The sequence below is a fragment of the Lontra canadensis genome, unplaced genomic scaffold, assembly GCF_010015895.1.
Source record: "Lontra canadensis isolate GAN:19392208 unplaced genomic scaffold, GSC_riverotter_1.0 scaffold44, whole genome shotgun sequence".
Lineage (NCBI taxonomy): Eukaryota > Metazoa > Chordata > Mammalia > Carnivora > Mustelidae > Lontra > Lontra canadensis.
Window position 1 is genome coordinate 5,106,153 of NW_022631038.1, and position 72,089 is coordinate 5,178,241.

A 72,089-nucleotide genomic window follows, 5' to 3' on the forward strand; every position below is an offset into this window, starting at 1 on the left:
AAATCTAACAAAATATGCATATGATCTATATGAAGAAAAGCATAAAACTAGGATGAATAAAATAGAAAAATAATTAAATAAATGGGATATATCTTATGCTCATGGATAAGAAAAGCAACAATACCAAGACGTCAGGTCTTTTCAACTTAATCTGAAGATTCAGTGCAATCCCAATCAAAATTCCAATGAATTATTTTGTGGATGTTGGCACGCTGATTCATAGGGGGAAGCAAAAGACCCAGAGTCACTAACATGATATTGAAGGAGAACAAAGTTGAATGGATAAATAAACTCTGGTATATCCAGACAATTGAACATTATTGATTACTAAAAGGAAATGAGTTACCAAGCCATGAAAAGACCTGGAGAACCTGAAACACATATTATGAAGTGATGAAAGAAGCCAATCTGAAAAGGCTGTATTCTGTGATTCCAACTATATAACAATCTGGAAAGGACACAATTATGGCTAAGGAAGAAGATTAGTGGTTTTCAGGGACTGACTAGTGGGAAGGGGGGGAGATAAAGAGTTGGAGCACAGAAGATTTTTAAGACAGTGAACATACTCTGTATGTTACTATAATGGTGGGTACCTGTCCATTTCTGTTTGTCTGTGGCAAGAGTGAACCCAAGGGAAACTATTGACTTTGGGTGATTAAGATGTGTCAAGGTAGGCTCATCAATTGTAACAAATGTACCACTTTGGTAAGGGATGTTAAGAATGGGGGATGTTGTACAGTTTTGCGGGGCTGAAGGGTATATTGGGAATCTTTGTACCTTTCTCTTAATTTCACTGTGAACCTAAAGCTTCTGTTAAAAAATTAGGTTTTTATTAAGGGAACAGAATGTCTAGGTCATCTGTAGACAGGACTATAATCACAAGTGATACCCAAAGTTTTGTTTTGTTGGCTTGCTTTACTGATATTAATTTAAAAATATAAGATGTCTTTATGAATTTAAAATTAAACCAAACATACAAAATGAAAAATAAGTTTAGAAGATTATGTTATTAAAACCAAATGGGATAAGAAGAAAAAAATCTTGACCAAGGTATCAGAAAATAGAAAACCTAAAACCAAAATGCAAAATCTCTCTAGAGAGGTAATTAAAGACCTTCAGCTCAGGGTGGCCATGGATATCCAGCAAATCTCTTGATCATTTATTTTCGAGGTCCTGGGCTGATGGGATAAATAATTTTCATAGCTGGATAATAGTAGCTGGAAAGAAAGCATGATAGGGGATTTGAAATTGCCTGCATGCTGTACATAATCCTGTCTTCTTGAGTTACAACCACATCATTGAAAAAGAAGGAGTATAAATCTGAATGTCTTTCACCAATGTTGAGTAAGAGAATAACGACTTATTAGCTAAATATTTCTATCTCATCCCCCCTTTTGTAAAATGTTTGAGGAATGAGCATGTGTTTCAGAATTCTCACTTAAGAACTGTTAACTCACAGGGTTTTAGTTAAAATTACATTTGGATCCATCTGGCATTGCAGAGGTAAAAGATATTCTCTTTAGTCGAAAGGGAAAACACATTGATCATATGCTTTTATCATGCTGGAAAGCTGAATGTTTTCCATTTTTTATTAAGTAGGAACATAATGAACAGCACAATCAGAGCACAGCTTATGGTTGCGAACCACAGGACTTGGCAAGCACAACCTCTCATGGATTTTGGAGCACTTACACTCCCACTACCCGCTTGGATAAATGTACATGGAAAACCATCTAACTTTCCAATTGGTGCACCAAATACCCATGAAATGATATCCCAAGGGTGGTTGTGCCTTAAGGCCCATATGCTCTAGCATCTGTCTTATTTAACTCCTCTTCCAACCTCCAGGGTAAACAGAGCAACTTGTTACTGGGGTCACATGAGAAAGTTTGACAAAAGTCAAACTTTTTCTCCACCCTTGTGTTTCACATAATGAGAGAGACAAAACAGATAATAGAATAAAAGGAAATGTCTAAAGAGAATGTTACCATCCTTACCCTGGTGTTACTAAATGGCAAAGGAGAAGGGGTTATTCTCTTTTGAAAAATAATGGTCTACTTTGCAGGTGAAATGTTTTCATCAACTAATGGTCTTATAAGAAACCAGTATGGCTCTAATTTGGTGTTTTAAGTTAATAAGTGGGAAGATATTTTATTTGATTAAGTCAGAGAATGGGGAAGGGAGAATGTCTGTTGGAGGTATCAAGAAGATACACATTTGTTCTTTCTAATAAGTGTTTTCATGACCAAATGAGTCACAACAATTTTATTCCCTAGTTTTTCCGGAGTGAAGTTTATGTCCCTCCTCCCAGTCTTAAGACAGCACTAACATCAGATTTTATTAACAGTCCTCCATGATAAGCCAGTTTATGATGGGTTTTTGTTTCATTAACATATAGCACAGACAGTTTGGAGTATGGTCCATGGACTCATGGCACATAGCCTTCTCAGAGCACATGACTTGAAATATACAAGGGAATAAGAATTAATGGGCTCAAAACAGTGGCTCTGACACGGATGACAGACAGAACAGTGATCTTAAGCGTATCTACAACAGTTGTGGGAACGTATCTACCAGATGCTATAGCTCTGGTAGCCAGATGCTTCCAGTTCTCTACATCCTATTGCTAGGCATCAAACGTTTATTTTTACTGCTGCTTTTGGCACTTTCCTCCTGTCTTCTGCACTGCTCTTTCCTACCCAATTTATGTGACACTATGTTCCCCAGTCCCCTTTGTACCTTTCTGATGCTCCTTTTGTCTCTTTTTCTTTATCCTCTTTTTCCTCCCAGTCTCCTCCCACATTCATGTTCAGGGTGGATGCTGGCCTCACTTTTAGAACTTTAGATTCTTTCATCCAATTCACAGCTGCACCTCTGCCTGCCTGAAGCACTCAATGTCTGAAAGGGAACTCCCTCTTTGTATCTGTCCTTCCCCATTCAACGTAAATGGTCTTTCTTAGGACGCATGGTGGCCCCTTCATCAAGTCAGTCATTCAAATGGAAAACCAGGACATCATTGTAGATGCTTCTCTTCACTTGCCTGCCTTGAACTGATCCTTACAAAGTTCTGTTGTGTCTGCCTTCTCCCTGTTTCTGAGCTCCTTTTCCTACACTCCAACTTCACTGTTCTATACTAAGATTGATTCTTCTTCTATTAGGCTTCTCAATCTGATACCCCTGCCCTCAATACCATATATCCATAATCATTGACTTTTAGGTCATTTTTGTTAAATACAAATTTACTTACACAGTCAGTCTTTTTGAAACCTTTATTATAATATCCCATTGCTTTTGAGTTCAGTTTCGGTGTTCTCAGTGTGATCTGTAGGAGGCCATTATAATCTGCCCCTATCCAGTGGTAATCATTATCTATTGTTGCATAAAAATATTACACCAATGTTAAATAGCTTAAACCAATGGCTATGTACCTTCCCAGAGTTTCTGTGGTGAAAATCCAGGGCACAGCTAAGCTGGTGCCTCTGGCTCAGAGTCTTTCATCTAGCTGCATTCAACGTGTCCACCACCCTGTAGTCATCTTCAAGTTTAACTGGGTTTTGGTTTTTAGCAGAGCCTGAAGCCTCACCAACTGCAGCCTAGATACTATTAGATTCTTGCCACTTGGGCTTCATTAAGGCTAATCACAAAACGGCAGCTTCCCCCCCACCCCTGGAAGTTAAGACTGTACAGGAGCATGAGAAAAGGCAGACAAGATGGCAGTCACCGTATCTTTGTGCTGTAATTTCAAGACTGACATCCCCCCCCTTTTTTTTAAAGAATGACATCCTATCACTTTTGTTGTGTTCTCCTTATTAGAAGAGAGCCATTTGTCCCACCACAATGGATAAAAGGCATGAATGTGAGTGGGGGGGCAGTGGTCGGGAGTCATCTTAGAGGCTGTCTTTCACATTCAGAGCCCGGCATAATCTCTTGTTACTTCTTCTATTCTCCGGGTTTTGTGTTTAAATATTTAAACATATTGTGTTGTTTTTCTTGAATCTGCTTTCTTGAATATGTGTACGTTGTTGCTTTGTCTGAAACACTTCTTTCCTTAGACGGATTGGACAACTTATACGAACACTTCAAATTCAGCTTCAGGTTTGAACTCCTCTATAAGACCTTCCTTGAACTCTTGTTGAGTGTCTTCTGTTCCTTTTGTGGTCCTCTGTTATTGAGGGCATTATACTATCTTTATTAGTTTATGAAGTTTCCATTAGACTGTGAGGTCCTTGAGAGTATGAGCCCTGTTATATTCAATGCTCCTTGAATAAGTATCAATGAATTATAAAGTGAACTGAATGGTTTTTAATTTACCATATTAACTGCAGTATCATTTTCCTGATTTATTATATCCATTTTAGGATGTATCATTGTAATACTGTCAATCCTATGACAATAAGATATATATATATATATATATATATATATATATATATATGCAAAAAGATAAATTTAGTAAACTATTGATTACCTTTCATTATTATGTTGATCACTGAGCAAAAAATTACTGTGTAAACTATGTCTTTTCAAGGAGCTCATAATTTAATGGTGGCAATATATATTAAAGATAAACTTTAGCTTTATCATCTTTAGTTATGTTTCCTTGATGAGGCTCTTAATTTTTTTAACCTTATAATAACAATACTGATGCCTACTTCAGAGAGTTGGTACAGCATTAATTTTAATTTTCTTTTTAATATGATATTCTTCGGTGTTATTTCAGATAATCGCTCCTTTTACTGTGAAGTATGCTTGAGATCTTCAACCAATCTTTTTTAAATCATTGTATTTTATTTTATTTTTTTGTTTTATTTTATCATGATAAGGTACTATTTAATCCTCATCCTCTATTTCCACAGATGGGGTTCTAGGCCATATTATTTGCTGATTACATTATCTCATTACCAGTTATTTAACCTTTCTGAGCTAGTTTGCATATGTAAATTGGAGGTAATAGACACCTCATAGGGGCCTATAAAGATTAATTTTGATAACTAAAATAAAGTGTCCTTCCATAATAATTATTCACAAAATATTAGTTTTCTAATATTGCTTCACTGATTGATTACAAGAAGAGAAACTGGATTGGCTATGACATGATTCTAGAAGATGTCAACTCCACTGATCACCTAAGTTGTCAGTTATCTTATGACTAAGACAATCCACATTTTTCATACTTACTTAATATCAAATTCTTTCAAAATTCAATAATAAATTTTAACTAAGTCCCCCTCACAGATAAATTCTTCTTCTTTTTATTTTATATATTCTTTATCTGTTGACTAGTGTAAATTTTTTAGAGTATACAGTGCAGATTAGACTTTGGTGAATTCTCCCCACCATAATCAAATGGTATCTTCATCACTTTCATTGATATCACTTGCTTTTAAGAGTGTTAATATCTCAGTTCGGATGAATAAACAAAATGGTTTTCTGAACTTGGTAGGAGAATTTTACCCCTTTGAGAATAAGAATTACTTTGCCAGGGGTGTTTGGGTAGCACAGAGAGTTAAGCACTGGAGTCTTGGCTTGGACTCAGCTCCTGATCTCAAGGTCGTGAGATTGAGACCTGTGTTGACCTTGAGTTCCATGCAGAATCTGCTTGAGATTCTTTCTGCCTCTGCCTCTGGTACTCCTGCTCATGCTAGCTCTCTAAAATAAATAAATAATTCTTAAGAAAGAGCACAGAGTCATAGGGTAAGGAAGGAAAAAGTAAATGGAAAGTCATCAGAAAGAGAGAGACTTTTAACTCTAGGAAGCAAACTGAGTGTTCTTGGAATGGGTATGGGTGGGGGATAGGGTAATAGCATGATGGGCATTAAGGAGGGCATGTGATGTGATGAGCACTGGGTGTTAAATGCAACTGATGAATTATTGCACACTACATCTGAAACTAAGTATGTACTATATGTTGGCTGATTGAATTTTTAAAATTTAACTTAAATTTTTAAAAATGAATCACTTTGTCATAAAAAATTTAATTGATTGGCTGATACCCATTTACTTGTTATATATTATTCTCTATGACTCAACACAATATAATCCTTTATGGGTCCATATATTTTTGACTACACAACTTCATCCAGTGTTATGCCTGCACTAAATTTCAATTAAAATTGTACACACTGATAAACAGCATTCTTAGCCTCTATTTTTCAGTGTTGCCTCCACACATTCTTTATGTTAAAATGCATAATAAACTTTCTATCTTTATTAATCAATATTAATTACAGGGATAAGAAGGTTCTGTTTTTAATGGTTAGAGTTATTCAACAGAAGATTTAGCAATGATTCATATTTCTTGTTTATATTTCACACATACAAATGTTTCAAAGCTGAAGCAAGAAACTGGTAGAACTGAACCATCATGTCTTTGTAGCAAATTTTAGATGTCTTAGTTCATTAAAACTGTATCAAAAAACCAGCAAATAAACATAATCCCTAACAACAATGTAAGACATTTTAACTGAATTTTATGGACTCATTATTATACCCTTACATTATATAATAAACTATGCAAATACAAAAATTTTCACACCTTTTTAACAGTGTATTTGAGAGTAAAAGTTTTTAAATTGATTAAGTCAACATGGTTGTATTTATCTCCAAATACATACAGCTTGCAAGTGCAGGCATAGAAAAAGCAGGTTTGGATTTAACCAGATAGGTGGTTTGCCTTAGAGTGACATGAAGTAGATTATGCAGTAGGGTTGATGGTCTATTTACGGTAAGGGTCAAAATGATTGACCTTGAAATTGAGGCATGCTAAGAAGGAACAAAAGGATGGGGGGCTGAAGGAGAAAAGGGGTGTGCTAAGATCAGTGCATTGTGGGCTCCTGTTGGCGTGCAAGAGTTTGGGAATCAGAGGGTTAGAGGCACGAGCTAGAAAAACAGGAGATGGTGGTTGGGAGGTGGGTATTGGGGATTACCATTTTGGTAGGATGTTTGATTTTTAATGACAAATTTTAGGGAATGCTGGAATCAGTGGCTGAAGAAGAGGGTGTCAAACGATGGAGATGTCAGAATAGGGCAAAGACCGTGTAAGCAGATATTGAAGTCACCAAGAATTAAGAAGTGTTGGGGAGAGTGAAATTGATCCCGGAGCTAAGACAGTCACAAAAGTGAGAGGATTGGCTTGAATCTTCGTGAATGAGTGGCACAATGAGAATTAGGGAGCGGCAGAGTGGCCTAACTTGAGTGTCCTGGAACAAGATACCATGTCCCTTCTCTGCCTGCCTCCTCTTACATTATCAGGGAGCTGGGAACAATTGGGCTCTCCTCAGAATATTGTTCTGGGGAAGGAAAAGGAAGTAAATGAAAGTGTTCAGAGTAGTGAAATAAATTGTTAGAAGAAATAAGTATATTTTGAAAATGGGTCATTCTATACATTGGTTATTTGATAAATTATAAAAACAAAAAACAAAACAAAAATAAACCCTGACATATTTTCCTGTTAGAAGCAGGTCAGTAATACATTACCCTACCTATGCTGGTAAGAAGGAGGACAATACAAAGAACCAGTCTTTGATGTTCAAAAGTCAGCCTGGTGCTTACCACCAAACCATGTTATTTTCTTTTTGAAAATAATCCCACAGAGCACCAACTTCAGTGAAGACTACTGAGACCATGATAAAATGATCCAGAGGAAGGCCACTTTATAATTTCATTTGAGTACACACAAATGTACTCACATTGTCCATGCTCACTCACTCAAATGTACTCACTCACTCAAATGTACTCACATTGAGTACTCACTATGTTATGAACAAAAATGCCACATCTCTCTTCCTCCCCACCAAAACCACCAAAATAGGTGACAACTGCTTCTTATCCAATTACAACTTTTAGCCTCCAATTACAACCTCTCCTCTTGTTAGATCATGTATATTATAATATCCCATCATGGAATGGCCCTACTTTTTGGCAGTGCCCAATGAAAGGAAAAAAAAAAAAAAACAACAAAAAGAACTTCTCCCAAACCACCAATGAAAGCCCACCTCCTATAATAGATTCTGCCTAATACCCTCTTAACGAAATACTCCTCATTTCTAAGTACTATGGGTTTCCCTCACGGCAGCCAGGAGGAATTCCAACTTGTTAGCTTAACTACAGGTCTGTTTCTGGTGGTCTTTAATTGAAGAGCATGGACAATGAAATTAAAATTTATTTTATGTTACTGAACTGGACCTTCCTATATGGTACCCATTCGACATGGCTATTTGACACTGAGTTAAATAAAACTGAAAAGTCCGTTTCACTGTCTTAGCCTTGTGTGCTGGTCTGTGTAGCTACAGATCATTTCCATGGTCATAGAAAGGTCTATTGGGCAGCACCGCTATGCTGCAGACTTTTTGAAGTTTATGTCTGCAGTCCTAAATTTCTTTCTTTTTAGCCCAAAAGTTGCTTCAAAATGTTTTTATCTCTTTTTATATGTCTGCTGTTTGTAAATAATGTATCATGCTTTGTGTTCTTCAGAGTTTCTCTTACCATATTAATTCTCATGTCTTATTTGTTAAAATTTCATGGCCTCCCAAGTCCTTTGGAGTCTCTCCCTCCTCTCTTCATCCTCCGAATAATAATCCATAAAAAATGCCATATTCTACAGTCAAATTAAAATTTTTAAGTTAAAAATTTACAAAAATTATTTTTTTCCAAGAATATTATTCCATTTTTCCTGATTTTTGCTTAACAGTGTGTCTATTTTTATTAAATCCTAATATTTATCTTAAAATTCTGAAGAGGTATACCATTATTCTCTGAAATTTGTTACATACAGGACCAGTAAGTATTCTGTATTATTTTTGTCTCTTTGTAGGTAAAGTTGTTTCTTTTTGATGCCTGTGTGATTTTCTCTAACATCTACCACAATGATGTGTTTGGGAGTGGACAATGTTAACTACTTTACTTTGGTGAAGTAAATTTTTTTCTGCACCTTAGAAAACTTTTTATTATTATAAATACAAATAAATGAATATGGATAAACAGACATATATGTCTCTTGTGCACATGACTATGACATACTTATATTCATATAACACACACAGGTAGTCACATATACTTATCTATTTATGTCTCCATCCATCCATCTATTTATTTATTCTGGTCTTCTCTTTACAGCATGACAGCTGTCTATAACTTGTTTTTCAGTACATTCTATGAAGACTTCAACAATTTGATTTTCTTCAGTAACACATCTGCTCTTTAATTTTTTCCAACATTATTCTAATTTCCATGATTGTATTTTTAGTTTCCATGAAACCCAATTTACTTCATTTTTGTTTTCTTCATTTCTCCTTCCCTCCCTCTGTCCTTCCTTCCTTCCTTGCCTCCCATTGTCCTTCTTTACCTCCCTCCCTCCTTCCTTCCCTTTTTTTTTTTCCCCAGGGGAGTAGTCTCATGTTTTCCTCCTCTTATGCTTTTCTGTTCATAATATTCTGTTGTAATGCCAGTTTCATATTTTTACTTTGAATACATCAGGTTATTTTTCAGAAATTAACTAACTGATGTCTTTTCTTGTTTTATCTGATTTTGATGAAGGTGACTTTTTCCATCCTTCAGCTAGGTTGAAATATACAGATTAAATAGAATTCATGTTTCCCTGTGTAACTACGGAAATTGCATTTGGCCTCATTCTCTGTTTACTAGAGAAACAACATAAAATAGCTAACTTCATGTTGTTTCAGGCATTCATTAGGTGCAGTGAATTGGTAGAGAGGTAGAATCTTGTGTCATGACAAGGAAGTGGAACCCCAACATACTCAACATGGCTATGATTCCATAAACTGCTTTATTTCTGAGGATATCACCTCCAGAATCTTCTTTTTTAAGTTTCTGGGTTGTAATGTTTTTATAAATATGGGAGATGAGAAGCATTTATATCAAAACTGGTATTGGAATGTTATCTTGAGTACTTTTTCTTAATCATTGAAGTAACCCCAAATGTCATATTTTAATGTTTTAGGAGAAACTGAGGCTGCCTCAATGAAGAGCATGAAAAGGATGCTGTAAATTTAAAATCAAAGGAAAGACTCAATTGCCTGGGTGCCATCTTTCCCTCCAGATTTGTTGGTAAGTCCAGAAAAGAAATGTTGTAAACTGAACCCTTCCAAGAAGCTTTCTTTCCAAGACAATTAGGATGGAGTTTGCAATGCCCAAATGACCAAAGAATTTAGCAGAGTTGCTGAGATTCAGAAACAGACATCTTGAGTCTTCATTTTTGGTTGAATACATTCAATGTTGCTGCCCACATATGAACTGAGTAATTAATGATATGAAAACAACTTTAAGAAAGCACTTGAAAATTCTATTTCTTAGCACTTTAGTCATATAAAAAATCCTTCCCACATCATGGATTATGATTTCCAAAAAAAAGCCAATTCACATTTTTCAGTGAAATATTATGAGATTCATTAAATGTAGGATTTATTATTTATGTGGAATTTTGGGAGAAATTCTAAAGTATTACTGATGTTCTAAAAATAATTTTTACAAAATTTCTTTTTGCTGTTTGTAACCTATAGTAGTAAGTTATTAGGTTTACTTGTGCTTTATCAATTTATAATTAATGCAATTGTTTACTTCTCTGCTCTGTTGAAGTGGTAAACTATCAATATTGTGACCACACCTTTGGAAAATATATCTATCTAGTTTTCAGCATATTTTCTCTTGTTTGTTTTGTGAAAATTGGACCAAGGCCCTTTGAAATGCAAAAATTCTTGGCCTTTATCTTTTTAATAGACCTGGAGAGATTCTTGTATCCTCTATCTATGTATTTTTCTTTTCAAATGTTGTGGTTACCTTTAAATGTGTTTACTGTAAGAAAATAAGAGGAAATATTATCAAGGCTTTATATTTTTGTTATAACCTGGCCACAAGTGAGTGAAGCTTGTTTATGATACAAGGTCTCCAAAATATGGGTCAAAAATTAGACTTTCTCCCTTAAAATAACTTGTTTCATTAAGATAAGAACAGCAAGAAACCAAGTGAAAAGTTAACTGTACATATCTGCTTTTTCAAGATTTTGTTAATTAAATATAGCAACACAGAAAATGTGTTCTTCTCAATTTTATATTCATGACAAGTTACATGTTAGTTTTTGAAATGATTTTTGGAATATGCTTTATTGTTTGCATTTGTTTTATTCAAACCTGTTTTATTTTATAAATGTTTCATTTATAGGTCAACTATAAATGTAAATTATCTCTCTGTTATTTGAAAGAAAATGAAGTAACAAGTATCTAAACATGTTCCCAGTTTTTCTAAGAAGTTAATGTTAAATTTAATTCTAATAACTCCATTTCCTTAAGTTAAAAATACATGTACTTTTAAAATTTTTGTACATATACCTGAAACTATCCATGTTCCTTTTAAAAGAAAATTGTGTTTCTTCTAAGTATTTTCATTAAATCCTAAGGAATTCTGTTTTTCTGTTCAGTAGATAGAGAATGGATATAGGTGGAAAAATCCAGAAATCATTTTTAGCCAGGTCAATATTTTGTCTCTGACAGACAACAAGAGCTATGTGGTTTCTGTCATAGCTCTGTCCCAGGCATAATCATACAAAACCAGAAATGTAAGCTGAAATACATCAACATCTGTCACTAACATACCAACCCTGGATAATGAATTTCTCCAAATTTTACCTGAAGCAGTTAGTATTTAAATAATACCATACAACAGAGTAATATCTGTGAAAGTTAATATGTGATACATAAAGTTGAATCTTTAATCTAAATCTTTCTAAACTGTCTAAAAGTTTAGACACATCTAAACTTTAACTTCTAAAAGTTAGAAGTTAACATCTAACTTATGTTAGATCGGGTGCCTTTGTGGCTCAGTTGGTTAAGCCTCTGACTCTTGGTTTTGGTTCATGTCATGATCTCCTGGGTCATGAGATCTAGCCCCATGTCTGGCTCTGTGCTCAGGGGGAGTCTGTTTAAGATTCTTTCCCTCTGCCCTGCTCTCCACTCATGCCGGCTCTCTCTCTCTAAAAGAAATAAATAAATCTTTAAAAGTGAATAAATAAATAAGAGTTAACTTCCTGAGACTTGTTCAAAAAAATATTTACCATGGTCTTTAAGATTTTACACATTGATCATAATCATCTTAAGAGATCTGAAAAAATTCATCATTTACTTAACCTTCTTTATGTCTGCGATCTTGTATCATGTGATTGATCACTTTGGTATTTATTCACTTTATAAAACTTGCCGTGTTATTTTCTGATATTACTTGTATACAGCATTTCAAATTCATTTATTACACATAACTTTGTACATACCTTAGTAAAATACTTTCTATTTTCCCTATAGCATCTTCCCTGACATGGTCTAAAATTTTATCCTATTTCATATTAAGTAGTTGTTTTTAAGAAAGTGTTATATGATGATACTCTTTTACTAAGCAACTGATAGCATAAAATTCTTATTTCAAATTACAAGTATTTTTATGGTATGTATGGGTAATTTGCTAATTTTATGCATCTTAATGAAATTTTACTGCATTTATTAGTTGACTTGGCATTCATTACATAGAAGAGCTGTATTTCATCTGTCAAATTAAGACTTTCCACTATAAGTTTCCTCTTGTGAGTTACTTACACATAAATATATTTCATGTTTAAGCATTTATATGCTGTACATGTAAATATATAAATGTACATTAATACAAACTGTGTAAATATATTGCATGGCACTGGTTCTTGGAGGACTCATTTCTATCATATCATAATTTCTATCATTTTCATTTTTGCCAAAATAAGTATCCAATTGAGCCTACACCATGCAAAGAAATTCATTTCCACTGATGATGTACATTTGTTCATATATGTATAGGTTGATTTTTGGGTTCTCTATTATGTTCCATTGGTCTACTTGTCTGTCTTTGCAATGACCTTGTGTTAATTATTCTAGCAAACCTCTGTCTCCAGTCCTTCAAGAATATCTTCACTATTCTTGATTGTTTGCAGTTCCATAAAACAACCTGCTTGTATCTTTACAAATAGGTCTTTTGGATTTTGATGAAAATTGATGACCTAATAAAAACAATTTGGAAGAGAACTGACATCTTCATAACATATTGTCAGGGCTCAAAGAGGCAGAAATGCCATGCGTGATAGAAAATAAGGAATTCATTGTAGAGATTAAATATGTGCAGTGGTGGAAGCCGAGGATTCATCTGGGTAGGCAGTTGCTTCTGGATCTAATATTGGGGCTACAGTTGCATTAAGTCAGCCAGATTGGCATTAGACAGGGAAAGCCCAGGGTGAAGCATAAATTGGATCTTATCAGGGCAAGTGGAACCCATTAAGAACAATTGGAGCTGGGGTTAGGTCTCTTATCCTCTGCAGCTACAGTGCTATAGGATGACCTGTGGGGAAGCTGGCTTGCATTGCAATGGAGCTGAGCATATCCTTGACCCCAGACTAGGAAGTCCAGAGAACTGGAGGGGCTGAGAGTCCAGGTACTGCCTCATTTCAAAAATAAACCACAATAAGCATGAACTACTATGGTGCCTACACATATGGTGGCATCTTTAATTCTACTCCTTCTATCACATGCTTAATATTTGTTACTAATACTAGCTGAGAACCACACAGGGAAAGGAATCCTGAGGAACATTGCATCATTGAGCTAAGCTGACACATATATGATACACATCATATACATTTCAAAATCTGTGAGCAATGTATTTCTTTCCACTTATTTGGTAAATCTGTAATTGTTCTCAATAATGTCTTGTAATTTAGTGTGTAGAGATTTTGGACATCATTTGTTAGATTTATTCCTGTTCTCGTGGTAATTGCAATGCTCTTGTAAATGGTATGTTTTTATTTCATGTTCTAATTGTATTCCATGAATATATGGAAACACAGTTGGTATTTGCATGTTCATTTTGTATCTAACAGTTTTGTAAGCTTTTTTATTCTTATAATATGCCACATTTTTTGGAGCCTCTAGGTATATGATTTTATAATTTCAAACTAATGTTATCTTATTTCCCTTCCAGTTTTATTTCTACTTTATTACATTATTTATTATTTATTTATTACATATATTACATCAGTTTTATTTCATACTTTATTACATTTCAAAGACCCCATTGCAACATTAAATAGAAGTGGTCAAAACAGACATTTGTGTTTTCTTCCTGATTTCGATGGACTGCTTTTGCTATTTCACTATTAGGTGTTATAGTTGATAAATAAAGTCTGTGGTTATCATTCATTTAATTAATACAGTCTCTTTCTATTCTTTTCTTGCAAAGACTTTTTAATTTTTGAATTTTATCAAATGTATCAAAATTTATGATCCCTTTCTGTGTGATTTCAGCATAAAGATAGATATATACTTCAATGGAAAAGAACAGATGGTCCAGAAATAAACATATAGATATAGATACATAACAAATAAATATGTTAATACATACTTATAACATTTATATAATTATAAATATATTATGTATAATATTGTAATATAAATTATAAATATATATAGTTATTATTTTTTTTTAAATAAAGATTTTTATTTATTTATTTGAGAGAGAGAGAGAGATCACAAGTAGGCAGAGAGGCAGACAGAGAGATGGGGGGGGGGAGGCAGGCTCCCTGCTGAGCAGAGAGCCTGATGTGGGGCTTAATCCCAGGATCCTGAAACCATGACCTGAGCTGAAAGCAGAGGGTTAAAACTCTGAGCCACCCAGGTGCCCCATATAGTTAATATGGTTTATTTATTCACATAAAGTAGCATCCAGTCCAACAGTCTCTTTATTTCCTTGAACTGCATAATATGTTACACGTATATAATATATAGTATTTAAGATTTAATGACTTGACAAGTTAAAATATGATTTATATAGATATATGTTGTAATGATTTTGAACAAAGTTTCTAAGGTAATTCTTACAAAGTGCACTAGAACAGTAGTCTATGTGTATAGAAAAATTCACTTTAAGTCTTACGTCACAACATGTAAAAACCTTAATTCAAAATGGACTGTAGATCTAAGTGTAAGAGTTATATCTCTTAATTTCTGGAGAAAACAAAGAAGAAAATCTTTGTGACATTGTGCCAGACACAGATTTCTTAAACAAGTTAAAAAACACAAAGTACAAAATGTGACAGAATGGATTCCATGAAGATTAAACACTTCTGCTCTAAGAAATGACCTGTTAAAAAAAAAAAAATCAAGCAAAATGTTACCTCACAAAATATTTGCAAATTACATATGCAAAGATATAAAGAATTCTTACAACTTCTTAATAAGAAGAGAAATAATTGAGAAGATTGTCCCTCATGAAATTATCTTAGCAAATTTGTCAACACTTAATAGTAATTGTGATTACATAGTTCCTTCATTTTTGGTACTTTTACTCTAATAAACCCAGACTTGGTTTTCCTTCTTTGTTTTTACTGCTTTACTTTATCTTTACTTCTTCATTTTTACTCCTTTGGTCTTCTGGTGTCTGTGGCAACATATACTTGAATTAATTTTTGAAAAAAAAAATTCAGCAATTGTCTCTTAAGAGTCATCTTCCCCCTTATTATTTCTCTTTTTTTCTCAAAGTCAATATTGTATATTAGACCTTATCAATGTATCTTCTTATCTATGTATCAGTCTGGCCAGGCTTCCATAACAAAATACCACAGACTGAGGGGCCTAAAAAACAGACACTGATTTGCTCACAGTTTTGGAGGCTGGAGACCCATCATGCAGGTGCCAGCAAATTCATGGTGTGGTGATAGCTCTCTCTGCTGTTTGTGGATGGCCACCTTCTTCCTACGTCCTCACATGACACAGAGGGAGCAAAGGCTCTCCAGGGTCACTTCTTAGAAGGGCACTAGTGCTGTCAGATTAAAGCCCCACCCTTGTGATTTTATTTTACCTTACTTATTTCCCCCGAGGCCACACTTACTTATAACCCCAGAGGCCACACTGGGTTTAAGGCTTCAACCCATGTGTTTTGAGGAGACAAACATTCAGTGCATAGCTCCTCTACCTACTTGTACATCCTTTTGTGTTTTTTCAACTTGTCATTATGTGGATCATTTGGAATATTATCTCCTTAAGTATTTTTCCATTTACTAATTCTCTCTTCAGACCCTCTTTTCTATCCTTACAGTGAGTTTCTTTCTTTTTTTTTTTCTTTTTAAAGATTTTATTTATTTATTTGAGACAGAGAGGGAGTGAGAGAGAGCATGAGCAGGGTGAGGGGCAGAGAGAGAAGCAGACTCCCTGCCAAGCAAGGAACTCCATGTGGGACTCAATGTGGGGCTTGATCCCAGGATTCCAGGATCATGACCTGAGCTGAAGGCAGGTGCTTAACCAACGGAGCCCCCCAGGGGCCCCCTTCCACTGAGTTTTTAATTTCAGCTATCATACCATTCTAGAATTCCAATTTAGTTCTCCTTTATATTTCTACTTCTCTAGCAAAGGCTTCAATTCTGTCCTGGATTACTTTAAAAATCTTAAACTCTGAGTTTGGTAATTTCATTAATCTGAATCTTACAGGATCTGTCTCCATTGTATATATATTTTTCATAACTGTCTATCACACTTTCTGTCTAGTTTGTGTTTTGCTTATTCTAATAAAATTACAAATTTTTTAAATTTAGAAATAATTTGAGACCTCACCAAAATTTTTTTCCCAAGATCTTTTAGTTTTTCTTCTGATAGGTAATTTATGAATCAAATGTAGTCTTACACCAAGGGTGTCTGTGAATGAAATTTAGCCTCTGGTATTGGTGGAGGTTGGTGTGTTTTGAGGACACCTTTGCTCCAATGGATCTGCACCGCAGATTGCAGATTCGTAACCCAGCGGTGGGTGCTAATGACCCCGTCCCTCTGTTTTGAAGATACTGTGCACTAACTTTGACCCCTGAGGCTGTGAAAGGTGTTGCTTCGAATCTTAGGCTCTCAGTTTTCCCCTGAAGAACTGGCTGCCACTTTGGAAAAGGGGACTCTGCATGTCATGTTTATCTCTCAGGGTTTTCTCCTCCAGGTTCTTGGTCCAATAATGCTTCTTCACCTTATCATGTCTCTCATGCCTCCAAGAGTATTTTATAAAATATTTTCTTCACATTTTCTGGTTGGCTTTGCTAGGATGATCCCCATGCACTAGTCAGTCAGCAGAATCTGAAGTCCTCAGTAAAAGTCCTCAGTTTTAAAGCTCTGTTGCTTTAAAGTAACTTGCAAGTAAAATCAACAGGTATAGCAATCAGACAGCAGGTACATGGATAAGAAGTGGGTTGCTAAAGCATCCTCCACAACGACCTTTGCAGATAATGTCACGAATGGCAAGAAAGAGTGCAAACAAGTAACAGTATGGACACGAACAATGTTTCTCAGCCTTCTAAGAGCTTACATTGCCGTTTCTCTTTTAACTAAAGAAAAAAGGGTGCCCGGGTGGCTTAGTCAGTTAAGCGTCTGCCTTTAGCTCTGGTCATGATCTCAGATTCCTGGGATGGAGCCCCAGGTCTGGCTCCCTGCTCAGCAGGGACTCTGCTTCTCTCTCTCCTACTCCTCCTTCTTGTGCTCTCTCTGTCAAATAAATAAGTAAAATCTTTAAAAAAATAATGAGTCAGGTAGGACTCATATCCCCAGAGAGGATCTCTGGTCTCACCTCACAGAGGCTGTGCATAGTTGGGGGCCGGACTCTAGTCCAGATCCTCTGATCCCAGAGCCCTCACTTGGAACAATTACACCACAATTTCCAGAAAGCAGATTCAGTGACCAGAGGGTTGACATGCGTGAGAGTGTCTCTGTGAGAACAGATTTGCCCATAAAAGGCTCATTCTTCAGGAGTGTGGATGTGCGATGGATCTGTGGTTTTCACTTTTTTCCTTTCAAATATAGTTCTTCATCATGATTATAAAGTCCTATCTTGGTTTGTACATTGGGTATGTTGTGGATTAAATAATCAAGGTGCCAGATATGATAAAGAATATGGTTTATATTTATATTCATATGGTTCACCATGTTTCTGGTGGTGTTTGGGGAGGAGAGGTGACAGTATCTCAGGCTGGAGAGACATATTTGGGGTTCCACGCATGGGAAGGTAGGCACATGAGGGTGCCTTTGTTTTTTGCACATTATAAACATATATATATATATACACAAAAAATACACACCTTATGGCAAAATTAAATGACTCCTTACTAATCTCTCTCTCTCTCTGTGTCTCTCATACATATATACACGCAACCCAGATCCCTTATAAATATCTAAAGGTCACTGTTTTAAATCATCTCTGAATTGACTACTATGTTAGGTATGGTAACAAAATGTCTTTTTACATTGTTTTAGCTAAGGAAGTTGTAGTATATATAAGTTTTCAGAAAATCTTGATTGTGAGAGTGAGCATTTTGGGTAGAAGATAGACCTAAAGAATACAAAGTTGACAATTTGACCAAAGATTTTTTCCCTTTTTATTTGAAACAGTACTTCAAATTAACCTTAAAAAAAAAATCTTAAGTCATTTAAATTTTATACTGGACCCAAGGTACTGCTTTCTTATATATCCCAGAGTGCCACCAAAATATGTGAAAATAAGAGAAAAATTTATCTTAAAATACTTATTTAATATATTTGTCATATATGAAATTATTTAACACTGAAAAAAGAAAAGTAGTCTAAATAATTTATTTTTATTCCAAGTTAATTATTTCTCACTTTGGGGTTCTGAGACCTATCTGCAAGGATTCTGTCTTTTAACATTAAAAATATATATTTCCTTAAAGGATAAATTAAGAAACTACATCAAAAACTAATCATGTACTTTATGCTGGCTAACTGAACATAACAACAACAACAACAACAACAAAGAATGCAAAGTAAGAAAAAAAGAAAATAATAGAAAAAAGTTTTATTTAGCAAGTTTTTAGACACAAAAATGATCAAGAACAGTTATAGGTTATTAGATACATGAATAATTTTGGGGGGGCTAACATGGTACAAAATGAGCGCAATTCTCCAAAATGAGTCCAACACTCTAAAGAAGAATAAATAGCTTGAAAATGATGGAGGTGCTGAGTAACTTGACCCGTCAGGGAAGGACCCTGCAAGTGTTTAATTGGACAGTTGTGTCTGTAATCTGTTATCAGTCTTTCTTTAAGGGCTGGAATCTATTAGGTAACACATGTCTCTTTGTCAGAGAAATGAGATGTTTCCAGTATAAGACAGGAAGATCTCAGGAGTGATAGAAAACAGGGCGTTCAGACACCCATCACTGTAACATTAAGGTGACCTATGACTCATTTAAGGTCTGTATGTCATTTTTTTGGTTGGAATAGTTGGGACTCAAAGTGTCCTGTTGTTGTTAGATATGACTCTATACGTATTATTGTATTGTTTTCAATAAATGAAGAATAAAAGGGTATATATTACCTGAGATTGAAAAAATAAAATTGCAAATATTGTACGAGCAATATAACAAAACAGATGAAACATAAATGAACCTCCCTTAAGGTCAAGTTGTATATTATAAAAAATTCAAAAGAGAATGCTGTTATTCACAACCCTTACTATAAACTATGGTATTCAAACTGTTTTGCTAAGGCGTGTTATGATTTCTTTAATCTTGTTTTTTATTTCCTACTTCAAAAGAGTAAAAAAATATGTTGGCTATGCAAGTTTTTATCGATGGGATTTATTATTTAAAGTTTCATATATTCTTGATGTATTTCTAATCATTGTTCCAGATAGAAATCAGAAAGGGAGAGTTTTCATCTTATAGTTGTCTTATCTGTGAGTGAAAATACTTTAATCTATAGTGGGATATAAAACATGTGAATTATCGCATTTCTGAATAAAATCACAAGTTAATCAAATGGCTAGCATTTATGCTCCTGCACACAGCTCGGATCTGTGAAGGAGCTTAGTATCCATGGCAACTATCGTAGTTTAACAGTCTGTTTCTTTCCCATACTACCTTTTTTGTTTTGTTTTGTTTTAGATTAAGAAGAATTCCCTAAGCTTATTGTTAATATTTTGTGCTAGCAAACTACTGAAGCAGGGAAAGAATCTTGCAAGCAACTGTGTTTGAGATTAACTTCTGAAAAATTAATTTGCTAAAGACAAGAGTGAAAGCCACATGGTTGTGATAAATACAACACAATCAAATATATGAAATTTATAGAGTCATTAAAAAGGTCAAATTTAGAATCACCAGCTGTGAATATAATTAAAAAAAAGCATTGATTTCTTTATAGTTTTCTGAGCAATTGGATATGTAAAAACATGCATTAGACAGGAAAACCAATTGGCGCTAATTCACTACAGCTACTCAATATATTCACAAAAGTAATATAGCTGTCTAGGAATCTTTGATCCAAAATCAGTGTTAATCCTTTCTTAGCTATTATTTTGAAGTTTAACTTTTCCCAAAGGGGAAAATACCGTGATTAAAAAGTAAATCTTTTGAGAATACACAGAGAAAATGTATAAGGTAGTCTTTTATATTCCTACAGAGTTGTGATGGAATTAATGGTTTCCAATGTGAGGATAATACTATTTGTTGCTTTCTTTATTTTGAAAAATGCATTAGGACCAGCTGACTAATGAAGTGGCAATCATGTCACATAAGTTATTAGAGAAGAGAAGTAAATGCCATTTATTTTCTTTTATCTGTCACACAAATACCTTAGACTAGCTGTTGTCCAAACTTAGCCCCATCATAGGGTCACAGAAGGGCTTATTAAATCCCAAATGGCAATCTGACTCCCACTTCTAGTGATTCAGCTTCAGGAAGTCTTAGGTAAGGCCTGGGGATATGCATTTCCAACAGGCTCGCAGGGAAGGACAGGGAAGCTGCCTCTGTGGACTTCTTTTGACCACCACCACCTTGGAATAAAAAGCAGCTCCTGTCCCTCAACTATGAAAATTAAGTGCACACCTACTTTTCTAGTCATTTGTCTCCATACTTAATTGTGGCCTACTTCCTTAGGTGGTTTACCCTCTAATTATTAATCTTTCTTCATATTAATCTAAAATATTTCCTTAAAATTTATTTTTAGTCTTCTATTTTTGAATTTTAAATTATTACATTTTCATGGGTTACTGTGAATTCCAAATTTCTCTAGATTGGACCTCTGGGACCTCCCATCACACATTTCAAATTTATCAGCTTGTTTACCTGACATGGATCGCTCATTACTGTGATCTGATCTTGTTATTTTCCACAAATCTAAATGATATAAAATACTTGGTATAGTAGTACCTTCCACATAAACACATCACCTTTCTGGGATTCCTGTAAGAAAATCTGACTTTTCTAATTTCAAGATATATATGTTGTAAGTACATTCTGCCTTTGCTTCTTAAAATTCTCTTATATATTCCAGGTGTTCTGGAAATAAATTGAATGGAACACAGAATAGAAAAAAATCCATTGGTTTTTTGATTTGTGTTGAAGGAATCTAAATTTCTATCAAAACATATTAGTTTAAACTGCCTAGTGCTCATTATTTTAAAATAGATACTCTTCTTCTAATGTAACCAATGGATTCTATATCCTGAACAAGGATTATGCTTGTGTTAGGCAGGCTCAAGGCCAAGCTGCTGACACATAGACCACAAAATACAAAAGCTTCCTTTTTACTAATATGAGGATCTAGGGTAGGTTCTGGGTTAGCAAGTCTTTCAGGAACCCTCTCTGGCAGGGAGGCTCTGGCATTCTTAACATGTAGTTCCCACCTCTGCGTCTATAGCAACCATGCCAGGTGACCTGAACGTAGACATCATCGATGTCTACGTTCAAACCAGAGAGATGTGAAAGGAGCATGGAAAGCAAGAGGGAGCATCCACATGTGTAAGGACACATTTGCTCTACAGCCTATTGGTCAATATTTGCTCACAAGTGGCTGCAATTAGAAAAAATCACATGGAATTGTACCTATCTTTAGCTGAAATCAGAGACACACTCACAGCTCACTGGCCTGGGTGGTTTTGAGGATAGATTTGTGCTAGATTTGGTCCTTGTAGCCCATGGGAAAATTTTATAATCTCTAATATTCCAGATTGATTAATAATATTATCTAATTGTATAACGTCTGATTAAAGTCTCAGGCCAAGCACAATGCTCAAAACAGAAATTCAAGGGGAAAAGTCACCTGGCTGTCTAAGGTAGAATCAAATAGTTATGGGATTTTTCTACCTGGTTAGGTCTGGGACCCTGAGGGCATGGTTGAGGTCAACATTGCAAGGTTGCCCCATTGGGATGCTTGGGATTTTAATGATAACAGTGTAAGAAAATACCAAATGAGAAAAATCAAGGAGATTTGGTATTAGTTCTGTCAAGCCAATGGAGTGCTGTTGGAAAGTTAGCCAAAGGCAAATGGTTATAGAAATCAGGGTTGAATATTTTTGGTGGGCAATCTTCCTGGGCTCTCACATTTTAGCATATTTTGGAGGCAGCATATATGAATAACTGCCTTTTTTTTTTTCAGGACTATGTTTTAAAGATTTTTTTTTTTTAAAGATTTTATTTATTTATTTGACAGAGAGAGAGAGACACAGCGAGAGAGGGAACACAAGCAGGAGGAGTGGGAGAGGGAGAAGCAGGCTTCCCACCAAGCAGGGAGCCTGATGTGGGGCTCAATCCCTGGACTCTGGGATCATGACCCGAGCTGAAGGCAGACGCCCAATGACTGAGCCACCCAGGTGCCCCAAGATTTTTTTTTTTTTTTAACAGCTTCAGAAGACAGAGTGCCCTAATCCAATAGAACTGGAGTCCTTATAAGAAGAGGAGATGAGAATACAGACACATACAGAGGGAAGACCACATGAACACCTATGGAGAAGGAGGCCATCTACAAGCTGAGGAGAGAGACCTCCGAAGAAACCAATCTTGCTCTTAGGCATCTTGAACTTGGGCTTTTAGCCACCAAAACTAAGAAAATATATTTCTGTTGTTTAACCCACCCAATCTGTGGTCCTTTGCAGTGTTGGTCATGGAAAACCAATACATCTGGACACTGCAGTTAGTGTGAATAATAAAGTTTTTGTTGTGTTTGTTCTCTTAGCATCAATCCAGGCTAACCTGTTAGATTGTAAATTAGGTACTACCTCAGACATTCACCGTTTTGTGCAAAGAAAGCTATAAGTACAATCTCTAGTTGTGTGACCACACGACCAAAACATTTTAGTATGGGAAGAAGGCTGCTATTACCAAAATGAGGAAGATTAAAGGGTGCCTGGCTGACTCAGTCAGGAAAGCACTGGATTGTTAATCCTGGGGTCATGGGTTCAAGCCCCATGTAGGGTGTAGAGATTACTTAAGTATAAGTAAGTAAGTAAGAAAGTAACTAAGTAAATAAATAAGCAATAAAATGAGGAGTGTTAGAGTAGACCCTGGGGCTGGGGGCTGATAGGCAGAATAATAAAAGTGATAATAGTAGAGAGAAAAGAGAACAATAATGGTGTCATAAGGATGAAGCTGAAGTATATATTTACCTATCTAATCATTTAAAACATTACCACCATATTCTAAACTAGCATTTCCCAATATTTATTCTGAAGATCCAACCAGAAGTGTCTGGGTTAGGCAATGTTAAATAGTGACTTCATTAAGAGCTTTCAGCTTTCATTAATACGCTAATGATTGTTTCCTCTCTGAGATAGCTATGGTGATAACTGTCCCTAACATTTTCATTGAAACTGACCTATTATTATCCCATGGTCACACTTTGAAAAAGTTCCTTCTTGCACAGAATTATAGTTAGAATGAAACTCAGAATTCTAATCCAATGTCCTCATCTATGATTTAGTGAACTGATGACTTTGATTTAAAGCTATGTGTTAATAGAATAAAAAATGGGATCCATTTATTGGTTTCCATATGAATGGTTTTCCCAGGATAATACATTTTTTTTCCAAAATAGGCATAAATTTAATTTAAATAAAGGTTCCATGTAATGTAAAAAATATATATGCTATTTCATATATATTTATATTTTAGTTAGAATATTTATCTTAAACAAATTTGACATTAGTGAACTCCTAATACTAAATAATTTATTATGAAAATATTAAGATTATCCAGAGTATTAATATTTTAATAAATAATTGTATCTCTCTATTGATACATAGATATTATATCTACCTATCAATTGATAGATAGATATTGTATCTATCTACCTTTAAGTAGATAGATAGATACATACATACATACATACATAGAATCTTAGATAAAACTTTTTGGGACAATTATTTAAATGAGATATGTCAAATAAAAACTATTCCTTGAAAATATTCTAATTTTTTGTAGAAAATATATTTTTTCAAAATAATTCTTTTGATTTTTTTGTTTTTAAGTTACCACCACCTCTAAGTTGACAACATCATCACTAATACATAAATTTTAAGATTTGGCATATAGGCCCATCATGAGTCAAGTTTTCTTCATTTATTGTTTGAGATGCCATCATCCCATTTCCAACCACCAAAGAAGAAATTTAATGTTGTACAGGAAATTTAAATATTGCATAGAAAAATGTACCTGGAATAAAAGTGCCTAAAAATGGAAAATACACAATGTTTGTTATGATTCTGCTGGTGATGGTGGTTGGGTGGGGCAGGGATGGTGCACAGAATAACGGACTTTCAAAAATGTCCAGGTGTTGATCCCCAGAACCTATGATTACATCACTTTATATGTCAAAAGGGGATTAAGGTTGCTAATCAACTGGCCTTCAGGAGGTTATCCTGGGTTATCCAGGTGGGGCTAATAAATCACCAGAGTCTTAAATGGGAGAGAGGGAGGCTCACAGTGCTGCACTATGACAAAGGCCTCACCTGGTTGGGCGGTTGGATGAGGCAGCGCCTCCAGGAACTGGAAGGGGCAAGAAAACACTTCCCAGAGTCTCCAAAAGGGAACACCACCTGGTTGACACCTTGATTTTAGCCTGGCAAGACTCGTTTCAGAATTCCAGCTTCCAGGTCTATAAGGTAATGCATTTGTGTTGTTTTAAGCCAATAAAGTTTTGGTAATTTGTTACAGCAGCAATAGGAAACTAATACATTATAAACTATCAGGTTTGCTTTAGAAACAACATCAGTGCATCTCATCCTCCTGTTTTTCTGTGTTATTGTGCAAATAGGGTTTCTTTTCAAAAAAGTCAAAAATTGTATGTGTACATTGGGCAGAAATCAATAAATGTATTGATAACATAAATGGTCCTGAAGACTTTCTCAGGAAGACCATTTCTCCATCCCCACCCACCTCTGCCTACTTCCTCTCTTTCCTTGCGGCATTCACATCCACTATCTACTCAATTTGGGAAACAGTCATGGCCCTCACTCAACTCTCAAATAAGAGTAGTTGTTTTGTAGAGGGTATTGTGCTGAGAGAAATAAGTCAATCAGAGAAAGACAATTATCATATGATCTCTCTGATATGAGGAAGTTGAGAGGCAACATGGGTAGTTTTGGGGGTAGGAAAGGAATAAATGAAACAAGATGGGATCAGGAGGGAGACAAACCATAAGAGACTCTTAATCTCACAAAACAAACTGAGGGTTGCTGGGGGGAGGGGGATAGGGAGAGGGTGGTTGGTTATGGACATTGGGGAAGGTATGTGCTATGGTGAGTGCTGTGAAGTGTGTAAACCTGGCAATTCACAGACCTGTACCCCTGGGGCTAAAAATACATTATATGTTTAAAAAAAAAAAAAAGTAGTTTTGATTGGAGATTTGGTCTGAAGTCCTGCCTTAATCAATATTAACCAGTGACTGGGAGAACTGGACCATTGTTTCATTATACAGTGATCACTCTTCTTTACAGAGAAAAGCCTGTTTTTCAGAATGACAAAGCTAGAGTCAATGATTGCTGGACATCTCCTCCCAATATTTTCTGTGGCAATCAGCAGCTTCATTATGAACTCTTCTTTAAAACAGAGGCTCTGAATGCAGTAGCACTTAAAAGCTGATAGGAAGGATTCATCAAAGAAAACCTGATAAGGGGTTTTTGCCTAATCTGCAATTTACAACTTCTTTCAAACGTCTTTCTTGACCTTTCTGCTTCATGGCAAGTAACAAATGTAATCCTTTCTTCAGCTCTGGCAACTGTCTCATTAAACTGTCTGACTGTGATAATCTTGCTATAGTGAGAACTTTTTGCAAATCTCTTTTACATTCACTGGCAGTTTCTTAACCAGACAGAGGACCTGGACCACTTAAATGACAATTTTCTCAAGCCCTCATTTTAGCGTCAATAATTCAGCTCTTTCCATGTTTCTGGATTTTGTCTGTTTTTGTTTGTTTGTTTGTTTGTTTTACTTTCTATATGAAGACGTGAATTGCTCCCTTCAATGTTTCCTAATTTTTTTCTGAAATTGACCACAGCTTCTCCATGCTGTAGGTGTTTAGCAATTGGATGAAATAAAAATAACTAAGAAACAACTTACAGATTCAACTCTTATACGTTAAAAACCAAAACCACTTGCTTATTTTAAAACTTACATATGTTTACAAGATTATATGTTTAGAAAATTGTCTGTATACTGCATTTCTTGCATGATACCTGATGTTCTAAGTTCTTTAAATGCCTCATCATTTCTAATCATCAAAATCTGTGAAAGCTCTCTTATAAATCTATAATGTTAAATATTACATTCTATACTGAATAATAGCAAAATGATTTTTTTTGATCATCAGCTCCAGTGTTTCAATTAAGACTTTGCTCATTTTATATAACATGAAAAGTTGAGCCAGTGTATTTTTTTAAAAGATTTTATTGATTTATTTAAGAAAGAAAAATGTAGAGAAAGAGAGCACAAGCAGAGGGGAAGGGCAAAGGGAGAGGGACAAGCAGACTCCCCGCTGAGCAGGGAGCCTGATGTGGGGCTCCATCCCAGAACCCTGGGATCATGACCTGAGCTGAAGGCAGACACTTGACTGACTGAGCCACCCAGGTCCTCCAGAATTTAAAATAAGATCTATATGATGGATAATTCATGGTTTAAAAGAGATCTCTAATTTCTTTTTGAGCAGTAATCAGTGTACTTTCCTTTGATGTATCTTAATGCCTTAATTGTGGTATATGACCCCAAATCATCATAGGCTTTTTTTTTAATCTAAAAATCAGTGCAATTGGGAAGTATTATGGCTTGATAGCTAGAACTAGCAGATCCTTCTTATCAAAAATATTTAGAATAAAGGTAAAACCAACATGTGTTAAGGCTAGTGTGGAAGGTACCAGCATATGTGTCATACAAGAAGGGCAGTCTGTGAGACCCAAACACACACTAGTTAAATTTTCCTATGGGACATGATATGGCCCTTAGACTTACAGAGTAAAAGTGGCCTCCCAGGCTTTGCATTTGGCATAACTCTGCATACACAAATCAGTGTTATAAGATTTATTCCATGAACATTTATTAAAAGCCTACTATGTGACAATACTGTGTTAATTGTTTAAAAATTAAGATTCTTTTGGTTCCTGGGACACACTCCTTTAGTGAATTCCTACATAAGTTGCATCCTTTTTATTTTGATATCCCTGTAGCTGATCACTCTTAATACCTGGCCTTCCAAATTGGCCTGGTCTCTCCAGTGACCCTTCCCCTCCTTCCATCACCTTGTCCCACAGTGTGAGCAAATACCACCATCCTTGAGCCCTCCTTAATCGGTTTCAGATAGCTCCCCTTCAACCACACCTCTCATTTTTTCTGCTCATTCCCTCTAGATCCACTTCCAATAATCTTTGACCCTTCCTGTCAAAGTTCCCACACCTGTCATGTGCCCCTTATCCTCTGTATTCAGCGAATAATAATTCCATGATTAGACGTTCTAAACATTCATCTAAATGTACCTTCAAAACCCCTTTCTGCTCTCACTTCACAATATGTTCTTCCTTGGCAAAAGCACTGCTTGATTATGTTCTACTTCCTGACAATACCACACTGTGGCAGTCAGAATAATGTCCCCACAAAGATGTTTGCCTCCTAACCTTAGGAATGTGTGAATGTGTTTACAAGACGAGGGGCAAAGATGAAAGTTGAAGGAGGAATTAATATTGCTAATCAACTGGTCTTACACTGGGGGCTTCTCTAGGTGGGTCCAATGGAACAGTAAGGCTCTTAAAAGTGCAAGAAGGAATTGAAAGAGAGAAGAGAGAAAGCAGGGTGAGAAAAACTAAGTCTGATGTTTTCTAGCTTTGCAGGTGGATGAAGGGGCACAGATGAAGAGATAAGTTCAGATTCTAGACACTGGAGAGGGAAGGGAACTGATTTTCCCCTAGAGCCTGCAGAAAGAACATAGGCCTGCCACACCTCTAGCCCAGTGAGACCCATTTTGGACTTCCGGTTTCCAGAGGTATAAAACAGAAATGCATTGTGCTACCAAGTTTGCGGTTCTTTGTTTCAGCAGCCACAGAAAACCACTATGTTCTGCAACTAGATATGGATACAACAGGGCATTAAACTTACTTTCACTCACCTCACGTGAGACCTTGATAGTGCCTGGCACTTACACCTCATTTCCCTGTCCACTTTCCCTCCCACCTGTCTGGTAGGATAGTTGAGATCCACTAGTAACGCATCTAAAGTCTGAAACATTTTTCTCCCATCCTTCATTTAAGTTGATGGCTTTTCTTCTTATTTAAGTGAGGAAGTAAAAGCAATAAGGCATTCAATCAGGCATATTCAAGACCATGGCTCTCAAGCTCTTTGGCATCTGGGACTCTTATCTTCTTCGTGGCTATCAGAGTTGAACTGCAATCTCTTCGGGTTCAAGCTAATCCCTCCATTTGTGCAATAGAACCCAGTAGTTTCAGTGCTTCTGAAACTTCCATGTGAACACAGACCACCTAGGCATTGCCTGACTTAGATGCAGATCCTGATTCCGAGACTGCAGGGTCCCATGTGCCGCTCATGCTGCTGGTCTCTAGACCTTGCTCTGAGCAGCACCAGCTTATGTTTCCCTCTGCCTGCTCGAGGACCCTTCTGCCTTCTGGTTGCGTCCTTGTGTTAGCATACAAATCTGTTGGTATTTCTCCCATTTAAAAACTTAAACCTGAAAATAAAAACCTGTTTTTGTTTCCCATTTTCCCACCTCTAGGTTTCATGTCATTTTTTCCTCTTTTCCAGGAAAATCTGAAGTTTCTCCAATTTCTCTCCAATCTGGCTTTTGCTTCTATCATTTTACCACATGTCCCTCTTATCAAGTAAATCAATGACCTCCATCCTATTACCAATTCTCAGTTTTCTGACCCATCAGTAGTAGTCTTACAGAGATATTTCTCCTTTTTCAAAATATTTTCTTGGCTTTCAGAACTCTGTAGGGCCCTGGCTTTCTTTCTACCACATGGGCTGCTCTAGAACCTCCTGGCTTTGCTGACATTCATGCCCTCAGGCTCATATTCAGTTTCATGAATTCAAATACCCCCTTGCTAATGATTCATGTTTGTATCTCTACCTTGAATCTGGTCCTACCTCTTCCAGATATGTGTATCCATTTGGTTTCTCTACCTAGATCCCTAAAAATCAAACAGATCCTAAACTGATTTCCCATTGGAGTCGACCCTGGATCTGCCTTTCCATACTGGTCAGTGGGAATTCATCCGATTCAGTTAAAAAACCTTGGGGTTGGGGTACCTGCCTTCAACTCAAGTCAGGATCCCAGGGTCCTAGGATCAAGTCCCACATCTGGCTCCCTGCTCAGCAGGGAGCCTGCTTCTGCTTCTCCCTCTCCCTCTGCTGCTCTCTCTCTCTCTCTCTCAAATAAATAAATAAAACCTTAAAACAAAACAAAACAAAATCTTGGTGCTGTCTCTGATGCCTCTTTTTCTCCTTCACTTCACATCTAATGCTCAGTTGACTGGAAAAAAAAAACAGTACTCTTTACCCTCCTTTCTAGAGCACCCCTATGTTTCCAACATGCCTTTCCCAGCAGTGTCTCAGATAGAGCTTAAGTTTTGTGAATGAGAGCTCAGGTAGCTGAGCTCTATTTAGAAGGTCAAGAGGGGCATATGCCATACCATTCCTCCTCATAAGAGATAGATCCCAACCTCTTACCACCTTGCTGCAGGACAATATTGACATCAGGGTGGTTTCTCCTAGCTCCCAACACGAAGGCATTAGCGACTTCCTCATTTTCTGAATACAAACTTGACAGGTGATCTTCTGGATTCTGAGATGGTTGCTTGTACATAATTACCTATATCCTATTTTTCTTCTTCGAAATACCTGTCTATATACTGATTTATACAGTCAAAAAATGATTTTTGACTCTATTTCCAATGATATTTAAATTCTTATCACTTTTACTACTTCTAATCCAAGCCAGTGACAAAGGTCCTCTAGATTACAATAGTGATATCTGCATTGTTTCCTGCTCCCACAGTGGTACCATTGAGTCTCTTCTCAACACAACAGAGCATCTTGGAAAAATGTAAGATCAAGAAGTTTCTCTGCTCAGCACCTTTTAGTGGCTACCAATCTCATGCAATTACAAGCCAGTTTTCCAAACTTATAAGATTTTGTCATACTATTTCCTCCTCATACACTCTGTCCCAGTTATACTAACCCTCTTGCAGTTTCTTGTACAAACTAGCACTTTCCCAACTCAAGGCCTTGGCATTTGCCTTTAAGTCTGCCTGGATTCTTATCTGGCTTTACCATTACTAGCTTCTTCACCACTTTTTGGTCTTGATTCAAATGTTTCATTATCAGTGAGGCATTATCTGGTCTCTTTATCTAAAATTATAATAATCTCCCTTCCCCCCATCCAACACAACTCTTCTAGGATATGTCTAGGAATTTGCTGATTTATATTGCCTGCCTATTGTGCTGCTCAGGCAGGAATTTGGGTTGGTTTTGCTCATTGCTATATCTCTAACACCAAGAACAGTCTTCAGAATATCCTAGACTCAAGTATGAATGAATGAAAATGAGCACCAACTGATCCAGCTTATTTCAATAAACATTTATCAACTGCCCATACAGCATTTCTGCACATGAAAACACTCAATGCTTTCTAACTTAAGGCCAATCAGACTTAAATAAAGCATTGTGAAGTAAGATGAAGAGAAAAGGAGATGTTGAATCTGAATTGTACAAAAGATATTGCTTCTAGTTTCAATATAGAAAGTAGAAAGGGTAATATATCCTTTTCGGAGGAAGGAAACGGATGAAGGGCATGAGGTCTCCCTATTTGTGCTTTCTCTTTCAGGCAGTGTCCTTTATAATTCAGGCTCTTCTTGACACATTTTCAAACTATATAAAAATAACTGGATATACTATGGATTCCATTTCCATTTTTAGCTCACAGACTCTTCACCCATCCGTCCGTCCATCCACCCACGCATCCATTACAAAAATATTAAGAAGCATCTACATTGAACCAAGGTATCATCTTGGTATAATATAATTGTAGAAAATTAAAATGAAAAAAATATACACTGGATTTTAAGGTATGTTCTCCAGCTACAAAGAAAAATTCCTACCTAACAACATAGTTTTGCAGCCTAAATAAGGTCTTGCCCCCAAGTCTATGGTCTTAGTAGAGCATAGACTCATACATTCCACTACTGATGTATGACCAAAATGGAAACTAATTCCTATTTTGAATAAATAGAGTCTGAGAAGATTTAGAATATATTTACATAGTGCTTGAGTAAGGTGCTACAGTAAGACACTTTAATTCATTCTATTGTGTTTGGCCTCAGTCGTCATGAAGAGTATGCTACTGATTTGGAGAATATGGATGGCTCTCAGCTCTGAATAGGGCAGCTGTTCTATTTTTATTCTGCAACCAACCTAAACAACACATATTTCATACTTACAGCTAATATCGAGCTGAGCTAAATTCAAACTACTGACCTGGAAGTGAATGGTCTCATTTTTCTTTATACCAGGCCCGTAAGATATCAATTCCTTGATACATTCAGAAAATAAGCTTAGCAAAATCTATACCTTCTTTATTGTGTCTCTGTATCTGTCTCTGTCACATATGCAGGCACGTGCACTCATATGTATGTATCACACTGGAGTTATAAGTTTCTAAATATAAGAAGAGCTAAAATGGAGAAAATTAAAATATAAGGTCCTTAAGAAACCGCCAGTGGATGCCTGAAAGCACAGATCATCCTGAACCCTATGTATACTACGTTCTTTCCTATACATGCATAGCTATGTTAATGTATAACTTATAAATTGGGCACAGAAAGAGATCAACAATAGCTAACATAAAATAGAACAATTATAACAATATACTGGAAAAATGTATGAGAATGTGGTATCTCTCTCTCAAAATACCTTGTTGTGCTGTGCTCACCCTTCTTTTGGTGATGGTGTGAGATGATACAATGCCTAAGGGATGAGATGAAGGAAGGTGAAGGACATAGACATTGTGATGTGGTGTTAGGCATCTATTGCTCTTCTGACATGGTCCAGGAAGGGAATCATCTGCTTCTGGATTGCAGTTGACTTGTAGTAACAAATGGGAGAAAGCAAAACCTTGGTAAGAGAATTACTGTACTGTTATAATAATGCCACTATTATTATTATGTTATTTCTAATAGCTCTTCTACTACTATTCATAGAAATACTACGATTTCTCAAGTAGAAGGTAATACTGGCAAATCACTTATTATATTCACAACTGTAGTTCATGTAATCAACATAGTTCAATGTTAATCAGCATGAATATAACATTTGTTATGTACCAGGACTGTAAGTCTCTCTGTCTATTCTATGCCTTCTGAGAGTTTGTAATCCAACGAAGAGGTCAAAAAGTCACCTGTGACAGAACGAAAGTATACTCTAAAGCAAGTGTAATCCAGTGTCAACATCAGTAATGAAGATAGTTAAATGATGATGTTCGGAGAGTAGGATATTATTGAAGACCTAACATTGGGGAGATATCAGGCAGGAAATGGGGTCAGATAACTAATGGAGGAGGGTTTTAATTACTGGAGGAAATGAGAGAGGGCATTATTACCATGAATTAATTAGAAGTCTTATTGAAAATATGTGTAAAATAAGACATCAACTTGTTAAATAAGTAAAGCACATAAATGACTTATTTTTATTATAATTATGGAAAGTAGGGCTGTTTCATCAGCCCCAAACACCCCAATTTGGGAATTGGAGAGTATTAGTGACCTAGATTGTAACATGCCCCACCTCGCAGTCCTCCTTCACCCCTGCACATAACCTTCATTAATTTTTTTCTCTGCAGATTTGCATGCTCTGCTTCTTGGTCACACAGTGCCTGCTTGGGAATTTCAGGTAATCGTTGTATAAACATTCTCAGATTCATACCAATCAGGTCATCATAAAATATTTGTTGACCTAAAATTAAGTCTTGGACATTCGGGGAAAACTTCCTATCACACAATGATCAAAATGTAATCATTTAGACATAGATTAAGCTCAATTATCCTATCATTGCCCCATGTGGGATATTATTGCCCTAGGTAAAATAACCTCAAAGCAAATTTTTCAAGAAGTGCTTTGTCCCCGTTCTCTCTTCCCCTCTTCTAAGGGCTTTCAGAATCATTTGTCTCTGATACATGAAACATCAGAATTTCAAGGCTTTGTAAAGGAACAAGTATGAGTGAGATCTTTGCAGCATTAGGAAACATTGTTGAAAAATTTACTTCAAGTGCTAAGGGGTAATAATGGTTTTGAAAGAAGAAATAAAGTTCCATAGTCTGTATTTGATTGAATATTAACTTACTACAGCAATGAAAAAGTGTGAGAACATGTTTGCCGTTAAGTCTTTCTCTCATCTTGGAAGTTTGACTACTGACCATAAATGATCTTAGAATTGCGCAGGAAGGAAAGTTGTTCCATAGACATTCCAGTTGTCTTTATCCCATCCTGAAACTTCTTCCATCTCCACTCCAGGACCCTACTAGAATTCCTTCTTAACTGTGCCAACTTTCTCGGGCCTCCATGGATTATATTCTAAAAACACATACTTTTGTTTTCTCTGTCTACTAAAAAAATGCCTTTCTCCTACTACCTAAATGACTATTAGAATTTTATATTATTACAAAAACTTCAAGTAAGCATTCAGTTACTTTAAGCTGCTTAGGATAGCTTCTCTTCCTTCTCAAACCCACCACACACCTTATGTCCATTTAATTCATACAGGTCTCAAAACAGCAGTTCAATGACTTACTCTTATAATGTACATAAGCATGATGAAAGATCTATAAAACATACTTGGTATTTTTATGACCTTCATAAACATCATTCATTTAAGCCAAATCTGAAATTAATTCTACACTTCCCCCTCATCTCTTTTCCGAGGTCCAATTGTTGGTCAGAGGTCCAACCACATCACCTCTTACACACTGTACACTGAATTGTTGAACTAACTGTGTGATGTCCCCCAGCAGAGCATGGTTACTTTTAATGAGAACTCAAAAGCTGATAATAGTACTGATATGTTATCAGCAATTTTGGGGAGCGGGATTAATTTTGAGAAAGGAAAAAGACATGCATCAGTTGAGAGTGCTAGTCAGTGAGCAGTTGGGAAGTATAAACTCTTCTGGATAGGAAAATAAATTTTCTAGAGAAAAAGTGGGAAGCTAGAGACACCTTTTGATATGCTAGAACTGTTTGACATACTCGTTCATTCTTTCTCAGTGCCTTATGCTTGGGACTTGGACATAGCTGCCATATAAGCATATGCATGGTTCAACGATAATTATAATCAGAAATCCAGTTCAAGCCAAGCTGAAGTAAGGGGGGACTAGATTTGTCCTCCTGCCCAAAATCAGTAGAAATCAGGACTAGACATAAGAAACAGCAGTTTTCAAGCCTTTTAACATCAGGCTACTGAACATGATGATTCATGAGTGCAGGAAAACCAAAGGAAGCAAACCCTATAATTGCTCCAATTTTGTAACTTAGAAGAATCTCCATGTCATTACAAAATTGTATACTTTAAATATGTGCAGTTTATTTTATGCCTATTATATTTCAACAAAGCTCTGGAAAACAAGTATCAAATATTTATCATACAGCTACCACGTGGCACATTCACTATAGATTCTCATTTAATTTCTCCATAATTTATGAGCATCAGTTCTGAGTTGACCTAATTTGCCACGTAACTTATATTCATTTCACAGTTGGGTTAACAGAGGTTTGGTGGGTGTAATTATGTATCTTGCCCCAGGTCAGACAGCTAGGGAAGCCAAGCATCAAACTTAAGAAATATGGACACTGGGCTTTAAACCCTGAGCTGGATTTTTAAAAATAGAACAACACCTCCAGCTGGACTACTTATGAAACTGCCGAAGTGTTGGTTGTTAGTTTCTACCTATGGCCCACTGAATCTTGATTAAGATTTCTAATCTTAACTAGTGTCTGGTTTTTAAACAGTTATCCTTGTGAATCTTATATGTATTAAATACATCAGGAGAAACTTTTCCCTTTACTTCTGTTATTGTTTCAGTATATTGCATACAGCTGAATATTTCAAGTAAAGCCATAATAAAGAAGAGCTATACACCCCAATTGTGAGTTTATGAGGCCAAGTCCAATGCTGATGCAGAGATCTCTTTGTTTTTTGTTTTTTTTTTTTTTGGTACATTCTTTTCATGTTATCCTGATGATTATGTGTCATTAAAACAACAATAAAATGTGAAAAAAAATCAGTGTCTTTTTGTTTAGCTTAATCTTTTTCTTTTATTTTTTTTCAGCATTGTGAGATAATTGACATACAGCAATGTGCAAGTTTAAGGGATACTATGTGTTGATTTGATACATTAATATATTGCAAAATGATTATTAGCATAGCATTAGCTAACACACTCATCCTTGAGTCAGTGGGTCAGTTTATTTTATTTTATTTAAAGATTTTATATATTATTTGTCAGAGAGAGAGAGAGAGAATGAGTGCAAGCGATTGCACAAGCAAGGAGAGTGGCAGGCAGAGGGAGAGGGAGAAGTAGAGTCCTCACTGAGCAAGGAGACCAGTGAAGGACCAGATCCCAAGAACCTGGGATCATGACCTGAGCAGAAGGAAGAAGCTTAACCAACTGAGCCACCCAGGCACCCCTCAGTGGGTCATTTTAAAAATTCATTTTTTGTCTATGATTAACCTACAATATACTGTTGTCCTTAACAGAGCCCAAATAAATAATTCTGTTTTTAAAGGAAGAAGGGCCATGAAGCTGATAAGACAGGGTATCTGCTGTTGTTTCTGCTATCTTTGCTATATTTGTGGAGAAGTTCACTCTGCATTTCAGCTTCTTCACACTTAAAATCCAAGTGTCACATTTCAACTGTGCTATTCATTAAGGTAGACATTAACCATATGTGACTACTTGAGTTAAACTTAAGTTAAAAATTCAGTTTCTCATTTGCACTAACTGCTTTTTCTGGGCTCAATAGCTGCGTGAGACTAGCTTCTCTCTTGGGTAGGGAAGATTTTAGAATATTTCCATTATCAGGGAAATTTCTTGAGTTGCTGTAGATTTTTTGCCCCCTCTCTCTGCATACATGGTAAAATAATTTATGCCTGGCTTATCATTATGACATACATATACTATATAAAATTTTATATACAAAATGGGAAAATAATTTTTTAAATCTCTGTATAATTTTGGTCTCAATGAACCAAAGCTCCTTGAGATCAGCTTAGAATTACAATCTCATCTTTGGAATCAAACTGCCCAAAGGAAGACAATGTAACAAAAAAGAAATAATTACCACTCACTTTCTTTCTTCCTGCAGTTTAACACTCCAAGTGGAATGAAGAATATTATGTTCTAATTTTCAATTGGAAGTCTTTTCTTGAGAAATATTTCTCTATACCTTCTGTTTTCTAGTTTATTTTTCTTTACTGATAATAAATACCATATTTTCAAAGACTGAAATGACTTTAGAAATTTTTACAGTGAAGTGTATAAATGAGTATGTAACAAAAACTCAGCAGTGATAGATGTAGACCATCAGTTTTGGAATCTTAATGTGATTCTCAAAGTTACAAACAATTTTATATCCCTTTGCCCTCAAATTACATTTACTATCAAAACAATGTTTTTATAATAGTCTTACTATAGTCTCTTATAGAAAATGTACCCAAATGTATTAGCAATTCCTGGAGGATTTCTGAGTTCTCATTGCCTTTTCCACTATCGTTATGTAATCAGAAATTTTATATAACATGATTCAATTCAACATGTAACCATTATAGAAAAAACAGAAATCTGTATTTAGGTTTGGTAACCTTTCTTTTGGTGACAACAGTTGGATATATAAGAGCACAGATTCAGAGACACAGAATAAGGAAACATGCAATTACTTACTGGTACAATTAAATATTTGACCCTGAACTTTGATTACAAATTTTCTAAAGCTTACAACTTATTATAATTTGGCTTAACATTCTTGAATTTTCCAGCAAGGCATACTGAGATATTATGAAGAAAGGTTATGTGTAGCCAAGGTCAAGTGATCATCTTCATCACAACTAATTTTCCTTTTTGGTTAGCCTCTCACAAGGGAGTGGAAAAATAGAATGTCATCAAAATTATTATTTCTAAGGAGACAAGGGCAAGCTTGGATCTGACTTGGACTGGCAACAAGTTTAATGGGTTTATTTAATAATGGAGACTAAAATATAAGGACTGCCAGGCAATGACAGTGGTCATAAAATTTCTGAACTAGGAAAAATAAGGGTAACTCCTTTATTTTGTTATTCATTGAGAAAACAACTTTACCTATATAACTGTGTGTACAAATATACATGCATATATGTATGTGTGTATATTATTAAATTACAATAATTTACATAGTTACAGAATAATTTATATAGTTACAGAACTCAAGCCAATATCACAGGAATTAAGGTTGAGCTAAGTTTATGGAATAAACTTTAGGGACTATGTTATAGAGAGAATGTAATCATGGAAATAAACTATAAAAACATTTTTTTTAGAAAAATGTATTCAAGTTCTGAAGGGCCTTGGGAATATCTATAATTATCCTGTGCAGTTATTATAGGAGAAGGAAGTAGTTTGTCAACTTCATTTTCACACTTCTGTGCTATCTCGAATACTTCTTCACAGACTCATGATCACTTTGTTTCATACTATATTATCCTCTCTTTTCAGATAATGTATGTTCAGTTTAGAGAGTCCCTGATAGGTACCATGACATTGTTATTATGAACAGCAATTAATCTCATAGACTGGCAAACAAACTCTTATACTTTTTACTGGTCAATACTGTAAAATACATCTTAAAATGTGTTCTGTTAAAATAAATGCAAATGATTTATAATGAGCAAACAGTTCCTAAATAATTCCTTTGACTGGCAGGATAACATGAAAGAACTAAAGGAACTAACATATACTGAATATCACCAGGTGATCTTTTCAAAAGTGCAGGGAATTCATCTGGTTTGATGAAGAAGACAATGAAGTCAAACACATTTAGGATAAAATTTTAGTCTGTGGACAAACCCATCCTTGGGCTAGTCACACAGACTGACTGTCTTCAATTTCTTCATCTGAATATAGGAATATTGTGGACATTACTTACCCTGATGAACTATCTTGAAAACAGCAGATTCTCAAAAGTGGCAGCTATTATTAGTCATTTAGACTATAAATGAAAGAAAAATACATATTAGCCTACATAAAATAAATATGACACTTTCCCAAGAAATTATTGTATTCCCTAGGCAATTATTACTATAGAAATTTTGATTCTCACAACTTATTTGCATTCCCCCCCTCCCACCCTTGCATTTATTACTCCTTAAGCTTGGGTCTTTGGCTTGCAAAGATTCACTGTTAATCTTTTCAAAAGTAATATACTATCAGCTTTTAATTCTCAAGTGGATTCCAAGTGAGTTGACATAATTTGTAAATAATCTTTCAAGAAGTATTTAAGAATATTCTCAACTCAAAAGATACATTAGTACTGTGATTTTCAAATGAAAGTTAATGTGACATTTATTTACACTATGATGCTTTCCAATGAGGCGGAGGGAGAATTGGGTATAATTGCTTTTATTTCACATTAGAGACATGTTTCATAGGGACGGTAACATATGTGAAGTGCTACTCACAGCTACAATTAAATGAGTATAAAGGATTTTAAAAATCACAACTTTTGGAAGACAAATCATACATGGAATTATATACACTCTTGATCTTTGGAAAACATACCAAGTTTCTAAGTCAAAGACCATGTAACTCCCCAGTCAAGATGCAGAATATCTCTATCAACTCAGAAACTTCTCTCAGGGTCCTTTTTATTCAGGGTTCCATCCCCACCCTTAATTTCTGGACATCCCTGGTCTGTGTTCTTTCACCATAGATGGTTTGGTCTGTTCTGGAATTTCATATAAATGTAATCATAATACTTTTAAAAAAGCTTTTATTTATTTATTTGTCAGAGAGAGAGTGAGAGAGACCATAAGCAAGAGGAGCAGCAGGCAGAGGGAGAAGCAGGCTCCCTGCTGAACAAGGAGCCTGATGTGGGACTTGATCCCAGGAGCCTGGGATCATGACCTGAGCTGAAAGCAGACCCTCAACTAACTGACCCACACAAATGTCCCTAAATAAAACTATAAAATACACTTTTGCCATCGCTGTTGAGTAGTTTCCAGTGTTTGGAAATACTACAATTAGTTTATTCATTCCTTCTTCATGGCCACTTACATTGTTTCAAGATTTGTTAAAACTATCATGATTAAGGTTTCTATAAAACATATGCTTATAAGTCATTTTGTGGGTTTATGTTTTCATTTTTCTTGGCTAGAGGTAGAATTACAAGTTCATAGGTTTTGAAACTGCCATCAGTTCTCCAAAGCGTATGTACTACTTTATGATCCCTGATGAAATTCGGTTGCCTCATTTCCTTGTCAACACTTGCCATACTATTAGGTTTGTATCTGATGACAGCTTTAATCTGCTTCCTCTTATTAATTCTAATATTTTCACATGCTCATGGCCATTCATATTTTTTATAAAGGTTCTAGTCAATTATTTTGCCTGTGTTTTATTAGGTTATTTGTTTTTAAGATTTTTGGTACATATACATTTAAATTTTAGCATGTAATTTTAGTTCTTATGGGAATCAAAGCAGCACACACACACTGTGGGATTTCTGAATTCTAAGTGAGCACAAGGTACCCACAAAAAATTCTCTGATCTATCCTAGCAAATTGTAGCTAAAAATTCTGAGGACTTAGACAACCTCAACTCTGGCTTCTAAAAAGACCTGAAGGGAGGCAGAGTCTACACTCCAAGAGTCCTCTTATATGAAAGGATAAAGTCAGTAATTCTATCAGATCATATCAGTAATATTAAATCAAATGTTTGTTGATGGGATAGATTTTGAAGCTCCAATTAAAATTTTCAAGGAGACTCAGTCTCCCCCCTCTCTCTTGCTCTCACCCTGATCTGTAACTGTCTCTCCCCAAGAGTGGTATCTTTTAATGCTGTTTTAAGAAAATTTAAAAATAATATATTGAAGGTCATTTTTCAGATGTTTCCAATTCCTCCTACTCTATGTTAATTTTTAAAAAATATCTACTGGCAACTGAATATATGTCACAAATTCCTTATGAAAAACTGGGTATAGTATTATAGGAGTAAGAAGCACTATTTTGATCATTCAAATAGTAAACTATTTCAAAATACTTTCCAATAATTCAAATACATATGGGATGCAAGACTTAATACATAACAGTCACTTAATAAAAGTTGAATGAGTAATAAATATGAACACTAAAAGTTTTACTTAAATTTGTACTTCTTTCTTTTGTACTTAGCTACTAAAATTATCAAAGTCATCCAGAAGTTTCTGAGGTATTTCTGTGTTCATTCTTTACTAATCCCAACAATGAGATATAACTGAAAAATGATGCCATTCCTGGAATTCAGAAAAAAATATGATCTTCATGAATCATTGGAAATTTCCAGGGGCAATAGAAATTCTGAACTGAAGGCACATAATTTAAAACATCTGCCAGTGAATGATGACTGCTTGAGCAACTATGCAGCATCATCCATGATCAATTGTGCATGAGCTGAATCAAGGTCAAACTCTGCCAAGACCTTCACCTCACAAGAGCAGCAAGGATGGGAATGACTGCTGACACTGGCCTGAGACTCAGCCAAAGAGTGTGAATCACAATAAGGTCACAGTCATCACAGTCACCATTAGTCAGCAGAGATGTGGTGCAGCCTCTTGGAAGTATGCAACTAGTTTGAAAACACCTCGTGCAAAGAGATACTTGAGCTCTTCATCAATTTTGTTTCTTAAGGAAAAAAAGAAGTGCATTTATAAAATGTAAAGGTCCTGAAAATGTAATAGAAAAGGAAACTGACTTTATAGTCAGTTGACCTGGGATTCCATTAAAGGTATGCATCTTACTTATAAGTTACCTAGCCTTTCTGAGACCCAGTTTACTGTGCTGCCACTTAGTTTAGTTGTTGTGAGGAGCAAACATTTTAATTTACTTAAGTAAGGTACCCATTGGGCCATCAATAACTGCATGTGTTGTGGAAAAGCAAACTAGAGGTGGAATAACATGAGATTCTTTTGTCATCAATCTTTTTGTTCATCTGATTGCATCTTTTTGATAATTGCTCTGTGGGAACACTCCTGGTCCTATGCATGACGTGAACACAGATTCCTAGTTCTTAGAATAAATTCACTAATCATTAGAATTCCATGTTCCAGTTTTGACTCTGGGTGAAAACTCACAGGAGGCATGCTGTGTCTTCAAAAACCTCTGTAAGCATTTATCCCTATATAGTGATTTAAGTTTTGTGTATAGTACAATCAACCAATTTGGCAAAGGGCCTTTGAAAAAATGTAACATTTACTTTATTGAGTTACCAGAACAGAATGGATGTCCATTGATTTATTTTGTCCAGTTGCATGCATTCTTTCAAATGAAGCAGGGCACTGGATTATTTATCTATGCAAAGAGTGTTGACTCAGCATCTTAACTCTAGACTTAAAGTCCTGTAAATCAGTTACATCAGTGAAAGTAGCAGAGTAGATATCTTCCAAGGCTCATCTCTCCACAGCAATACCAAAATATTGGAGGGAAATGTCAGAATCAATTTTGTCAGAATTCTGGAAAATAATCAAAGATGTGTAAGAGTAAAGCAAATGCTGAATCAAAAAAGAGGAAGGAGGAGGAGGAAGAGGAGGAGGAGGAAGAGGAGGAGGAGGAGGAGGGGAAAGAAAAGGAAAGAAAAAGAAACACCTTAAAAATGGTAGGAAATTTTTGTGTCTTTTTTACTTGTTCTTTACCTTGCCCTTGGTGTCAGTCTTTTTTTTTTTTTTTTAAGATTTTATTTATTTATTAGACAGAGATCACAAGTAGGCAGAGAGGCAGACAGAGAGAAAGAGAGGGGGAAGCAGGCTCCCTGCTGAGCGGGGCTCATTCCAGAACCCTGGGATCATGACCTGAGCCGGAGGCAGAGGTTTTAACCCACAGAGCCACCCAGGTGGCCCCCTTGGTGTCAGTCTTAAAGATGGTAGCCCACATTCCCATTATGGGACTCTGGTCCCTGGTTTCAGAGGGAACAGAAAAGACCTCACTCTCAGAGATTTTTGTCTGTTCTAATCTGTCTGGGGATACCTAAATAGTAGATGCAAGATATTTGCCTTTCTTTCACCTAACTAGGAATTTACTCAGGATGGGAAAAAAGTGAACATTTTTCAAGAACACTAAAGATAGGTGGACAACCCACAGATATATGGAGAAAAAGAGTACAGTTGAGGAAAATAGATTAACTGAAAAATTGTGAGGGAAATCTTAAGAAAGAGTTCATTAGTGAAGTTGAGACATTGAAAAGTGTCCATGTGTTCTGAGGAATTTAGAAAGTATACTCATGCTTGCAGAGAGGACATATGCTCAGATATGACTGAAGTAGACTCTAGGCTTTTACCTATTGCTTATCCCTACATTTCAAGGCAGAAAGTGAAAATTCAGACAAAGCTGTAAACAGCCTGGCCAAGTGTTGATAGGTATCTGAAAACAAAGTAAATCATAAGGAGCAGGATATTTTTCTTTCTTTTCTTCCTTCCTTCTCTTGGCATTCAAGTAAGTCTCTGTCAAAGCCCTATCTCAGCATAAGCTAAGGAAGAGGGAATTCAGAGATTACACTTGACAAAGAATAAAGATTTTACAAAATAGTTTAGAAAAGTCACTAAAACCTACAGCTCACAGCAAGCAAACACCAAAACCCTTAGTAAGGGGAAGGATTTGATTTCCAAAATTACCACATTATATTATCCAAAATGTGTAGTTTTCTTCAAAAATAGATAGCAAGCAGAGACCTAGAAAATATGGCCCATTTACAGAGGAAATGAGAAACTTTTCTTGAGGGAGCATAGGTATTGAACTTAATAGGCAAAACCTTTGAATCAATTATCTTAAATACACTCAAAAAGATAAAAGAAACTATAGACAAAGGGCTAAAGGAAACATGGAGAATGATGCATAATCAAATACAGAATATCAATAGAAATAAAAATTATAAAAAAGAATCAAATAGAAATTCTGGAGCTGAAAATTATAATAATCGAAATGAACACTTCACTAGGGATTTGCAATATCACATTTGACCAGGCAGAAGAAAGAATCAGTGAACTTGAAGATGGATCAATTGAAATAATCCAGGCTGAAGAACTGAATTAAAAAAGAGAGAAAGAAAATTAAGAGAGCCTGTGATGCCAATGAGACATTGACAAACGTATCAATATATGTATAATGGGAGTTCCAGAAGGAAAGGAAAGATTGTGACAGAAAGACTACTTGAAGAAACAGGGTTAACAACTTCCTAAATTTGATAAAAACATCAATCTGCACCTCAAAAATCTTAAGGACTTCCATGAAGGATAAACACAGAGATGCACACTTACACATATTCTAATTAACTTGTTGAAAGACAAAGGCAAAGAGAGAATCTTGAAAACAGTAAGAAAAATGTAACTTATCATATACAAAATATCCTCAATAAGTTTAACAGGCAATTTCTCATCAAAAGCTATCAAGACCAGAAGGAAGTCCCATGACATGTTTAAAATGATGACAGAAAAACAAGCCTGGTGACCAAGAATTCTAATAATAATAAAAGCTTACTCAAAGATACAAAAAAGAAGTCATCATAGTAGTCATGCCCTATGAGAAATGCCAGAAGGAGTCAGTACATCAGTTAGAAATGGAATGATAGTAGATAATAAATTAAAGCTATTGGAAGAAATAAAGAACTCTGGTACAGTAAACCAAAAAAGTAAATACAAAGCCAGTATTATATTTTTGGTTTCTAACTCCTCTGTTTCTTATATGATTTAAGAGATAAATGATTAAAATAATAATTGTACATCTATGTTAATAGGTATGCAATGTATAAAGGTATAATTGTTGACAATAATATAATGGGAACTAGATCTGTGTAGGAGCAGAATTTTTGTATGTCATTGATTCTAAAATATCAATTCAAACTAGAAGGTTATAAACTTAGGATTTTAATAGTAAACCCTATGGTAAGCTTTAAAAAAAATCTAATAACTAGACAAAAAAGATAAAAAAAGGAATCAGAAAGGCGCACTACAAAAACAATCAGTTAAACACGAAGTACTGGGGGAAATGCAGAACACAAGGGGTATAGGATATATACAAAACAAATAGCAAAATTATAGAAATAAATTCTTCTTTGTCAGTAATTCATTTATTTGTAAGTGGCTCTCCAAAAAAATATACAGATGTTCAATGCATGAAAGGATTCTCATCTTCATTAGTTATTAGGGAAATGCAAATCAAAATTATAAGGAGATAATACTTCATGCCCATTAGGATGATTATAATTAAAAACAAAAAAAGTAGTAAGCTTTGTGAGAATGTGGGCAAAATGAAAACTTTACAAATTTTTGGAATGTAAAATGATGTGACTGTAATGAAAAACAAAACAAAACAAAACAAAAAAACACTTTAGGGGTTCTTTAAAAAGTTAAACACAGAATTATCATATGACCCAGTAATTATATTTCTAGTCATATACCCCCCCACAAAAAAAACCCCACAGGTACTCAATTAGATATTTGTATACAATTATTCAAAGTATGTTACTTCCAGTAGCCAAGATGTGGAAACACACAAATGTCCATCAATGGATGAATGGATAAGCAAAATACGGTGTGTATATATAATAGAATATTAGTCTGTCATAAAGATTACTGAAGTACTGATGCATTCTACAATGTGAATCAACCTTTAAAATGTTATACTAAGTGACAGAAGCCAGATACTAAGGGTCTTATACTGAATGATTCAATGTTTATGAAATATTCCAAACAGATATATTTAGAGAGCAGAAAGTATCACTTCTTGGCCTTTTGGCTAAGATCAAGTGTAGAGAGCAGAAAGTAAATTTGGTGTGGGGGGTAGGCGCTGAGAGAGGAGAAATGGGATTAATTACTTAATTAGATGGGGTTTTCTTTTGGGGGTGATAAAAATATTTTGGAAGTAAACACAGTGATGTTTGCATTAACATTGTGAATGTAATGGATGCCCTTGAATTGTTAAACTGAATCATGTAAGTAATAAATACCGTACTTGTCACTGGCCCATGGAAATTGTATCCAGTTGCACGTTCATTCTAGTTTGTCATGCAGCATCTATTTTGCCTTTATGAAGTCTTCAAGCTGTGTTCCAGCAAACTTGAGATGCTTGAGTAGAAACTGGTTAATCTAAGCATACTACAGACCATGGATTTGGTGATTTTGGTGACTGTGAGCAGAAGTTTTCTGTGTTCTACTTAAAGAGAAGATTTATATTGCCTACTGCTCCTACAGTCTTTGTAACAGGTCAGCAGTCTATTTGGGAGCCTACTTGTCAAAACTAGGTTGTCAAAAAACACCACTACAGTGGACTTTATTGCGTAGTGAGTACATTTTCTTTTTTTCATACATATAATAATCTACTTCTAAAACAGACTGGAGGTGACTTTCAATACAAATGCAAATCAATCATGGTCACTGAAACGAATTCAATGAAATGACTCTTATGTTTTGCTCTGAAGAAGTTAATCCATCATATCCTGTGTGATGTGGCATTGTTTCATTTGCCCATACCTTTTCCTTTTTTTCATTTCTTACACATCACTTTTGCCTTTATTGTTAACATATTTGTTTTAACATTGTTATATTCAATTCTTCCTTTCATTCTGTTTTCATGTATCCATGTGTCCTTTGTTTGGACCTGTCCAGATAACCTCACAAATACAGTCTATTCCCCAAAAGTCCTGATGCTATGCTCTCCTTCAGTCTGGCAACAATAAAAGGCTGAGTATCAACATCACTCAATTTAGATTTTGCCTAATGGGAAAGAGCACATCAATACTTCCAGGATAAATATATAAACTCACCTCTCACTCTGTAGGTAGAGGAATTTGTGGAAAGTGCAGTCCCTTACCTGTCCTCTCAGTGAGCATCTATCCACAGTGATCAAGGGGAAGGCAACACAGAAAGTTATTGCTGGTTTCAGAGTTTATGATCCCAGGCAACGACACTTACAAAACTAAACATAACCACAAAAATCAGAGAGGTAAAGACTAGAAGGAAGAAACAAAAATTGATACAATTTATACATATGACGTTCCATATGCAGAAAAACAGGAAAATTCCAAAATAATGTGCTGAATAATTGAGAATTTAGCAAATTTGGTGTATAAAAGATCAATAAATCATCAGTCACTTGTATTCCTAACCACAGCAGTGGCCAAATAGAAAATGAAAGAGGAATAATGCTTATATCCAGACTAGCAACCAAAACTATAAGATTTCTATGAATAAATAAATAAAAATATATGTAAGTTATTTATGAAGAAATTACTGACAGATAAAAAATAAACCCCAAATAAAGAGGAAGATGTATTTTTTGTGATGAGAGAAGTCAACATGATAAAGATAGAACTTTGCCACAAATTAATATATGAATTAAGTATTGGTCTAATAAAAATCACAGCAGGGCTTTCCAAAGAAATTAAAAAAAAAAAGGAATCTGGAATTCATAGGAGAGCAAGGTTTAAAGAGTATCTGAGAAAATATGGATAGATGCCAAACAAAGAAGAATGTATTCTGTAGACGATAATAGGGAATATTATAAAAATATAGTAATTAATTCACAAGAGAAACTTTCCTGAGATTTCCCAAAGCTTTGAACTTCTATTCATTTCCTTTTTGCACTGAAATCTTCATCTTCCTCCACTGCCACCCAAACAGGGTTTCTAACAACGACACCAACCTGTATCTACCTAGTCTACCCAGAAACTTGGGACTTTTCCGGCTGCTATTTCTCTCTCACTATCTGAATTTCATCTGGAAGCAAACATTATTTATGCCCTTAAATTTTTTCACTCATGTGTCTTTCCCTTTTGGCTTCTACCACTCATTAGAAACATCACCCAGTCTGTTAATTCAACTGTACAGACACATTATAAAGAACTCCATTAGTGTTTTCAAAGCTTTCACATGTATCCCATTCTAATCTATTCTTCATGCAGCAACCAGCATAATTACCCTAAATTTAAATGAGATGATGGTAACCACTGCTTATAAACCTTCCCATGCAGATTCAAGCTCTCTATGCCATCATATACAAGTCATTATGTAACCATGACCAGGATCACTTTTCCAGACTTAACGGATGATATTGAAGGTTTGTTTGCTTGTTTGTTTGTCTAGATATGAACAGTGTTAATTCAGATGAAAAACCCACTTGAAAACAAGGTGAGGGCTGTCACAGGAGGTCCTCTCCATCCTTATACACCTATGCTCACGTTTGAGATAGTGGGTTTCATGCTACTCAGGTCTCTGTGGTGTTTGGGCTTATTTGCTTGACATTATTTGTTTCTTCAGTTCCCTTTTTTACAGGCTTCATAATTTCACACAGGTTTTCCTGTGTTCTATGTTCCACCTGGAACTTCTCTCCTACTCCCATTGAAATAAAAGCTTTAAGCCACAGAAGATCAGCAAAGGCATTTAGAACAGACAGGACCTTCTATATTTGTGCATGTTTTTGGAGTCACGGTTCAGAATTTTTTTCTTCAGGGGAGTGAATTTTTAGGATTTCCTTTTTTTTTTTTCCCCCGCCAGATATATGTACAGGTACATGCATACAGGCGTGTGCATGCACACACGTGCATACACACACACACACACACTCCAGCATTTTAGTTGTTACTGCAAAACTTTTCCGGCTATCTTGTCTGCCATAACGCTGGACATAAAAGTCTTCACAATTATTATTTTTATCCACAGATTTGAAAAGTCATTTAAAAGATACAAATTGACTTTAAACAATTTTATGAAAATAATTTCATCTGTAAAATAAAATGTAACATTAGATACATACAATACTTATCACAACAATGAATGTGAGTTTGCACACCATATCAGTGAAAATATTTCTTGGGTTGTTGGATGAAATTGTGGAAAAAATTTAAGAAGTCTTGTTTCACCTCTGCCTCAAGTGTCTTTGAAGGGGAGAAATGGAATGAGAAATGTGAAAAATGGGATTTTAGGTATTACTTGGACAATTTCACCCTTCATTTGCCCATTTAAGATAAAATATGATGGTTACATAACATATTGTCAACAAAAATGGAGATAAAATCTGTAGCTCTTTAAAAGTTTTGAGATATAAGACTGCTTCAAAGGTATGTCAGAACAGTTGAACAAGATCTTCAAAGATCGTGTCCTTCAAAGAAACAACAGTAAAATCAAGAAAGGAGAGTCCTGATCGAAAGTTAGAATAGACCGAGAGAAGACTTTTTGCTAAGGAAGGAATTTTATAAAGCTGTGAAATGAAGAAGGAAACAAAGCTAAGTGAACTAAAGAAGGCTGTAGTGAAAAGTGAATGATTTCAGAACTGAAATTAGAAAAGCAGATCAATAAAGAGTATGCCAGCTGCTCAAGTCTTATGGCAAAAGAAATGCATTTGGTGAGCATAGGAGGCAGTGCGGGTGTCATTTGGAGATTTGTGCCCTAATTCTCCTTTGAAATATGGTCTCTAAAAATGTGGACAACTGCTCAAAGTCCCCTGTTCTTCAGTTTGACAGTATCCAAAATGGGGTTAATGATGCTTGTCCTTTCCTAATGCACAAAACTGTTATAAAGGTTAATAAAATATTTTATAGATAATTTTAGACTAGTAAATTAGTTTTAATGATTTTAAATAGCCTTGTTTGGGATAAGTTTGCCTTCACAAATTGATTTATTGGGATATTTAAATTATAGATTTGAAGCCACTCTATTATGGATATCAGGCTGGATTAAGCCATGTGTGGATCTATGAGGACTGCAAGAGAAGTGGGAAGTTTTATTCAGTAGGCATCACAGTGGTAAGGGATGTGGATGATGGAGGCAGACAGCCTGGGTTCAAATTCCAGCGCCATGTTTATTAGCTATGTGGATAACTTGAATAAACCATTTCCTGATTCATTTTCATTATTGGCAAAATGGAGATAATATTAATACTTTTCTGATAACACTGTTATCAGAAGCATTTAAGCGTATATATTACTTAGAACTATGATAAACATAGAGTATGTGTTGCTATTACATTATAAATGTCAATATTAATACAGGACTAGAGTTGGATGGAGAAGCACAAATATTAAATTGGAGAAATGTTCCTATGATATGGTATGAAAAGAAAAACAGCACAGTAACTTGAGATGTAGGAATAAAACATTTGAATAGTACTTGTACTTTAAGACTCTGTATGCCAAAGGAGGGCATAGACAGAATGCTTTTCTTTCTTTCTTTCTTTTTTTTTTTTTAAAGATTTTATTTATTTGTCAGAGAGAGAGGGAGAGAGCGCGAGCACAGGCAGACAGAATGGAAGGTAGAGGCAGAGGGAGAAGCAGCCTCCCTGCTGAGCAAGGAGCCCGATGTGGGACTCAATCCCAGGACACTGGGATCATGACCTGAGCCGAAGGCAGCTGCTTAACCAACTGAGCCACCCAGGTGTCCCAACAGAATGCTTTTCTTGACTGGAAGCTTCCAAAGCAGCATTATTTTCCTTCCTCTCCCCTTTCTGCTTGTCAACTTTTAACTATTGTTTCAGACCCTGAAGCTGTACAGAACTCTGGCTGCCCCGACACCCCCTTCCTGTAGTACTTCTGAATTTTTCTGTATTGAATCTTTACAATTTTGTGTTAATCTATATTCCTTTTCTCACATGATGCACTAGAGGTTCTCAATGGCAGACTACTCACCCCACCCTGGAGCATTTGACAATACCTGGAGACATTTCCAGTTATCCCAGCTGGGGGAGGGGAACACTACTGCACCTAGTGGACTGAGGCCAGGGATGCTGCAAACTTCCTGCAACAAATAGACCGCCCACTGCAAAGAATTTTTTGGTCCAAACATCAGTAGCACTGCTCTGGGAAACCCTCTGCTAGACGGTAACATCATGGTGACAGGACAGAGAGAATGTCTCCCTTACATGTCCCCACCTGTGTCTAGCATGCAGATCTTTCAGAAAGATTTGTGGAATTTTTAAAAATATTTCAACCGTGTAAATAAAGTCTTTGGGGAAAAGATGTTCTTTTTCATGTGAGTCATTTCATGCGATAAAAAAAAAATGCTAATACACAGGAGTGATAATCAAAATATTTAATAGTATTAGTGGTATGGGCACCAGCCAAGCAAGGACAGATAACAGAACAACCAGTATTGTTACACTGGTAGCTGCCGGCTGAGTCCTGGTTATATGTCTACACTAAACACAAACACGTGACTTTTCCCCCCAAAACACTCTAGAAGGCATTAAGCTCTTTTAATAAGTCTCTATTGGAGAAGGAGTATTTTCTGACACAGACACTGTAATGTAAATGAACTACGTCCTTCCTTTATAAATAATGGCAAAAATCTTCAGGACCATGAGTTCTGAAGTCAGTGGCCATCATCCTCTTACCAGACTGTTTGACCGCCTGGCCTGAACTACATCAGCTCAAAAGGGGAAAGCAATTTTCAGTGTTAAAGTATAATTTTACTCTTTACATTTAATCTCTCCATTTGCCACCCCATAACACACTATACAATTTATTTACTTGATAAATTGACTTAACTAATGCTGTTTAGACATCTAGAGTTTAAATGAATGGAAATTTTATTTCAACTGAAAGATAAAACTCCTCTTTGAATTATCTCAGAATGCATCATAACTGCATACTTTATGATGATAATTGTTAAATATTCAACTTGGCTCATTGGATCCTTTAAAAATAACATACTTAGGGAATTAAAATTGGTTTTGAATTATTTCTTCTCCTTAGAGAGTGATGATATTTTCTGTTAATCACAAATTTAGGAACCATTGCATAGTTCTTAGGGCCATGAACATGGTACTTCATTGCTTAATTCAGCTTGATTCGATGTCTCTCCAAAGAACTAGGCATTTAAGTGTAAAGTTTTCAGTAGGGATTTTTTAATTAACTTTTGACACGAGAAAATATTAGCATCCACTGTGTCATTCTTTTTATTCGGATAAAGGTAAGAAATTCCAATATTAAACAACATCATTGTCTGATAATTCTGAGTTCCTAAGCATCTTCTATTATACTGATAATGTAGGACATAGGAATTTGTTCATAAGTAATAAAGTTACTACTCCCCATTCACATAATTTGTATGCTTGAAATTACAGCTCATAGAAAATATATGAAATTTAACTTAACATAAACATTCTTTACTACACAGTGGGAAATAAAATACGAATGGATAGCAACAACAGAATTGATGTGCTTTCATGTTATTGGAATTGGATGGTCCTAGCTAACTGTAGCATTAATAAAAAGGAGCAAGCTAAGGTTTCATTCAGTTATTCAACTTGTTGTTGACCCCACGGCACACATTAAACTGTGTGGGACAAAGTACAGTGATGTGTGTTATGTAACCTTCCTGAAGTAGTAATTCTTTTTTCTTTTTAATTTTTTTAAAGATTTTATTTACTTATTTGACAGACCGAGATCACAAGTCAGCAGAGAGGCAGGCAGATAGAGAGGAAGAGAAGCAGGCTCCCTCCTGAGGAGAGAGCCCATTGCGGGGCTCAATCCCAGGACCCTGAGATCATGACCTGAGCTGAAGGCAGATGCTTAACCCACTGAGCCACCCAGGCGCCCCTGAAGTAGTAATTCTTAATCTACTGAATGTATTATGCAAATTTCCACATATCCATGCTTTATTCTTATGCTATTTCCAGCAATGTTGTTGAAAGCATTCTTTCAATGATTTTTCAAAACTCTGTCATTACATTTAGAATGTCTCACATTCAAACCCCCTGCTATCCAACTTGCTTCACCAGAGCATTTCTGCCGGGAGACACTACTCACACATAACACTTGATTTTGATTGCACATTTTCTCGTTGGAGACTTGGGTTAATTAATGAGTTAATAGGCATCTCCGTCCTTTTTAAGCAGATTAAGAGCTCCATCCAGGTCACTGACCTGACAAAAATGAGGTGACCTTATTGACTGTGAAACTTGGCATTTGAAATTGAACTGTGTGAATGTTTGTGTTCATTGAGAAGGCCAAAATATTTGTGGTAAACACTTTATGTTACTTATGTTAATTGGCTACTCCTAACAGTTACTTAAAGGGGAAACTATTGGCTAGTGATGATTTTTCTAAGCTTCCGTACATGACAGGTCATTTATCTCACTCGTTAATCATTCCATGTGTATCTTCTGTTTGCCGCTGTTCGGGTTCTTGGCACATTCAGTGGTGACTATGAATCAACGGCAGCCTGTGGTCTTTGCAAAATGAGGGACTATTAAATATCGAACCGATGCTTTGACTACTGTAAGTGATTCTCTTGGAGTAAGTGAGGCACTCCCAATAGTGGGGATGATCAAACAATTAGAGAATTATTAACTTGGTGTTGACAACAAAGGCCCTATGTCCCCAAACATTTTTCCTCTTATTTTTCTGCATAATTCTCTGATATTAATTATAATTTATAGTGGTACCTAGATTTTTTAAGATTTTGTTTATTTAACAGAGAGAGAGAGAACAAGCAAGGGGGACAGCAGAGGGAGAGGGAGAAGCAGGCTCCTTGCTGAGCAGAGAGCCCAATGCAGAGATCAATCCCAGGACCCTGGGATCATGACCTGAGCCGAAAGCAGATGCTGAAATGACTGAGCCACCCAGATGCCCTGTTTCCTGGATTTTTTAATGAAATATTATATAAGTAAGAAGGGGTCATTACAAAAAACAAAACAAAACAAAACAAAACAAGTGTGAAGAATAAAATGAAAATTTCCCGTAATTGTACCACCAGGAGAAAAACTACATTATCACGATATATATTCCAAGACTTTTTTTTTATACATATACATAAACTAGTATATTTACCTTTTCTGTCTTTCTTTCCTTTTTTTTTAGAATGCGCTCAAACTGTGCATTATTACCCAGCATTTAGTTTTGGTAACTTTTTTTCATTATTTTGCCTCGGGTTTTGACCAGATGTTAGATAGTGTTATGTTTAACATATTATTTCCCTAATTAGTATATCAAATTGTTGCCTCAAAGCCTTAGTTTCAAGCTTTGTGTCAAAATTACTGAGGAATTTTTTTCTTAAACAGATTGCTCATTCCCACCCCTGAGGAAATCAGACCCAGCAGTTCTGGGGGGAGGCCCAGCTGCGTATTGGTTAAGATCTCTCAAGATGACTCTGACATAAAACCAGAGAACTTGTACCAGAGCTGAGAAAACTGGACTCCCTTTGTCTTGTACCAGAAATACTTCAGCAGATTGGTCAGGTCACCACTCACAGTTAGCTGATGACTTATGGGCAGCTGTCTTGCCACTCAGAGTGTTCAGGGCCCACATACTGGGTCACTAGAACTTTCTGCGGATGAGCATGGAACTGAATGAGAGAGCCCTGAGTAATGCAGAGAATTAGCCCCAGTACGGATGGAAGGGTCTGAAGAGAATGTCTGAGAACATTTGCGTTAAGTTCCAGGTTCATGTCATTCTGGCACTCTCGACCAGAGCCCTTCACTTTCCAACTTCCAATGCTGTTGCCTCTGTGCCCATTTGACTGTAGTTCATGACTGTCCACGGAACTGCCATTTTGCTCACTGCTGTGCGCATGCCCATGACTGAAGTTTACCCCCCACACCGTGAGCAATTTCGGAGAACTTCTGCAGGTGCCAACAAATGATACGCTATTGGATTCAGATATTCCTGATCAGTATAGCTAACACAGGCCTAGCACAGAGTATTTTCTCAATAAGTGTTTGTGAACTCAATGTTAATGGAATAAAAATTTTTGAAAAGAGAAGGTAAAAGCTGAAGGAGAAAAATGTTTGCCTTTGTAATTTAGACAATGCAAAACTACAGAAAACATGCAGAACAGGAAGAAAGGTTTGTTTAAACAGCTTAAAAATCACCGTGTAGCTCCTGTTATCATTCTCTTGAATAAGTTACTCTGGAGAGTGATTTATTTAGTACCTATGAGTCATGAGATTTCTTTGGGGAAGCTGCCTCCTTTCATTATTAATCTAATCAACAAGCTAGAACATTTTGGGGTAAAGAATGTAATCACAGATGTGCTGAGGGTTTGCTTGACAATCCTCTCAATGAATGGACATGCAATGTAATTACTCTTGTCATTTGAGGCCAACCAAAGCATCAGGAAGCTTAAAACAAAGCATGTGCATTCAAAGTAGGATAAACCATCAAGGGCAATTTCATATGGGACAAGACACCAGGAAACAATCCACTTAAATTCATATTTATATGCTTTGAAACACAGAGTACATCTCTGAATGTCTTTTTTATCAGTTTAAACATATTTTGTTTCTGTCAGTGGATACAAAAGGTTGTAGCTCTCATCATGGTTTTCCTTCTCTGTTTTCAGCTCTAGGTACCCATAGTTTGACTTCTATGTTTAGCTTCACCCAATCCACAAAGGTTGGTTATATTGAAGATTTGCATCCCCCGGAATTAATCCTTTATCCTGAAAGCAGAACTTAAGAAAATCGCTGCTATCTACACAGCAACTTAGCTGTAGACATCCATCACATGCTCCCACCCTCTTGATGTATTTTGTCACTAATTAACAATTTGGTTCCTGTGTCCCCTATCAGGTTGCAATTTCCTTAGCCCCATAGCTATTTCGACCAAGGTAATGTTTCCTACATCCTTTGAACTGTTCTAATATACATGGTCAGTCAAGCAATGGCTATGTGAATTCCCATACCTCTGATTCTACCCTAAACCCTTAGTGTACTTTACTGTTGATATGCAGTTGATGTTCCAATATATCATATAACAAAGTCTATTTAAGAGATATTCTTGGACCATTCCATTGGAAATCTATGCTTTATTTAACCAGCATCTGAGAACTATCACTTCCCATTCTCTCCCACCCACCCTCTCCCAACCCCCGGGGTTCTATTCAAAGTTGTGATGCTCTCATGCATTCACTCTCTCACCTGGGAATCACCTTTCAGGGCCCAGGGGACAGCTTCATAAGCCACATCAGTAATAGGACTGTGTCCTTCTGTACATGAGTCTGGAGCTCAGCATTTAACCCAACTGAGACTGGAGAGACAGAAAGAGAAAGAAAGAGGGAAAGTAAAGAAGGAAGTGGAGAAAAAAGAAGGAGGAGAGACAGATGGAAGAGGACAAGAGGTAAGGGTGGGGAGAGGGATGCAGAGAGAGGAAGAAAAAAGAGAATATAGAGTGAAATGCTAGAAAAAAATTTAGATGATGGAAAAAGTAAGAAATATAAGGTGAGAGGAAAACCTGGGGATGATATGGAGTATATATGTGATAATATATGTAACAGGTTATGTGCATATGTATATACACATGCATATACATCAATGATGTTAATGGCACAGAGTATGATAGAGAATTATGAGAAATATATCTGAGAAGTAGATGTGATGAAGAAGAGAGAAAAAGACCAAATGTGTAAGGATAGTAGGGAGGGAGGATACAGAGAAAGATGGTCGAGATGATAGAAAGGTAATTAAGAGTAAGAGAAGCATGACAGACTGTAAAGCAACATAAGAGAGAGCAACCAAACCAATGGAACTGCTCATAGTTAGTCCCCTGATCCCAACTGCATCCCGACTGCTTTGACAGTTGAAAACTACCCTTAATGACATGAGATGATTTAGTGTTCTAATAATTTCTTTTTGTCAAGACTTGTTGGGGACCTACGTTGGATACCTGTCATTTGCAAATAAAACTTCCTGAAAATACAAGATGGGACTTTTCCCCTTGAATTTGTCCTGAAAAGATTAATTGTTTACACCAGGGAAATACCACCATGCATATAAAACAACCTTTTTTATCTTTGTGTTACACTTAATTACACACCATAGTAGACTGTGCTTCAAAACCTATGTTTAACTACAATTTTTAATAAAATTTAGAAGTTTGATACACTTACTAAATATCTATACTATTTAGAATTTTAACTACTCATCTGAGGAACTGTGTCAAACTCCTACAGGTGTTTAATACATTCTGGAAACAAAATTGTTATTTCAGGAAGTACTTTCTTGGCACTAATTTGCATTTTATTTTCTCACTGTGCTTGAGGATATGAAAGGAATTAAGAATTAGGAAAAAAGACCAGATGTTCAACATGTCATCCACATATATTATGTCTTTGCAGAAATGGCGGGACCCTGACTATCATGGACATAGAAGCCCAGATCATCACATAATGTATATCTTAGGGAGTAATATACTTGCAAGCAGAGGTCCTTACATTTAGGTGTGAAAGTCAAGAAATAAGGTCATATGTTTCAATCAAAAATAGTTTTATAACCCCTAGGTAAATAGCCATGAAAATACCACAGTATCTGAACAATATGTTCATTTATAAGTCATCTTTGAGATGTACAAAATGATTCATATACTTTACATATTTAATTATACATGCAGCTTCAAAGAGAGTATACAAATATAAGGGACACACACTTTTTTAGTACATTTTTCATGGAAAAGGAACATTGACAATTTTAAGATACTTTTGCGATGTGTGGTCATCACGTTTACACTTCAGACATAAATTTTGTAAAATTTGAATCGATCTCTTTCAGGGCTCACAGGATTTAATCGTGCTTTTCCATGAAAAAGGAAACAGTGCAAAATCAGATTAGAGACTCATCACTTACAATTTCCTTTCAGACCAGGTATCACTACATACTGTGAGGGTGACAGACCGTGATGAAGGTATATAAGATGGGGAAGGAACACAGCGATCTGTGAATCTATGTAACGCAGAGTTTGGAGTTAATAAAAATAAGATACGAGAGAGAAAAAGAAAGCAGGATGCCGATCCTGGTTTTGTCCTAAAGAAGCTTGGGATGGATATACGTAGGGCAACTGTTTCCAGTCAGCTTTTTAAGTACCTCAATCATTATTACAATAACTTGAATGTTAAAAATTTTCCATTCTAGAAAAGAAGTTATATGTGCTCATGAGAAAAAATACAGCAGGAGGTCTGGTTACTGAGTTTAGGGGCAGCTTTTATGTGGAATGAGATGACCACCCAGCTCATGGTCTCTACATACCATTTCTTTCTGAATACAACCAGAGATTACTGGAAATATACCTCATTGTGGATTTGGGAAAGGAAATACACAAGATGAGTCTGGAACTACTCTTTTTGTCCTCAAAAACAAGGAAGTCATCAAAGACTCCTGAGATGCTGTTAAAAAAAAAAGAAAGAAAGAAAAGAAAATCTGAAGATAGGGTAGTACCTGGGCATCTCAGTTGGTTAAGCGTCTGCCTTCAGCTCAGACCATGATCCCGGGGTCCTGGGATCAAGCCCCACATCAGGCTCCCTGTGGGGAGTCTGCTTCTTCCTCTGCCTTTCTCTCTCTTTCTCTCATGAATAAATAAATGAAATAATTAAAAGTAAAAAGAAAATCCGAAGATAAACTCACTTAAGAGAGATAATCTGAGCATGAACAAGAATAATGGAACAAGAGTAATATTTTTAATGGGAAACATTAAAATATGTAAAATCCATGAATTTGTAAAAATTCCTAGAAAGAAAACTCATCGTTTGCAACTGGAGTTTGCCAAGGCACTAATCTGATGCATGGTAATTGGAAAAATAGGTATTCATCTAGCTGTACATGACTTCTGCTTCACGGTAATTTCTTAGTTTTTGAGAAAGAACGACAGAAGGAATGATAGCATTAGAAAAATGCTATATTGCAATATCTAAAAAAATATTGATTGAGTCAATGACATTCATCAACGGATGCTTAAAACCCTTAAGTGAAGTTGATTGGGAAACATGATATGGGAGGATTCCAACTGAATATTTCTGACTGACATTAACATCTCCAAAAGGACCAGGCAGATAGGAAGTGCCTCTCCATGTGACAGAACAGAAAATGTAAAGCATGGCCACTAAAGGCTGATTGCCTAAAAGCATAACTGAACTTAATTCAAATTAACTCTCTAGGTCTACAATTTTACAGTATATAGAGGGGTAGAGAAACAAGTTAAATTACATTAGGAGGAAAGAATCTGCCAAACACAGACTATAGGACATTCCATAGACTTGTTTTTCTAACTCATCAATGGTAAAAGAGAAAAAGGAATGGAGAAATGATGTATCATAAAAGAGACTTAGAAGACATAACACCCAGAATTAATGCATGAGCCCTGTTTGAATCCTGAATTAAACATATATACTACTACAAAAAAAATCTTTGAATCAACTGAAAACCTCTAAACATGGACAAGATATTAAATAATACTGAGTAACATTAAGTGATTAGGGTCAACTTTGTTAAGTAGATTAATGACATGTTGTCATGTAAAATATTAATATTATTTTCAGTTAAAACATATACTGAAGTTCTATGGGGCGCCTGGGTTGCTCAGTGTTTAAAGCCTCTGCCTTCATCTCAGGTCATGATCTCAGGGTCCTGGGATCCAGCCCCTCATCAGGCTCTCTGCGCAGCAGGGAGCCTGCTTCCTCCTCTCTCTCTGTCTGCCTCTCTGCCTGCTTGTGATCTCTGTCTGTCAAATAAATAAATAAGATCTTAAAAACAAAACAAAAACAACATATACTGAAGTGTTAGTTTAAAAATGACACAATGTCTGGAATTCACTTTAAAACCCTAGCAAAAATTAATTATAATACATAAATAAATACTGACTTAATAACAATATAATAAAAACAAGGAGGGGTGATCAATGGATAAAATTGACATGTACATAATTGTTAAAGCTGGTTTCTGAATAAGCTGAAGTTCACTAAATAATATTTCTACCTTTATATGTTCCAAAATTCCCATAGTAAATCATTAGAAAAAACAAATGTTCTCACTTTCTATTTTCTTTTCTCTACATCAATAATCTTCTCCTTACACTTATGTTCTTTTTAACATGTAAACATACTCTCAGCTCTCCCACATGATGAAACATCAGTAACAAACAAGCAAAATAATAATTGTCTCTTGACTTCACTTCCTCTGAAAATCACCATTCCACTTCTTTATCCCCATTTGTAGAGAAATGCCTTGAAACAAGTGTTCTAATTATTTTCTCTTGTCCTTTTCCCAATCTTTCTTAAATTCACTATAGTCAGGATTTTGTTTCCATGATTTAATAGGAGCTATTTGTTAATTTCACCAATGACGGCCATATTGGACTTTTCCCAGGTCGATTGACAGGTCTTCCTTATCTTATTCTGATGAGCAATTGCATTGACCCAGAAAAACTGTTTCCTCCTCAATATGTTCTAGTCCCCCCCCCCTTTTTTTTTTTTTTTTAAATATTGTGGTTCTTTGGTTTTCCTTATACCTCACTGGTCACTTCTGTCTTCTTTGTTGATGTCTCCTCTTGATGCTAAACTTGGAAAGCCTGTTGGTGACTTTAAGTATTTATATGCTGATGATTTCCAAGTATCAGCCCATATGTTTCTCATGAATTTCTTATAGGTATCTGGCTACTTGACATTTCTACTTGAAATCTCATAGACAAATATAGTTCATTATCTGTATCTCCAAAACTGAGTGTTTGGTCTTTCCCCACAAACCTGTTTCTCCTACAACCTTTCTTAATTCAGTTGATGGGAGCTTAATCTTCTCAGTTATAGAGTCAAAAGTATAGGAAGAGTTTTTCCTAATTCCTTCCTTTTGTCACAATTCATATCTAATCCTACCATCCACCATAATATATTTGAACCAAATGACTTCTTCCTACTTTTACTGTTTCCATCACGATATCAAGCAATGATTTTTCAGAAATAATTTCTCAAAAGATACCCCTGGTTCTGCCCACCAGGTTTCTAGTGTATTCTCAACACAGAAGCCAGAGAGATTTTATTTAAAGAATCATAGCTAATAAAAAAAAGAATTATAACTAATGTATGTCAAATCTTCATTCAAAAGCCATTGAACTCATTTCATCAAGAGTCAAACCCAAAGTCCTGACAACGTCTTACAAACACTGTTAAGATCTGAGTCCCTGTCATCTCTATTATCTTCCTTCCTACAAAACTGCGCCATGACATTGCAAGTACCCCCCTTAGGGATTCTGCACTGACTAATAATATTGAACACTTAATACAGGCATAGTATTATCTTATTTAATGCTGATTGACTCAATGACTTTATTTTTAATGTTCATTTTCAGAGAGATAATCCGTAAATTTCAGAGAGATTGAATAATTTCCCAAAGTGGCCATGGAACTGAGTTAAGTTTTTAACCCAGATCTTTCTGACTCTAGAGTACATATTCTTACCTCTGAACTATACTTCATTTTGTGCTATAGTAGAAAAGTTGGATTCCTCATAATCCAGACATTTTAAAATATATTAAAGAATCCCCCAAATTACCATTTTAATTAACAGTGAGTAGTAAATTTTGTTCACTATTTCTAGTAGAAATTATTTCTCATACTTACCGCCTGTCTTAATCACATTTTACAGGGTTTACAAGCTAATTCTGCAAATGTCTTGGTTCAAATTCTAATTTTCTATAGTAAACGTTGCTTGACCTTTTAAAACAGGTTTCAAATAAATTTGATGTTATTGCTGTTTTATGATCCACATTCTTTTTCCCCACTGCAAACACATAATGAATTTTTGTTGTTGTTGTTGTTCTGGAAATTAGCTTACTCTTTTTTCTGGTCACAAGTCATTCAGCAAAGGCTCAATGTGCTTGGCGGGCCCACTGGGACATACAGGATCATAGCTTGCTTCTAGAGTGGTATTATGAAGCCTCCCTAGCTGTCAGGGTGATAGTTTACTTTTTTCCACTGGAAGTAAAAAGCAGTTTATATAACATATTGTTGACATGGCCAGTGGCCAAATACTTAAGACTGTGCTTTGCATTTTATAGTCTCCAAAATCTGTGAGCATAAACTGGAACAAATCTTTACTGCTGAAGGCCTCTCGCCTGACACACTCTTTGTATAATCCATGGCAGCCAAGAACATTTAATCAGCACAATTCCATGTTAACGTATATCTTTTAACAAAGTGTAGCATAAGCAAAGCTTCCTAATAACTCAAGATTGATGTTCACCTTATTGAATTTAATATGATATTTTATCCCTGTTTGGGTTAACTTGAAATACTTTTCCAATCATGGATAATTTCATTAGCAAATATATTTAAAATAAGGTGTTTAAATGCCTCATAGTTTAAGAATATGCCTAACTTGGGATATTCTGTCTTTGGATTTCTTCTACCAATATTGTAGACTAAGGTAAGAATGAATTTTCGGTCCTCTGACACTAATTAAAAATAAAAATTGCAGATTTTGCTGTTGAAGGAGCATGGTCAAGAACTCTTCCTTATCCTTCAGGGAAAAATTCAATCAGTGGAATTGTCCAGGAAGCAAACCAACAGTACTTTCCTTTCTGCCCTTAACTTTCCTTTTCACTCTGTAAAGTTGGAGAATTGCTTTCTGTTTTAATGCAAACACTGAAAGGCAAGGTTTGTTGTCTTTAGGATTCTTTGCAACATTGAGAATGAAAACAACATACCTGAATACTGACAGATACAACTCCTTAAAATTTATTGTTAGACTCCAAAGTAAGTATATTATTTATTTGTGGATTGACAAACAAAAAAGAGTCAGATAAAATGACTTTCTTAACTTGATAGGTTTATTCCGATTTTCCTGAGCTCATGTGATCATAAATTCTTGACTACTTCTGCAGGTCCTGCTAGATGGCTTGCCATTGCCATGAAACCCCATCTTACATGGTCCTCATAGGCCAGTTTGCTGGGAGAATGCATAGAAATGGGATTCTCTTACCCAACAATCCCAAGATGAGCTGTCTTTGGGTCCTGAGTGCCCCTAAAATTATGTAAACCTCATTTCCGGCCAATGCCTTCATCAAACATTTGACTTCCTGGATTTAAGTTGGGGTGTTTCATTTCCAAATCTGCTACAGCATCTATCCCAGTCCTTCTAATTTGCAGGCTCATTCACTGTAGACCTGAAGGAGACATAGTTTCTTGTATTTTTGGATGTGAACACTCGTGAGAAGATATCCTTAAAAATAGGAGAATGCTCTCAGACGTGTTTTCTGAGAATGTTCAATCACTACATTATATAAAGATACTTTGAAAGCAATCCTCTCTATTGGCTTTAAGTCTGATGCCATCCTATGGATTGCCATATAAAAGTGGACTCAGAATTATCTATCTCTCAATGACTTTAAATTGCATCTAATACATCATTCTTAAGATTCAGTTTATGCCATCTCTAAGAAGTTGCTAATGCCCTTGGCATTTTGAAATTATTTTGATTTTCTGAAAGCAGTTTGATGACATAAATTTTACTTTAGTATAATTTCATGAAGTGAAATCTACTTCACTATATTTCCCTAATATTTATCATTGTGAAATACTCAACTATCAATTGAAAAACAAATGTTATGATCTTATCCCTAAAAAATTACTATTGTTAATAGCCCTAGACCGCAAGGATTTGCAAATACAATGATAGAATGTGGAGTCAAATGTTGGACTTCCTTCTTTATACTTTCTTTGGCACCTTGAATCTCAATGCTATCTTACCTAGGAGCGATAAATTCTATTTTTTGTCTTTTTAATACTGTGTAACTGCCTAAAGCTCTAATCAGTATTTTTTCCTTTTTGTTGCTATTTTTAAAATTCCTATTTCTTAGCTTCATAACACAAATTTAACGTGATAATCATTTGAGTTAGAGCTCTTTGTATCACATCAACAATGATTGCAATTTTCAGTTCATAAAAAGAATTACATGATTGTTTCCCTAAAAATAATTCTTTATTGCACATATATTCCTTGGGACACTCATAAGAAACCCGTATATGGCTAGAAGTTTGCTAATTTCTCCACTTTATAAGAAATATTCCATCAACTTGAAAAATATCAGTTCTTAGAATGTCTTCAAAATTTGTCAAGTTCATTGATTTTTTTTTTTTGAAGTGTTTCATTTATCTTAGAATCTTATGTTATTTTAGGTACAATAAATTACGTTCAATAGTTGAAAAATATTTTATTACTTTATGCAGTATTTGTGTGCTATATAAGATTTATTCCTTTATAATCAATTTCTTTAGATCAATCACCATACTTTCACATTAAACTTCTAGTAGGGGAAATCTTTCCACTTCTCAGAAAGATTTTAATCAGTTGTTATTTTCAATAGGAAAAAATCACTTTTGCAAAGACTAATTGATAAAAATGGCATGGATCACTGACAAATATAGAAATTGTCATATTACTAACTATAAATAATTAAAAATTGCCATATATTGGATCTCCTGTCAAGTCTGATTCTCAATAACATTATCCACTGGGGAACAGAAATACAGTGCTATCGCTGGTAGTGTCTCTTAATTTGTGGCTCAAAGATTACCTGCATGAAAATCCTTGCTAATTGTTCGACTGAAGATTTTTCATAATTAATGAACAGCATGCATCACTTTATTTAAAAATAAAACCCTACATGTGCAAAGCTATTTTGTTCCAGTTCTCTATCACCATTTATCACCCCATCCTGAATTTAGGGGCTTAAAATAACAATCAGTGAATGTACTAAATCACATGATGTTGTGGGTCAGAAAGTCTAGAAGCCTAGGAGACCTCTTGTCCCTCTGGTGTTAAATGTATTTGGCTGACAACTGTGGGGACTGGACCAGATTGTCCACAAAGATTTCCCTCACACGCCTGGTGCCTTGGTAGGAATGGGTGGAAGGTGAGGCTCACATGGGTACCTGGTTCCATTCACATGGTCTCTGGGCCACTTTGTGAATTTTCTTCAATGCAGCAGTCATGCCTCTTGCGTGGCATCTTCTGGGTGAAGAGATTAAGGCAAGGGCTACCTCTTCTCTTAAAGGCTATTTCCAGAAATGAAGTAGCACTCCTTCATTGTATTTCAATGTCAAAGCAATCACAGGCTAATCCAAATTCAAGGAGAGCAGAAATAGAACCCACTTTTCAATGACAGAAGTGTCAAATAAGTTTTAACCATCTTTACCAGTCACAAATTTGAAATGTTTTTATATATTTTCTTTTCCTCTTCTGCACCTAGGATTAAAAAAAAATAAAGTTATCCTTTAAAAAATCAGCATTATTATGAAAACTACTGCTGGTAACAAATATACACCTTCACATTTTCTCAGAATTTTTAAACATTTTCTCTAAATGTGTTTCAATAGGAGTGCCATTAAGTTATTACTATAATCAGTCCAAAGCCATTATTTTATAAATTATAATAATTCCTAAAATGTGATGTGCATGTTTTCCTAAGTGATCTCTGGGTGATCTCTATGTTTAGATTCTTTGAAATATGATAATATCTCCCCTGGATTTATTTGCCATGTTTTACACAAAGAAGATATTCCACAGATATTTCAACAAACATCATTTTTTCTCTTCATTCTTGGAGATTTTGTTTCTTGTTTTATTTCTTTTATAGATTTATGCAGAAACTGGTATTATAAGGTTATGTGATATTTGAGTAACATTATTAATTCAAAGAACAAGGTAAGTCAATGACCAAAATGAGTTAAATAGTTGCCCAGTGAATTAACTTACTTGGTGATACCTAATAGAACAGAATCTTTATGAAGGCCTATAAAATTAATTGGGAGCATTAAATACATATGTAAAGTAGGTTAAGGCTGAACTTACACTCAATGTTGCATGGTAAAATCAGATACACACTGAAATTAGATACATCTTTAGAAGTAAAGATATTAATATGGTAGTTTCAGGTGAAAAACATTCAGGACTTCAATCTGGATGTTTTCATTTTACAATGGTCTGTAAGGCTAAACAAATTCATTCTAGAACCAAAACACATATTATTTTAGAGGGATGTTTGTCCATGGATGTTTTAAAAAATCCAACATGTATAATGAATAATGAGACTTTGGGTCCCATAAAATTTACAAGTGAGAGATTAAAAAAATTTATCTCTATTTTTTTTAAATTTAAGAAGATATTTCAAAGCACATTACTGACATACTGATGCAGAATAGAATTCTTAAAAGCAAAAAAGAAAGACATTTGGTATGTGTTCTCATTATGCCATCACTTTGATCACTAAGTCTTTGTCAACTGATATATCCAGCTAATGATGGAATGTCTGTGGAAGGACTCTAATCTAGAGATATTCTGAGAAAGGGGAAACGGAGGTCCTAAATCCTTAATAAGATTAGTCCAATTATTAACTAAAAATAGAACAAGTTCATTTAGTCTACTTAGGCTGTATATTCTAGCATCATAAAATTTACATATACATATATATGAACTACACATCTATCTATATATGTGCCCATTAATAATGAACTTTTAATAAAAGAGTGAAGTAACCATAATGCTAATTTAATGGGAAAAATTTAATGAAGGATGTAACACCATGAACCCTTAACAGATGTCCTAATTAGATATCATTAAGGAGACTATTAGATGAATTAAATTTGAGCCTTTCATTTGCTACCAAAAATATACCTGTTAATTTACAAGGAAGCAGTTACAGGCTGAAATACTCACCTGGGCAATCGATGGAAAGTAGGTCTGAGTCGTCGGGAATCTATGTGTCATCCTCGTTATCACTGTAGCTCCCTGGCATGAGATTAGACACCTGACACTGCTTGCTGAAAACTGTTAAGCAGAGAGTAAGATGAACTTTTGTTGAGCTAAGGTTCATGGAGATTTACAAATGGTTATGAAGTCTTTGAGAATGTTTTAAAATTTTGTTTTTGATAAAGTAAGATATTTTATGTTTAAAGGTATTTTTAATGGTAAATTCCTGTTGAGAGACACCTAAAAATAATACAATTTTTTTGGTCAATATTTTTCGAACTAGGCAATGAGTCATGAACAGTAAAAGCCCACTAGGATATCGGACGTATATTTTTTCCTCTTCAACAGATAGCTGTACAATATTCAAAGACACAAAGCAATGTTTACTGCTATTTTTCCTGGTATTTGAGGAGATAGAACAGACTCACTGAAACCTAAGTACTATACTAGGGAAGAGAAATCTGTGACAAACAGCTGAAAAATACCAGTGTGCCTAGTAACCATTACTTTGAGTTCCCAATTAATTTCTTGCAATTTAATACAAAAATATAGAGAGCAACACAATTTGTAACCCTGCAAACGTATTTACAGAATTCTTTCATAAGTGAAATCCACTGCACCTGTCCTTTCGGCCAATGCTCCGCTGACTTTTGCTATAATCTCTGAAATTCTCTCTAGAGTCCAAGCATGTGCCCATTGCATATCTCAGCTCTGCAATCTGAACGGCTAAGCCAGGGCCTCATGGTTCTTCTCAGGAATTGCACTGGAGGAATTAAACCGTTGAGTTAGTCAGATGTGTGGGCGTGCTTCCAATGGCATGCGCAGGACAAATCCAACGGTGGTTAAACATAAAAAGAATCAATCCCCACAGGCCAGCTTTCCTAAGTATTTTAATCTTATAACTCTCAAATCTCCTGATATCCATATCATACTCAATATGGATGAAGAATCGTGTTTTGGTGCTAATTACTTAGTATACCTTTGATTGTGTTATGGGCCTGTTGCACCCCAGTTTTTACGACAGTATCCCTTCTCCACCTCACATGGAGTCCTGTCTCTGGGAATCAATTTGCCAATACATGTAACCAGTCAGTAGATAGAGCAGCACTCTAAGGTGGCACACCTCTTCGTTTCTCTATGATTGCATCTTTAAATTTGCGCTTTCTGAGTGCCCTTTACTGCCACTTCACTGTCGTTTGGGCAGAACCAAAGTTTTCTTTTCAGTTTCAGGATTTAGGAAGCCTAGTTTAGTATATTTCCATCTACTTCACAAGTTGCCTACCCTGTGCCCGCTCAGGCCTGTGGTGGGCAAGAGGAGTGTCACGGTCCTGCTGCTGCTACTGTCTCTTCCTACCTCCCTGCTCTCCTGATTCTCCTTCTTGAACAACTGGTCTTGAAGGACTGAGCAAGAAGAGGGGACAGACTTCAAAAGAGACAAAATACTGCTCTCTCTGTGAGGAGCAGTACGTATTTTCATGGTTAACAGTGACCACTGTTAACCACTGTTCCACCAAAAGATGTCATTTCCCAGTTCTCCAGAGGCCACAGCTCTTGATTTTAACATAGTTGGATTTATGCTGTCTTTTCATATAGATATTTGTTGTCACTTATTTAAGAAGTCCTATTCTATCCTAGGTCATGAATGTGTGTTTCTATATTGTCTTTGAAAATATTATTTTTATGGTGAAATTTTAATATACCAAGCATTAATAATGACATACATTTAAGGCTAATTTTAGTTTTTCCATGTGGATTCTGAATTGACCCAATGTCACTGATTATGTAGACCATATCTCTTACTCACTTACAATCAAATTTCACTTTGGAGTTTGTCCCTTTTAGGGCTCTTTATTTTTCCATCCCTTTGCTGACCCCTGTCCTAAGAGCACATTACCCTAATTAATAAAAAATGACACATTAATTCCTGTTGTAGATTAAAAGAAATCCCTTCACCTTGTTTTCTAATTCTAAGTCCTTTGAACTTCCATGTAAATTTTAATATGTTTATAAAGGCATATAAAATTATACACACATGCATCTTGTAAGATTTTTATTGGAATTACATTGAACCTATAGATTTATTGAGTTAATAGTCATATTTTTAGTGTGTGTGTGTGTATATACACATATATATATATAGTAGTCAGGGTCCTTCAGAGAAACAGAACCAATAGGGTCAGTGTATGTGTATGTGTGTGAGCGTGCGTGTGTGTGTGTGTGTGTGTGTGCTGTGTGGAGAGAGAGAGTGAGAAAAGAGATATTTAAGTAATTGGTTCATGCGATTGTTGGCTGCCAAGTTCAAATTCTACAGGGTGAGCCAACAGGCTGGAAACCCAGGCAAGAGTTAGTGTTGCAACTCTAGTAGAAAGGCCTACAGAAGACAAAATTCCCCTTCCTCAGGGAGGTCTCTTTTTCTTAAGAATGATGCCCATATGTGTTATGGACGATCATCTAATTTACTCAAATCCCACTGACTTAATATTAATCTCACCTAAAAAACATCTTCCTAACAACATCTAGACAAGTTTGACCAAATCTCCTATATCAAATATTACTCCAAGTGGGAGTTGTTTTTTTTGTGTTTTTTTTTTTTTTTTCTATTTTGTTTGTTTCAGTTTTCTGATTGAATTCTTTGTGCGCCCAAACAGAATTTTTACAACATATTCAAGGGCACCTTTGCATTCTGGTTCTTCTGTTTGTTTCAATGCATCAGTTGTTCTATTCAGCAACTGAAACTGACCTAGAAAGATGGACCCAAAGGAGAGAGATGACCTGTTTTTGTTTTTGTTTTTTTTTCCCCCAGATTAGGATCCATATTCTGCTCATTTCCCCAATCATTCCAATCTTTACTTCAAAGTCTTCCTGATGTGGTTAGGGCCAGCTGTTACAATCTTAGGCCAGAGCCTACAGTTTAAAATTCGGCACTATGTTGGATAGAATGGAGTTTGTTAAAACTAGAATTCAGCTATCTATCAGGTTATATATTTCCCTAAGTCCATTCCATTTGGGATTTCCAACTTGTGTATGTCCCCAAATTTTGTTGACTCAATGAAAGAATTTTTTTTTTTTCTATTAGGGGACATGTCCAAGTATTAAATGACATATTTGCTGTCACCGTTCACCATTCATGTAGCTTCTCACAGAGATCTCTTCCTTAATTTTGTCTATTCTCTGTGGGAAAGATCTCAGCACCACAAAACCATATTTTTCTTCTAATTACTCTTTGAAAATACGTATTTTCTATTTTCCTTGTGAAAAAAACTGCCTGCAAAGCTCTCCATCTGGCACCTCATTTGAGCAGGCTGTCAGCCCTGACCTAGTCCATGAAGTTCACTGGAAGCAGCTTGTGGCATAAACTTGCTATAGATGAAGACAAGCCACCTCAAGGCCTTGCCCTCTTCCTGTTCTCACTCCCAGCAGCCAGAGCCTTTCCAGCTTCTCTCAAGATGGTTCTTTTTCCCAGAACTGCACACTCATTCTGACATGCCTGGACAAATGAGCATGTTGCCCAGGTCCATCAAGGGCTGGGTTCAAACCCCAAGAGGGTAACCCCTTCCCCAGATATGAAAGCAACTCATTGGTTCTTGTATTAATTCCCACATTCACTCCGTCATTCTCATGGTCATTCATTTGTGTATGGTCAGTGCCTATGAGCAATGGTGGTCCCTTCCATACACTTGAGCCCCTCCTGCAGAGACACGTTACTGTAAACTTTCCTGCTCTTAAAAAAGTTATATATACATAGGACTTGCAGGAAAATGATACCATGTCCCTTTCTTCTCTGCTCCTGCTTTCAAAGCACTAAACATTGGAGATTTTGAGAATTCTCCCTTAGCTATTTTATGGTAATTCAGCCCCAGAGTAGTGTCCAGGCATCTAACAACCAGAACCACTGATAACTAGGAATAATTAGGCATCCTCTGGTTGACTCCATTCTGGATAGGCTTGACCTGACAGAGGAGGTCATTCTCATTTCATGGAATGTTGATGCTGTTCTGGGTGCTAAGCTAGCCCAGCCATAAGAACAAAAGAGAGAGTTTTCTGGACAGATAGGCAACCTGGAACATGATGTCTGTGGCAAGTATTTTCCTCATGGAACATGGGCAGTCAGCTCTTCCTCTTATTCCTCTCAGGGTGTGTATGGGGGTTTGGGCTGTGGGAGGGTTTCAGGTGTTTTAATTTCACTAAGCATTCAAAAGTCTTGGGTACTGGAATATTTATCTCTTTTTCCTGATTTCATGCCAACTACCTACTGATTGCTGAGAATCAACCAATAAGTAAATAAACATTGGCAGAGATGAACATAGATTGGCTGCATTTACCTTCACAAATCTAGAGAGGACTGCTATGTGTTATCTAACTCACAAATATGTGATTATATTCTTACTATTTTGATCTATTTGCTTGGTGAACTGGATGTGATGATTAACATTTATGTGTCTCTTGCCAAAAAGTACAATGACATGTTTGGATTCATGATCTCAATTCATAGTCATTTACAATTTATTCCTGCATGCCGCATTATGGAGCTGATCACTTCTAGGAACCCGAATGCTAGGAATGGAGAAGATATAATGGAACTCTATCTATAGCCATTTAGAAATGAAGGATTTATCTCTATGAGGGATGTTTTTAGAAAGGGAAATATGATGGCTTTTCACTACTCTTTTATTTCAAATGTAACACATGCTTATTAAAAAACATAACCTTTTAAAAAGAAAATTAAAATAACCGTACTCTCAGTAGTAAATATTATCTCTTTTAATGTTCTGTCAGAAATTTTCACCCTTTAATTTATTATTTTTCTCCTCCTCCCATCTCTGTTGCCCCAAACAGATTCGTATGCACATGGCAGTTCGTATGTCTGTGATTTATAAGTGATTTATAAGCAATCATCTTCTCAAATTTAGTAATTTAATGGGCCAGGAATAGCAAGACCACCTTGAACAGGAACAAAGACAGAAGATTTCTTTGTTTCACACATTAAGAAATACAGTAGAGTGACAATAACTAAGACCATGGACTACTGGCAAGAAGGAAGACAAACAGACCAATTAGAGTCAAGAGACAGACCTGTGTATACATGGTTACCTGATTTATAACAAAATGCTACTATGTCAGTGAGTGGGGACAAAGATATCCTGCTCAACAGATGGTCCTGAAACTATTGTGTATCCACTCTAGATATCTCAAAGCACAAAAATTAATTTTAGATCCTAGTCATAAATGTGAAAGCTCGAATTATGATGTTTCTATAAGAAGATAAATTTAAGGTTGACAATAGCCTCTTAAGCAGAATGCAAAAATACCTGAGAGAAAAAAAATTAACTTCATTAAAATTTAAAAATAAAAAATTTAAATTAAAAAAATCAATCAAAAGACACTTCTGGGTGACTGAGAAGGCATTTGCAGACTGAGAAATCATTTATTATACCAGTTGCCCCCAGGGTGTGGTCTGCTGACCCCTTGGGATTCTCAAGACACTCTGGGATGTTTGCAAAGTCAAAACTATCTTCAGAATAACTAAGACAATATTTGCCCTTTTCATATGTTGACACATTTATATTGCAAAAGCTGTGGTGAGTCTTTTGTTTCAGTTATTCCATAAGAAGATATTAACTACTGACAGGACCAAAGATAAAACTGACATTCAAAGTATAAAGCCCGGGGTGCCTGGGTGGCTCAGTGGGTTAAGCCTCTGCCTTCAGCTCAGGTCATGATTTCAGGGTCCTGGGATCCATCCCCGCATCTGACTCTGCTCAGCGGGAAGCCTGCTTCCCCCCTCTCTCTCTGCCTGCCTCTCTGCTTACTTGTGATCTCTCTCTCTGTCAAATAAATAAAATCTTTAAAAAACAAAAACAAAAACAAAGTATAAAACCCCCACTGATAGCAATGGTCCTTTGATAACAATATCTGACCAATAGCTACAAGATAAATAGTTAAGTAGAAGTTCAAAAGTGACTGAGTCCAAAAGTGACATAGTCCAAAATGCAAAACAAATTTGTAACATAAGTGGATCCAGAAACTTTGTTTCAAAATATACAAAGAATACACTTACAGT